Source organism: Prinia subflava, chromosome 2, assembly GCF_021018805.1.
Source record: "Prinia subflava isolate CZ2003 ecotype Zambia chromosome 2, Cam_Psub_1.2, whole genome shotgun sequence".
NCBI lineage: Eukaryota > Metazoa > Chordata > Aves > Passeriformes > Cisticolidae > Prinia > Prinia subflava.
In genome coordinates, this window is record NC_086248.1 from 94970537 (window position 1) to 95042625 (window position 72089).

General features: G+C 39.1%; 1 protein-coding gene across 1 annotated transcript; it reads left to right on the forward strand.

Annotated features, from left to right (window-relative positions):
- Positions 1-6994: 6994 nt before the first annotated feature.
- On the forward strand, positions 6995-34451 carry LYPLAL1 (lysophospholipase like 1). Its single transcript, XM_063391062.1, has 5 exons — positions 6995-7926; positions 12113-12212; positions 23072-23241; positions 33491-33606; positions 34193-34451. The coding sequence occupies exons 1-5, from the start codon at positions 7518-7520 to the stop codon at positions 34430-34432; spliced, it is 1035 nt and encodes a 344-aa protein (XP_063247132.1). The 5' UTR covers positions 6995-7517; the 3' UTR covers positions 34433-34451.
- Positions 34452-72089: the final 37638 nt, after the last annotated feature.

Below are 72089 nucleotides of genomic sequence, written 5' to 3' on the forward strand. Positions count from 1 at the left end.
TGTCCATATACTGCATGCCTATGTCTCTTTGCAATTGTTTCTGAAAACATTGATAATGTTACGCAAACATAACCTACAATATTTCCCATTGTCTGAAAATCTAATTATATAATTTTCTACATAATTCGCTCTGTGTTAATTGACTCAGAACAGAGTTATCAGAGGTGGCAGATTTGGCAGATTTCGCAGATTTCACGTGTGAGAATTCATTCAGATGCGTAATGGAAAATCTGCCCTACAGCTAGGCGTGCTTAGAGTAGATCCAACACCCCGTGGATAACCTTTCTACAGTGACCTGTTCATATTTTTCATAGTCCAATTCCATAGTTCCTCTGCTGCAGGAAACAAAACAAATCCTTGTTATTGCTAGCTTGATGGTGCTGATTTGAAAAATGTAGGTACATTTCAGATACGACAGAACTGGCTCTTAACTATTTCGTGGCCACTCAGCCACCACAATCCAACCAAGAGTGTTTACAGATCCAAACTGGGATCCAATTAAATTTCTGAGTGACATAATTTTCAGTGGCCTGCTAATAATTCTATGCCCATGACACGGAATCCAACAATACAAAACAAAAGCAAAAATTTAGGATGTGCCTAATCTCACCCAAGATGTCCAGATTTCAGGCAGATATAGGTGAGTTCATGGCCGTAGACAAAACCAGGACTCTTTACAGACCACAGAAAAAAGTAACAGCCTCTACTGACTACAGAAAAGGGACAATGTTACAGACTCAGAATAAGATACAAGGGTTCTTGAAGTCCAACTAAACAAAACAGTAAGGACCAGCCACAGATTTTACCCTCAGCACACAGAAAAAATTGTACACACAGAACTTGTTAACAGAGGTTACAGAAACTACTCTTTTGGGATATTTAATTTTATAAAATTAAATAAAATATTTTAACAATGTATATATCATAGTCATTCTGCACCCTGCTTTTATATTCAAGCATAAAATCATCTGTAGGAAAATGATATTGATGCATAGTGCATGTCCTTATGCCACCTCTGGTCTATGACACAAAAGACTTACCAGAGTGTTTTATTCTGAGGCACCTTAAAAACCTGGGGTACAATATTGCACTTTTCATCCTACCTTAGTATTATATACGTATTTGTGTATAAACAAGCTGCACACTGTTTCAGAAGAACTTGGTGCAGTGACACAAAAGTAATTTAAAACAGAGCACATTCAATTTAAAGAAATGGGGCTTCCATTAATGCATTGTCTGAAAGTGGAACTGTATCTTTAGTGCACCCTCTGATTTCCAGTCTTCCAAAGGTGTTGGTGGTTGAGCTTGTCAAATAGTCACAACACTGTACTGGAAATGTGAACAAAATATCAATTCTCCAAAATGAAATGCTAAAAATCTAGGCCAAGGTAAATCTGTCACAGTTATCCCTCTATAAGTTTCACCCCAGGGTGTGGTGCTGCACAGCTGAGGAGCTGAGCTAATAAGTGTTGAAAAAAAGGAAAACACTGCTTTATGGCATCATGTAAATTGGCACACAAAATTGCTTGCACCTACGCCCCAATCTTTACAAATAACAGCCAAAATGTAGAAGCCATACAAAGTCCCACTGGTATGAAAGCAGGAAGAAAGAAACAAACAGTTCTGTCAGGGAACTCTGTATTACATGTTTCCAGTGCTCATATTAATTTCTACATTTCACCTGCTCAGGCTCAGAAAAGGTAAATTAACCAAAACCAGTGTGAACACAATTACATTTTACTTGCATAATAAAAAAGTACCTTCTGCCATTTCCATGTTTCAGTGGCATCTCAAGAATATGAGTCCAAAAGACTTTTTTGTTGCGTTCAACTTACCTTTGGATCAACCAGAGAGTTACTCCAGACTGACAGTAATGTAACCAAAACCAGATTTCAACATTAAGAAAGCAAATACAGATTTTGTTGTGACTGTATTAAGTCTTGCCAATATATTTATATGAGCAAAGCTCTCTTTCAGACTTCCAATTTATACTGGCAAAAGCACTCCTCATTGGCACAAGACGCTTCAGTTGGATAGACTGCATTTCTGTGGAGAAAACGAGAGAGCTTTCTAGCATAGCTGTTATTTGAGAGTGTGGCATGTTCAATATGCTTGATTCACATACATAGGAAAGTAGAATGGGGCAGAAGCGCTCTGGGCATATTCATTTACAAACTCCAGTGCAGAAACCCCACTAGAATATTCCTATTAATTGTAAGAATTATATTTTGAAAGTCAGAGCTTAAAAAATTGAATCAAAATTTAAAGAGTTTTAAAACAGCAGTTCTTGGGTGTATTTTCATGCATGTCTGGATTTTAAGGTTCATGTTTTCACAGCTTCTTTCTCCATTTGTAGTGCCTATGTCCTTTTTAAGGCAACCATAACCTGAGATTTGTCTTCAGTAACACATATGCAAGAACACTGGTCCTCGAGAGAAATACCAAAACACAACAAAATTATGAGGTGTAACCAAATTGCCACATAAACAGATTAAACTGAAGGATCTTTCATTCCCCATGGAGCCAAAGCCTTCCCACGCTCAAGTGAGTTCACTACCAAGGAGGAGAGTGTTTGAAATAGTCTGATACATAAAGCAGCTCTGCTAGCAACTTCCAAACCCACATAAAACCAGTCACACCAACATACTAAATAAAAGGCAGACACCTCTAGTCCACATATTGATAGAAAGTAGCTTCACTATTTGCAGAGAACACTGTTAATACAATTTTGGTAATGTCCATGAAATTCTGGGGGAGGTCTGGTCAAGGAACATCCCACCAGACTCCAGGGCTCTCAGTTAAACAAGATGGGCCAAGGGCCTGGAAGGTGCCTGCAGATGCAGCAGCTGAATGGACATCCAAATTACTCAGAAATAGCAAACCTGCTGCAAAGAACAAGCAGAAGAAACACACAGGCACCATGAACATAGCCAAGCCTGGTTTGTCTTGGCAGCTTGTTGGCTAAGTGCAGGCCCAGATTCCTGAAGAAGGGAACTGCCTCCTGTTGTCCCTGGGACAGAGCGCTTGTTTGTTTTTAAACAAATTGGATAGCCTGCAGTAAATATCTGGCTCCTGCTAGCAAAATTATCTCACAAGACCCTAAATACTGATTTTCTCTTGGGCCAAGAAGAACGTGATTTGTATATTTATTACTTGTTTACCTTGTTCTGGTAACTAGAAACACTGGGTCAAGATCCCATGTTGCCAGACAGTATTCATACTTGCTTTTCTCTTGTGGACTGATATCCCTTGCCCAGCTCCACACTAAATCCTACCTATGATGCACAATATTATTGATGTAGCCCAGCCAGGGGTCCTTTTTGTTTTTTTCTACTAAGGAACAGGAGAATGCAGCCCCAAAACATACTTCTGACTGGACAGAAAACAGCTTTTCAAAATCTACATATTTTGAAAGTTGATCATTTGCTAAAGACTCAATGGTTCAACTAAAAAGTATGAATGGAAATACATTTTTGGTTTAGCTTGGTTTGAGTATGACTAGTTTTGCATGATAAATGGACCATTAGGTTGTGTGCCTGAATAGTAATTTCTGTGGCACTTCCTACCTCTACTGTGGCAGATGTGCAAAGAGCTTTTGACAAGAACTTTACAGAATAAACTATGCCAATATGTATACTAAAATCAAAAACATAAAGATATAAATTCTATGTCAAAGCACTGCCACTGAGTTCCACTACGTGAAACCACCTGCAAATTAGAGGACAGTTTCTTGCTTTTATCAGACCACAACAACTGGCATGAAGGTCTAAAAAAAAGGGGACAGCCCCTTAAGCCCCAGAAGAAGGTCGGAGAGGGAAGAAATGTACAAAAGAGTCAAATTCAGCATTTAATTTTAATGCTCAATAATGAAGAAAACAAATATAGGATAACTTCACTCAGTTATGCCATCTCCTGATATGGTGATGATGATAATGCCACACTACTGAGAAAGAAATAAAGGGGGGAATCTGAAAAGTTTCAAACACCTGATATTTTTATTTCCACACTAAAATCCCCGCTTCTGTCAAAATCACCTAGATATATAATAATTACATAGTAATATAATCATAAGTATAATAATACAATCAAATGGAAATCAGATATAATCAAAAGTGAAGCATCTGTGGGTTAACTCATCTACTTAAAAAAACCCAACAGTAACTGTAAAATACCTGAAAACCATTTTTCAATATCAAGTGCAGGAGCCTTAGCTCTGCATATACAGCTGTAGCCGTGTTTCTGGATGTTATATATGTACACATGCTGAACATAAAAATTACTCTGCAACATACTGCTTTCAGCTAAAGTCAATTCTAAAGTGCAAAGCCATTTTAAATGAGAAAAAGTATTAAAATGGTTTCAAGTAAATTAAAGTCTTCTGTTTATTTGTGAGCAGAGTCAGTGTAAGAGAACAGACCCAAATCAGTGAGCAGCTAGAGCAAAGGCCTGTACTAAGGAACAAAACAAATCTCACAATTAACATTTACTTTCTCTGGAACACTTAAATATGCCCACATATTTACATTTCTATTAAGACCAGAAAAAATAAAAAGAGAAGCAATTGCAACAGAATATGTTTTTAAGGGTGTGGGATCACATTTTATTAACGCTGTGAAATGTAATTAATTCCTTTTGGAGATGTTACATGTCAGCATTGAAAGACTTGTAAAACTCCATAAGCATTAGAACTTAAGCATATGTTAGTTTAACAAAATTTGAAACGTATTTCCATATTGCCTATAATCTTCTACAGTTATTAACATACTATTAATCCATTCAGGAGAGTCCTTTCAGTTAGCAAGGCTAGGTCTTAGGAGCCATGATTTCTATGGGCTGCATCTCTCTGCTTCATTGGCTTTACAGCTTTGGAACAGGAAAAGTTATAACCCCTTTCTAGTTCTTACTCCAGGCAGGCTTCCTGCTTCCCCTCCCTTAGGGAGAAGGCAAAATGGGGGGGGGGCAATTAAAAATTTTAATTAAATTTCATAAAGCATTAAATGTCATTTAACATCTTCAATATTCTATATAATTAATACACTTCAAATGTAACTCAAACCCCACATTTTCCTTGGGTGTAAATAACAAGTTATTACAGTATATTTGTTGTCATTCAAATTGACACACATTGCTTTTCCAATTATGTTTGTTCAGGGTTCCTACTATCTCATATGTTTCTATATAGCTGTTTTGTCCTTTTTTAAAAAATATTACTCTTTCCCCTGAAGCCAGCCCTGTAGTCCCCTCTATTCAGGGAAAGATAAAGTTAGCTTTTCCCTTGTTTTCTGACAGAAAAAAAAAAAACAACAAAAGGATGAATCTTATGCCTGGACTGTTTCTCTTAAAAAAAAACCCCCAAAACCCTAGCAAAAAAAACCAGCACACAAAATCCTCCAAACCTTGAGTACTATTTTTGCATGGTGTGATATTTTATTCTTTGTTTTGTTCCTGGCATCAAGGTTTATTTATTGGCACAAAGAAGTCTTGTAACTCAGAGGCAGGGAATGACAATTTATAAGCTTTAAAAAAACTTGATCATGGTCTGTTGCCATAACTGTGCAGAATAGTGTGTCCAAAGCCACACATCACGGATGTACATTTGTTTAGTAACTCTTCACACATAATTACCCTCAAAAAATGGCATTGCTCATGAAAGATGGTAAGACAAATTAAAATATTGCAAATAAGCATAATTACATGAGTGACTCTGTCCTATAATAATACCAACTAATTTTTCCTTCTAAGCTAATACAATAAATGAGCCTTAATGATTCAAATACCACAACTGTTTTTGTGTACTGGAAGTCAAAGGAAAAGATAGGTGTGGCTTAGCTACTAAACACCATCAATACTGACTTGTTCATTTTGGCACATTGCTCAGATTTGATATTCTTCAACTGGACAACTGACACTACAGAAAATTTTAGATATACCTTTCATCCCTTCCCACCATGCAATTTATTAATTTCCCCAACTATCAGATTTTTTTCCCTTCTCTTTATTTCTTGGCCTCACTTGCAGAATGCTTTCAAGATATACTAAAAATACAGCTGCATACATTCTAGAGGAGCAAAATAACATGCTGTTCGTTAGTCGACATTTAACCAGCGCCCTAAGATTTCATGGCCTAAATAAACAGGAATAGAGTAGTCAGGACAGTAATTTGAACAGAAATACAAGCACAGCATGCTCCTCATACTACACACACACTGACGTTTCATCTACTTAACCCACGGGCCATTCTGAAGGTAATAACATGCTACCTCAAGAGGCTAGGGTTTCATTACATTTTTAAGAACTAGCAGGTGCGCCGCTGTGGCTTGCCAGAGCGCTTTGTGATGAACTGCAAGAGTAATCCGTGCGCTCGCTGCTCTCCCGGGCCGCGCTGCACCTGGCCGGGGAAATGGCAGCAGCGCGGTTCATGGCCGGCCATGCTCGCCCCGCTGCCGCACACCTCACAGCGCTGAAGCAGGTGGCTAATCCGCACAGCACCGGCGGAAAAAGGAAAATAAAGTTGTGACCTTGAACGTGTATAGGTTACCTAAAAGTGCAAAAGTCAGCTCCTACTCCTTACACCCCTATGGCAATTCAGCAGAGACTAGCAAGCATGTTAGGACAGCTTTGCTTAGACATGGATTAAGGTCATGGACAGGCTCCCAGGTGTCTGCGGCACCTCTGTCCCGGTGCTCCTCGCAGGTCCCTCACTCTCGGGAGCGCCTCGAAGGAGCCCCCAGTGCCATTGCCTCCCTCGGCTCCCCTGCAGCCAGGCCTTGCTCTGAAGGGCTGCTCCTGCTGATCTGCAGCCCGGCACCTCCCCGCACACGTGTGTCAGTGTTATAAATGCCAATACGATATTCCAATTAAAATAATAATTTGGTTTATTAATAACAGATCAAATCACGGAATTTCGATAACCCACCAACAGCGGAGAAACTTGACAGAGTTTTCCCAGGAAATGCCAAGGGTGAACCGTGAGATACAGGGTCTGGCAGCCTGCTATCTCCCCCAAGGGTTCACAAATTTGCCCAGTTCAGGGCTTGGTTTTTATACACTTTATTCTCCCCCTGGCAATATTTCCCCGTATTTCCCATTGTTTCCCGACCAGCTATACAAATTCGGGAGTTTCCCCAGTCCAGCAGAAAAGAGTTCTTTTCTTAGTTCAAATGTTAATGTCCAATTTCTATAGGTCCTTATAGTTGATGAATGATCGAGATATCGATGATGTGGCTTGATGGTCTGTGAAGGTGGCACCCGAGGTGTGAGTTGCTGGTGCCAGCTTATCTGACAGGTCCCCTCCTGGTACTTGAGAAAGCTGCGGGCTTTCCCAGAAAAATCTTTTTGTTCTTTTCTGAATGGAGGCGCTGGCTGTCTCAGGGCGGTCAGTTTCACCATCTGCTGCAAAATCTCTTAAAACATAAACTTTTACCTGATATAACTTTATACAGTTTTATAATTTTCCAATTTACCATAATAACATGAATTAATCATTTCACGTTTATAACAGTCAGGAAAACCCACAAATGCCAGAGGTTCATGTCCAGAACGGAGACAGAGGAGTCCTGCACTTTACTCGAATAAAGGGACAGAGTCCACTGGGGCCCACGCCCGCGGGGTTTTCCACGTGTGACACCAAAGGGCCGGACGGGTCCCTGTCACAAGGCACTTCTAAACACGGCCTCAACCAAATCAGTGCTGCCTGTGAACGAGCTTTGCTAACCCAGCGCAGCGTCTACAGCGAGGTGCCAGGAGAGCCGCGGGAGCCCAGCAGAGGCGCGGGGCGGAGACAGGGCGGCTGCGGGCCGGAACCGGCAGGGCCGGCCCGGAGGAGGCGGGGAGCGCTGGGCATGGCGGCGCCCGCAGCGCTGCAGCGGAGCGTGGTGTCCCCCGCGGGCCGGCACACCGCCTCCCTCATCTTCCTGCACGGCTCAGGTGCCTGCTTTCCCCCGCTTCTCTCCCCGCTGCCGTGCGGACGGGGCGCTCCGGGGAGCGGGTGCAGCGGGCAGGGTCGGTGCTGCGGGAGGGGGCGGCGGGGCGGGCTGGGCGCGGCGGCCGCCGGCGCTGGGGAAGGGCTTTGGGGTGACCCTGAGCCCGTCCCTGCGGCTCGGCCCTCCTCGGGCCGGAAAGGGGAGGCGGGGGCGGCACAGCCTCCGCGGGTGCCCGGAGAGGCTCCCACAGGGACAGCGCCGGCTCACACCGGGCCGGCTTCCTTGAGAACACGCGCGATCCAGGGAATGACAGAACGTGCACGCTCAGTGGGAAGGGGCGCGTCAGGATCATCACAGGCCAGCTCCTGACCCCGCACAGGACACCCCGAGAGTCACACCGTGTGCCTGACAGCAGTGTCCAAAGGCTGCTTGGACTCTGTCCGGCTGCCCTGCTGCTGTGACCACTTCCCTGGGGAGCCTGTTCCAGTGGCCAGCCTCCCTCTGGGTGAAAAGCCTTTTCCTGATACCCGACCCTACACTTCACACCGTTTCCTCGAGTGCTCTTACTCCCCAAATTGCCTCTCTCAGAGGGATTGCCCCATTCAGAGGGTGACTCACAGTTAAAGTGGTTCTTGCTGTTTTGGAATCGGCATGAGAGTCCTGTTGGCACCCTTTAAAAGGCAGTGTTCATTCACGACTTGTGATTGTTCAGAAGGGCCCTGTCCGTGTCCAGGCTGGCTCCATTGCCCCCGTCTGCAGAGGGGAGTTACCTGCATCTGTGACTGGAGGGGAGCGTGTGTTTTGGTGGGTTTAATTCCTTAAAAGGTGTTTCTAATGAGCTAAATAACAACAACAAGGTCCACGTGACATTAAAAAAGAAAAGAAAACCCAGTAATCTTAGGTCTGTACTAGATCAAGGCCTTGAGAATCAATACTACTGAGCTGCCCATGTGCATATGGCAACATTTTCAACACTTTCCCTTTCCTTTGCTTACTTTTGCTTTTAGCTGGTGCTTCTCTTTAGTTTAACAAAGATATTAATAATGTCCCCTTAATAAATGAGTTTCATTTTAATAATCTAGTTTGATTTTGCTTTTTAAAAACTCTGTGAGTAAAAGAATGAAAGTGAAAGAGTTTATGTGTTCAGCTCTTTTGTTAATGCTAATGCTTTAATGCTTGAGGAAATAGTTTTCTCTAATGTTGGAGGAGTAAGGGAAGATTATGGTTAGAGGTTGATTCCACATGTGGTTAAAGTACTCTACAATTTTTCTTTTTTTTTTTTTTTTTTTTTTAATATGATTTTGTTCATAATGTTTGTAATGGGGTGGTTTTATTTGGTTTCTAGCAGTTCCACAGAAGAGAATCTAAACCAGAAGTCACCTGCTGTTGCTGTGGGCTGGCCTGTAAACCTGAGTTGTAAACCTTTGTACAGCACTTGTGATGGGAAGTGGCAGTCAAATGGCATGAATCCATTTTGTTCATAATGCTTAATGTAGACAAACAGTAATAAGTGCAGAATATAAATGCAAAATGGTATAGAAAAATATTAGAACTGGGACTGTACATCACATTTAGGTGGAAGTTCCATTTGGTAGCTTGGCAGGGAAGGCAAATGGACTTAGCAAGTATGTAATAGCTTTTTAGGCTGAGGATTACAACTTAGCATGTTGTAACAAGCACAGAATCATAGGCTGGAAAAGACCTTTTAGAACATCGAGTCCAACCATTTACCAAACACTGCCAAGTCCACCACTAAACCGTGTCCTTAAGTGCCACATCTACACATCTTTTAAATACCTCCAGGGATGGTGACTCAGTGACTTTCCTGGGCAGCCTGTTCCAGTGCTTGAAAGCCCTTTTGGTGAATCAATTTTTCCTAATGTTCAGTCTGCATGTTACATGTTTAAATTTAACTGCACAGAAAGAAAACTTGGAAATGCAAATTGTATTTGAAAGGAAAGTCATATTTTACTTGAGGAGGGAGAAGATGATATAGCTACCATCAGTCTTTTTCAGTTTGTAAACTGACTCAAAGCAGAATCACCCATCACTTGCTTCTTTTTGTAGTGTTCAGCACATATAATGCTAAAATTTCAGAAGACCCTGAAAGACAAGCATTTCAGGAGGTTGGTTGGCTTTTGTTCGATGTCACAAGTCTCCTTTCCTCCCTCTCCTCCCTCCAGGTTCTGTTCCTAGCAAATCAAAATACATTATCCGAGCATACAAGTGCTCACGTTTGAGTGGCATTTGGATCATGACAGTTCTTGACTCACAGAAGGTCATAGTTAAATTTTCTCTTACTGGGTTTTCTGTGACCTTTTCATGGACAAATTGTCTTCAATAACAGTAAATGTTCCTGCAGATCTTTGAGAAGTTTAAGAGGTGGGAATAAATAATAGAATAATGATTTATCCTACATCATTAAGGACTTTGTAAAGACCTAAGTCCCAATTCTGTAATCGTTCAGATAGTTGGTTTACTTAACTAAGGGTTCCTTCTGTGCAAGTATTTGCAAGGCCTAGACCTTGGCTTTCTAACTGAAAAAACGCAGTGTATAGGAAAACAAAAGTTAGTTGGAGCCTCCCTAAGATACATTGTTTATAAGTGAGGTGACAACAGCCTTGAGGAAACCCTTGCATGTTAAAGAATGTCTGTGAAGAATCAGGGATGTGTTTGGACTTCAGACCACAGTACTTGCATAAGCAATGTGCTTGTGGGGGTGTGTTCTGAAGCATCCAGTCAAGGAGGTAACTTTGGTTTTACTGTTTAACTTAGCAGAGGGTAAGATTTGTATCAGTTTTGCAACACTGTTTTCTATTTGTCAAGTGAGTGTTTAGCTCGGAGAACAGTTAGTTCTAGTCTTGCTGATTGTGTTTACCAGGAAATAAATTGCTGGGTTTGAATCCTTCTTGCCTTCTGTTTTAATTTTGAAGATACATTAATTATGTTTGTAAATAGAACCACTGAATTTTTTTGAGTGCTTAAGAGCAGATTTTCTCCATTGGGGAATTACAATAATTTTGACAATGAATTGACATATTCATGTGGCATTGTTCAGGTGAGCCCATGTAGTGTGCCAGTAAACCTGGCTGAGGACAGTGGTATTTTTTTCTTTTGGTTTGACCATTTTTTTAAAAAGAATAGGGTGAGTTCTGAAGTCAAACCAAACAACTTTAGCTGAAGTAATAGAGAATATAATCAATTTGAGTTGATAATATATGGGAACTTCAAGCAAGAAGTCCTGTGGCATGAGTGGCAGTAGTGAAATTCCAGTTTGCTGAGCCTCCGTTCAATTTTTTAGGTTGAACATCCTTCCTACTGTAAACTATATTTCTTGATGGACCAGTTTCCTTAGGCTTGAAGTACTGTGTTACACTGAGGACTTGTGTGTGCCTGCTCTTCACAGGGGTGGCAGTGAAGTTATGGCTGCAGATACCATTGGTGCAAAGACAAGCTGGAGACACTGCCTGGTGTATATATGTATATTTGTTTAAAAGGAGCAGATATTATCTACAGGATTCATCCTGTTCATAGCACTTCAGTCTGCAGGGGTTTTGGCCAAAGGCTGTGTGTGTAGGACTAGGAAAAAAAACAGATTGGGAGTGGATCTCAACTAGTTTTCAAACAGAGCTATGTGGTTAAGGTTTCTTTAAGAGTCTGCTAGATATTTTAACTGAACCTATCTCTTTACAAATTGTCTTTTTCCCTTAAAGCCTATGTGCAATGTTAGCATCATTAAATGTGAAGATCTTTTTTACTGGGTTCTGAAGTGGGTTAACATAAAATTCTCTAGTAAAAGTAATTAACTTTTCTAAGGGGAGCAACAGTTATTTTACCTCACTTTTTAAGATTTTCATCAAAATTTTTGTTTATCACTTAAGAGCAAATATGGTAAACTGCAAGTAAGAGATAAGGCCGTGTGTCTGCTTGGGAGATTCTTAAGTCATTGGATGTAGTAAAGTATTGATTAAATTTATGTTGTGGGATCTCTTAAGTAGTCTTTTTCTAGGAAGTTTTGAGTCCATTGGAAAGGTGACTGAAATTGTTCTAGAAAGTTCTTTTTTAGCATTTTAGTGTATTAACTTCATAATTTGAAATTAAGTCAATCTGAAGTATATTTGACATTGTATAATTTTCTTGCTAAATGCTGAATGCACAGAATGATTCTTGTATTCTTCTCTGTGATACAGGTGATACTGGCCAAGGAGCAAGAGCATGGATAAAACAAATTTTGAATCAAGACATGGCATTCCAACATATAAAAGTAATTTACCCAACAGCTCCTGCCAGGTACCATTTAATATATTGTAACTGTAGGGTCAAGTTCCTGTGTTCCAGTGCTATAAAATACAGTTCTGGATATTGGTACAGATTGTCTTAGCAATTCTTTCTTCTTTCTCAAGTATATGCTTTTTGACAAAACTGAAGCTCAAGCATGTGTTTTGTCCAGACACTGTGATTTTAAGTGGTTAAGACTCTAAATGGTTCCCAGAAGTCACAGCCTCTAGTTGAAATTTGGGTATTGTCCTCATAGTAGCTTTCCATTTCCTTCATATAAATAAAAGGTGATCCTGCAATGTGTGTTGTAGTGGCATTAGAGAGTCACAATCCAGATCACAATCATACCCATAGTAACTCCCATATATTAACTATTAAAATATTGTGTTGTGTTTAATGCCAGGTTTCAGTACTAAATGGTGATCAGTTTTCTTGGCAAGTAGGATATCAAAGATCCTCAGCTCCTGGAGAGAGGACTGGGAATTCAAAAATGCACATTACTTCTTGTTTGAATCCTGGCCCAACTATTTCAAAGAGAATTGAGTTCAACGTTTGCTGTAAGCTCAAGTCTTGCTATTAAATGACACTGTGTGTTCGGTGGTAGATGGAAGTACAGATAATGTTTTTTTTCTGTAGGAATTTGAAATTTTATGCAGTCAAACCTAGAGGCTAAAAGTTGGACAGCTACCCCCATGCTTTTTTAATATTTTTAATATTATCCAAAGATAATATTAAATATGGAATATATAATTAATTACATCTATTATGTATGTAACATATATTAAATATACAATACTGAATTTCAGAGGTATTTAATTTTTTCTTAATACATTTTTTAAGGTGTCTGTGGCCTTAAGTTAGGAAAATGTTTCATTGAAAGGTAGTGAGGTTGAGTTTCCTTCTGAATTGGTGCGTAAGTGCGGACGAATGCTGAACGGAAAAGGAAATTGTGACACAGACTTTTGAGGTACAGAGGTTTCAAAGTCAGAAAAAAGATTCTTGGACGGTATAAACAAGTATAGTAGCAGATTTTTTCTGGCACTCACTAGTACATGAAAAAAAAATCCTTTTCCTTGACCATGTCTTTCTTATGGTCTGCTTAGGCAGGAAAAAGCAACTGAGAGATTGCAGTGTGAATGTACTCACTGTGTTACAGAAAAATCAAGCCCGTGAGTGGAAGCCTTTGAAGCAGTGTGTTCTGGGTTAGCAGGGAGTGAATCCCATTTTCTGTAAATAATGTGCTTGTTGCTTCACTGATGACAGGCTAAAGTGATGCTAAAGGTATCAGCAGCACATCACACATGCTGAGGGGCTCCACTGCTTCCCTACCAGCACAGCAGATGCTGGGGAAATGCAGGAGGAGTTGCTCCCCTGGGAAATGATTTTTCTCCCTACGTTATGTGCAGCCAGAGCACCTTGGACCACAGCTGCTGGGCCAGTGCTTCCCTTTTCCATCCCACTGCATTTCTGAGGTCCAGTCCTTTTCTTATTTGTTCTGGTTTCTTTGGGTAACTACAGATGTAAACAGTGTATGAATGATTAAGCAGCAAGATCTCCTGACTCGATTGAAGGAATTTGTTTTTATCTTACGACTTCAAATTTCAGTACTTTGGTAGACAGATGGGAAGATACTGTTGTTATTAAAATACATGAATAAACAGTTTATTTCACTCGCTTTTTTTTCTATTTTAAGTTGAGGTTACTCTTGTTCTTTTCAAGAGCAGGTAGAGTCATGCATGAGCTGATTCAGAAGTGGCTTTTAGCAAAACAGAAAAGTTGTATATGCAAAGAATATAAAATGCCCACATTGTTTATCTTCAACTGGCAAAGCACTCTTGTGTAGAGCCCTCTGTTGCTGATAAACAGCCCTAGCTGACACAGTAAAATAAAACAGATGCTCCTAAGCACTGTTTGCCTCTGTTTGCAGCAATGCTGAAGTTTGTGATGATACATGTCAGTGGTTGAAACCAAAACAACAAAGCATTTACAGACCTATTTCATATTGTTTTGGTATTCAAGAACAAACCACACCATGCCTTTTTGGAATGGTTTTGTAACAGTTGCCTTCCTCTCTCTCACAGAAAATAAAAGCAAGGCCTAGAACTTCCAAACTTGAACGCCAGACACTAAAGTAATTAAACTTGAATATACATGTTGACTTTATGTATGTGTATATTTATATGCATATATGTTTTGATAAGAGTTCAAAAAGTTTCTGGCAGCAGGGGAGGAATTCAGCATCCTTGTTAATGACACCTATAGCTGAGTGGTTATGGGCTTACAGATCTGCTGAGAAGATTCTGAAACCAGCTTCTTTGCTCATGTAGAGGCTGAGGAATGTGCTGGCTGAAAGTCAGGCTGCTGAGAGAGAGCCTCTGTGGGTCTCTAACCTGCCACTGCACTGTCGGTGCAAATCTTGCCTGCAGGTTCTTGGGCTGATGATGAAATCAAAGAAAAGCTTGAAGCTTGGCAACACCCTCCTAGGATTGGCTAATGTGCTCTTCTGGCAAAATACTGTCAATATGGATGTACTTCATACTCTGAGCTCCTGTCTTTTCCAGGATAATTGCACATGCACATTGAATATTCTTTGTCAAAGTAGTTATGCCAGTAAAAGCAGGTTTGTTGATATAACTGCAAAGCTGGGGACTTTGGCAGGATAAACTGCAGGTCAGGAATACCTCCTCACATTTTTGATGGAAATTATTCTACTGATAGATCCATCAATATGGTCTTATACATCCTTCACATCTGTTCAACAGAGTTTTGAAAAGCAGTGGAATTCACATTTTTCAACACAACATTGATTTTTTTTTTGTTTGGTTTTTTTTGTGAAGGATGAATTTGGGTTATACTTATGTTTTGTTTAGATTTTATCCCAGGTGCTGAAACGTGCATATTTTTAATTTGTACAACGTCAGAGGTTCAGACATATTTTGATTCAAGGGTCAAGATATTTGAAAATTATTTTGGAAAACTAGTCCAGCACATAATCAGGAAGAATTCTGAAATATGTTCTTTGGCTTCACTAGCATTGATTTCGGCAAACACTAGAGAAGATGATGGGTAAAAGCAATGGAATGTTACTGAACTACATTTTATGAAACTGTACTCTATAGGCCTCTGTAAAAAGTTGCACTTCTTTTTTTAAAAAAGGTTTACTTTTCTTTAATAATATTTGTGATATTCAGGGTTTGTACAGAGAGCAATCACCTGATGCCCCCTCAATAGTCAGTTTGCAGCATTTTGTCTCTCTTATCCCCCATCACATTGGAAAGAGCAGTGAGTCTCATATTTGGTTGTTTCCTGAGCAAAAATAGCAGAATGTGGATAGTGAAATTGACAGTTAAAAAAAGAAAAACTTGCAAAATTACTAAGTAAACTGCATATGGTAAAAAGCATGCTTAGACAAAAATGGAAAAAATATATGGATTCAAAGGCTTAATGTGATGTAGTGAAAGTGCTGACACCTGAATTTGGAATATGTTTGGAAATTATTAGTTACTAGTACATTTACCTAGGGTATGCAAATTCTGCTTTACAAATTAAAAGTTTTACACATTGCTTAGAGGTTTAGGGTTTTTTTTCTGAAATATAGTCTACTAGTATACTTAAAATGAGTAAAGAACTTGTTTTGACTGTATCTAGCCTTCTGTCAAGATTGGTGCTTCTGCACATAGATTAAACTTGTTAAACACAACAGAACTCTATTTTCACTCCATTCCATTGTGATGCTAATATATATCTTTAAAAAAAAAACAAGCTCATATTGGAGCCCTAGTAGCTGATGCAATCCCTAAAGCCACGTCTACACTCATAGTTTTAAGGGAAAGGGTTTCCTTTTTGCCTTTTTATTTGGGTCAAGATGCCTACAACTTTAAATAGTGTTTCAGCTGCTACAACTGTGACTTAAACATTAGGTTTCTATTGAGTTTCTAAATCAGAACTGAATACCACCCAATTTAAACTTTTTTTTTTTTTTAATAGAAAGTGATAGTTTAAATTGGCATTGCAGGAGCTAACGTGGTAAATTTAAAACCATTTAGGCTCTGCTTGTTTTAATACATATACCTTGCCTTCTATAATTCCCTGAAAAAATCTAGGCCAAAGATTCTTTGTGTTGTCTTACATTCCATTCTGACAGTCCTTCTCTTTTGCTAGTCAGAAAATCAGCTTTAAATACTACTTTGGCTATTTTATGGATCGTTTTGACATTCACTCAACAAACCTTTCTGTGGGATGTATGTGTCTGTGCAGAACTTGTTGTCTGGGGTGGGAGGCTGCAATTTATTCTAATTTCCATTATCTTTATGTGGCTGGTAAGGACTAAAAGGCCCACTACTCCATCTTTTCACCTAAATTCTCATCTTTGCTCAGCTCATGGGTGGAAATGAGCTTCATCTCACCATAGTCCCCATCTGGCTCTCTCACAAAACCACCAGACAGTTTGGCACCACTCGGCTCCACTGGCAGCCTCTGCCTGTGAGAGGCCTTGGATTGGAAAAGCAGCAGGGATACTGCAGCTCGGACTCGAGATGGATTGGAGGGGAACATGCACAGTGCCTATCATACTGTTTTTGGCTCAAGCAAATGTTATTAATCCTTGACTTTTGTAAGCCCTAACCTCATTCATAAATTTAACACAAAGGAGTCTTTTTTAAAGGTGGGAGCTTGAGGGAGAAATGGGAAATGTTTGGGTTAGTATCATGGGGGGTTCTTTCATCTCCTTTAAGTAGAAATTCAACGTGTTCTGCATAATAATGCTTGAAGTATGCTTGGATAAACTTTGTATTTTCCTTTTATTTCTGCTCTGGAATTAGGTGAGAAAAACTGTTTATGTCTAATGCTTACATCAGATGCTAAATGGCACGTGAGATGCACTAAACACTTGGCAGAGATAACTGTAGTCATGCTTGGGGGAAACAAATTAGAAGACTATGGAAATAATTTTGGATTTCCAGTCACTTTTACTACATTGTGGTCTTAGGGATCCTTTTGTTTTTCTTCTCTCAACCCTTTTCCAGTACAGAAGAATTGGTGACAGTGGTTTTTATGTCACTCTTCCAGCAAGCACTTGTGGATTTCTAAGTTATGTGCCATTCTGTGCTCTTGCTTTACAGTCTTTTCAAGGGCTTCTGTGCTTAACTAGTGTCATTCATCCATCCTCAGTGTTGTTTGCCACCAGCTTGTGAAAGATGCCACTTTGAATCCCAGAGTGCCTTTCAGACCCCATAATAGAGAACTGATGCAGGCTGGACCCTGTTTTGCCTCTTTCCACTTTCTTTCAGTAAATTTTTAAGGCAGCCACTATGGGTTGCTGAGGAACTGGAAATGTGTATTAAAAGTCTTTTATGGTCTTTTCAACCATAAAATTATTGCTGTTCTCTGATTAGTACCAATCCCCAGAATTTACACCACCCTCTGCAATAAAAATCCCCCAAACAACAAAACCAACCCAGCAAACCAATGGAAACAAAGAAACAGAAACAAACTCAATTTCTCCCACTGAGTTTTATGCCAGAATCAATTGCAGCTCCCTTTATCTTGAATGAATAAGATTTGTCTCAAGTAACAAAAGCTGTCAGCATAGTATTTCTTCAGGTAACTGTTCTGTACCAGTTCAGTCAGCTCTCATTTCAGACAATGTACATCCAGAACAACTCTATCAAAAGCATTTGCATGTGGTTGAGTGAACAGGCACAGCCTTTTCTGGAGAACAGCCAAAACTGGTCCAAAATTGGGCCTCATGACTCTTGCCTTCCTTTTGGTAATTTTTTTTAAGTATAGTTCTAAATTAAAGCTGCTTGAATTTTGGACACTTTATATGCTCTTTAACCACACCACAAAGCTTCATTGTTAAGATATGTTGACCTTCAGTTTTAACACAAGATGTACCTTGGACTAGAGTTTCTGATTTATACTTGTTATTTGACTAGCTGGAGTCTCTGCTTTCCTCCCCATTTCTTTTAAAATTTGCTTTCTGCTTCAAGCAGTGGGAATTAAAATGCATATTTTGGACCTAAATTTTCTATTGAAGTGTAGTACTGAAATTCAGGAGTGACATTGTGCTATGAGAAAATTTGGGATTAGGGAGTAATTTGCTTTCATCAAAAAACCTGCCATCAGCTTTAAAAGAGTCAAGACTTGCTTCTAAACCACTCAATATTTTGGATTGGAATGGATTTTTCAAGGTCATGTAGTTTAACCCCTCCAACAATGAGCAGAGGCATCTTCAACAAGATCATGTTGCTTGGAATCCTACCCAGCCTGTCCTTGAATGTTTCCAGGGGTGGGGCATCTACCACCTCTGTGCAATATGTGTTGCTATTTCAGCACCCTTATTGTAAAAACCAGTCTTCCTTATGTCTTGTCTAAATCCAACCACTTTAAATTGAAAATCATTCCTCTTGTCTTGTTGCAACAGGTCCCACTAAAAATTGTGTTCCCATCTTTCTTATAGGCCCTTTTAAGTACTGGAAGGCTTCAATAAGGTCTCCCTGGAGCCTCATCTCCTCCAGGCTGAATAAACCCAACTCTCTCAGCCTTTTTTTTGTGGGGAGAGGTGAACTGATCATTTTTGTGGCCCTCCTCTGGATCTGCTCCAACAGGTCCATGTCTTTCCTGTTCTGAGGATTCCAGGACTGGATGTAATTCTCCAGCTAGAGTCTCACCAGAGCAATATGAAACTACTGTGGTAGTGTGCCCTGTAGATTTTTTCAGAGCCGTGCACAGTCTTCTGAAAGACAACATTGCAATTTGAGAGGCCCTACCTCCTAACTTAGAGGTGGTGAGATTGGGGAGCAAGAAAATCCCAGTATTTCAGTAATTTTGTGTCTTTCTTTGTCTTTATTTCAATCTTAAAGCCCAGCCTCACTGTAAGTTTCCAGTTCTGTCTGACATTTTGGGAAGTTCTGTCTGGAAGCCTGGAAGCCAGCACCAGTGCTCTGGGTTTATGTGTCTGCTGATGCAGGGTGATCACAGTGCTGAGCGTGAAAGCAGTGATACAATTGTGCATCAGGAGAAAGAGCTGGGGGAAGAACATTTGCCATTTATCAATGTGCTGTCTTCTACTCTTACTTAAAGCAGCTTGAACTGCTGGCTTGTCTTCTAACTAAAAATGTTGGATGGGGACAGTGATTTATTGGATAATGAACAAAACCACCTGTCGTTTTATGTGAATCACTATGCTAATGGCATCATTTTGGAGATGGAATTTGCCGTGGTTTGAGATCTGAATTTGAACCTTGTGTAGCATCATTGGGTTGCTCTCCACTTCTGTTAAGATAATTTCAGACGAGCTGGCACAATTCTAAACATGAGTAAGAAGGTCTAGAAGATAGTCATGCTTCAGAAAGGTGGAAATAGATGGTGTTGCTGCTACCTGCTTTCATCATGTTTTCTTCATTACTACAGAGCTCAGATTAGCAGAAGTTAATCTATCTTGAGTTTGTCAAATCTCTAATATTTATTGCTTTGAAACTTTGTAGTGAAATCAACAGTGAAAATTACTTCTGAGATGGAAAGGATGATAAGTACTTACCAGGATATTACAGGATATATTTTCCTTTTAAGACATTGAAGTATTGTGTAGGATCTTTTTGAGACTGCACCCTCATGCAAGAGGTGTATTGGTCTACAACAACACTCTTATAAATAGGAGCTATAAAGTAATCAGAAAACATGATTTAAAGTGATTTGGGGATGTTGGGAAGCATTTTAATCTTCCTAATGCCTGTAGTTTCTTAAATAATGTTTGATATTAGCCATGTTTCCTTTGCTGTCCATTCTCCTAACTTTTAAATGTTAAGAGAGAAATTTGTACAAATTGAACTTTCTTTCAGCTGTCTCTTGAAAATGGATACAAGTTTGGAATCTGGATCTAGCCAGAGAGAGGATTCTTGATTCTTGTTTTCTTTTATGGATTTGAATCTTTTATGTGCTCCAGAACAAGCAAAACATACTCACGCGCATCCCTTAAAACCAAAGAAAAAATGCCCACCCAACTTGGGAGACTCGATATTTTCATTCTCACTTTCAACAGCACACAGTATTAGAGACACAGAACTGTATTTCTAGTATCATTTTTAAAAGAGAATAAAAAAAGTGAAGCACAGATCGACTAATGGTATGAATTTAATTAAAATTAAAAAAGAAAAGAAAAAATCCAAACTCAAAGCGATTATCTGGTCTAACACTGTCCCTAACTGACCATGTTGATCTTATTGGATGGAGTTTCCACTCCACTCTGTATTTTCTTTTGCTTTTGCAGATTTCAATCCAGCTTCTCATGTCACTGTAACACAGGGATTTTTTTTTGTGGTTTAATTGTATGAAAGAATTTGGTGCTGTATTCTTGGAGCTGTACAGATGGTTCCATGCCAAACATATTTGTTTACCGTGGTAATGTCTGAGTTGTAGTGTGCCAGCTAATAAAGGGATTATTTAAGGAAAAAGGTGAATGACTAAAACAGATGTGCCAGTTGGGTGAACCATTAAAAGAATCTTACTTCTCAGCTTTATGTAAAGGTTATTTTTAATGCATTTCTGAGAAATCAAGAGTGCTTGCAGGGATGTTTTTGAGGCAGCTGAAAACCACGTTTCTGTTTTCTTGGGGGTCTTTCCTTGGGCTTTAAAGGCATTGATCTTTCATCTGTTTTACTAAGAATTTGCAAAGACAGCAGGTAGAAGTCCTGAGTTTCAACATCTGATCAAGTATTATAATCTCATGATGAATTTTGACCTGTTTTAAATGTCATGATTTATCATTTATTTATGGGGAAACGTTTTAATATTTATGGAATGTAAATGACTGTAATGCAGTATATGTATGTATCTTTATTCCATATAAATCCTAGAGGTCAACCCACTGTAATAACAAATCCAGGTCAACCTGCTGTAGTAATGCTAAAACCTTTCACATCTTTTCTTACACAAATATTAGGTACTCTGACTTTACTAGAAAGTGAAGCACTCTGGCTGCTAATCATTTTAACCAAGATTGATGTAAAAGTGTTTGAGAGAAGCTAAAATCATGGATTAAACGCTGTTTGCCCAGATATTTAGTCTGTTGTACATCACATTGTCCAAGTGACTTCCAGAAACTCTATTGATTCTGCTCTTCATAGATTTGACTGGAATGTCTCCTCTTAGAAACTGACTTTTTTGAATTACATATTAGATATTTGATTAGGTGTTGATCAGTTCACTTGGGAAGAATCCTGGAGACAGAATTCTAAAGAGAAGACAATAAAAAAAGGAAAAGCTTTTTATACTATTTTTTAAACATAGCTTTATGTTGCTTGGTATACAAGATATTTCCACTGAATTTCCTTTAATTTTGGAGTTAACTTTTTAATAGGCAAGTAAGGACTACCTTGAAAACTAATAGCTCAATTTTTAAAATTCTGGTGTTTAATTATATGGTTTGTTTTGAATTTAGGAAATGAGAGGTTACTTAAGGCACTTGACCACATATTGTATGGCACTTTCAATAATGGTACATTTTAGGTACCCTGAAGCTCTGCTGGAAAAGATGAACCTGTAGTGTTTCTGTTTGTACCTATCTGTTGCTGTTTGTTGCCTCTTTCAGTATATTTTTTTTACCAACTGTTAAGTCATGGACTTTTTTTTTTGTGTTCATGACAACAGGCAGAAGAAAACCTGTGTTCTCTCATTTTTGCTTTTATGATCGAATAGTGCAAATAGTATTATCTTGAACATTCATCCTAGTGGCAGTACTGGTTTAGAAATAGCTGTTTACATATGTGAAGCCTCTCTGGTGTTAATAAAGGCAGAATTTGTTTCTTCATTAAGAAAGACTGAATTAGTGGCTTTCTCATTTTAGGTTAGTTGTGGTTTTGTTTAATCCTAGTATTGAAAAAATTCCAGAGACATCACAGAAGTCAATTTTAGCACTTTCAGTGTTCCCATCCAGAAATGTATCAAAAGCTGTCTGTTCTGTGGACGATGATTGTAATCTGATCTAAGCTTAAGTAAAAATGAAGAATTTGCCCTGGTTGAACATAGCAAATAAGGATTTCAAGGGGCTTTGTTTTAGATGATCGATCTCATAGCAGTATGTCTTGTAATATATTGTAGAGCCATTGCAAGGCAATTAGATCACCTTTCTTGGGATTTCAGGGCTCTATTAATCATCTATTTAAAACCAAAGAAAAGGCTTCTTTGAATTGCAGTTTTCTTGATTATCTAAGGTTTGGGCAGCCTGTTGAACCACTTAAAATAACATTCCAACAACACAGTATTATGGTGGGAGGTATCATATCTCTTGTCTGTGCCCCAGTCCAGTAAGCACATGGCATTTCTTTCTGTTATGTTTATGAGATACCTGCCCCATTAAGATGAGGATGGCTGTATTTATTTGACAAAAAGAAAAACTAGCAAGTTTTTTTTTTTGATATCTAGAGGTTCATAGTACCCATCCCCTGTCAGTTTTGTCAAGAAGTAGGTAATTGAATTCTACGGAGTTAGCTCCTGCAAAGCTGTCTTTTTTAGAAGTTGCTTCAGCATGTCATATTCCAGCACGGATTTCAACCCTAACTTTGTTTAGGATTAAGAACCTCTTGACAGGCTTAGGATTTAAAATGTTTAGCTGACCTAACCAACCTTAACATTGAACTGGCTGAAGATTACATTTTACATAACTTCCAAATGTTGGCTTCATTCTTAAAGGACCATGACTTCAATGCAAGGAAATGCAATGTGACTGGATGTAAATGGAGTTATACCTCAAAGAGATTTATTCTCTCCTATGCTGGAAATATGCTGATTTTTTTTTAATTTATTATATATGCTTAAGGCTTTTGATCCTGTCCTTGGTTAATCATTTGTTTTCTTTCTTTCCACCACTCCAGGCCATATACACCTATGAAGGGAGCCTTTTCCAATGTGTGGTTTGACAGGTATAAGATCTGTAATGACTGTCCTGAGCACATTGAAAGCATTGATTCTATGTGCCGGGGCCTTACAGACCTGATCAATGATGAGGTGAAGAACGGCATTGCCAAGAACAGGATACTCATAGGTAAGACATTTATTTATAATGTGTTTGTCCTAATGGTTTTTTAATAGTTAAGAGATCGTTTTCTTTGAATTTACTCTATCCTTAAGGCTCATGAGCATGGCTTGAAACTGCTGAACAGCCTTTTCAGTAGCCAGTCCTCAGCAATATTGAATCCTTATTTAAACCCATATCAGGTGAGGAATGTGGCTAAATGTAAGCAGTATCCTCAAAATGCAAAACTGCTTTTATTGTCCATAGTAATTTGTAATCATTACTTAAAATGCAGTGGGGAGTGATTTCTTTGAGAAGTACATAGTTTTACTATTTCCCTTAAGCCCTTTTCAAGGATGAAAAAGTACACTTTCCAAAAATGACGTGCATTTTGGAGAATGGAGATGTAGCATATAAATAATCCTGAACTTTTCCTTAGTGCTCTAATCATTCTGGGTTAAATTAATTCATGCAGGAAAAATGTGCATGTCACGTAGCACTAAAGGTTAACACTTGATAACAAATGAAGTATTAGCTGTAATAGTTCATATATGTCTATCTTTATTTCTCGTTCCACAAATTTCCAGTAACTTTCACAGTACTTTAGTGAAATAGGTGGTAGGATATTGAGGCACAGGAGTTGAGGGTGATGAAATAGCCTATGGCAGAGACGGAATGAGAATTCACAAGTCCTTGGCTCCCTGTCCCATCTCTAGAACACAAACTATTTCCTTGGCTCCCTGTCCCATCTCTAGAACACAAACTATTTCAGGCTGGGAAAAAACTCTTAAAGTGGGATCTTATAAATTTATGTCCAACTGAGTCATGCTATCAAAATCTTGCATGGTGGAGCCACTACCATTCAGCCTGGTGTGTTTTCCTGGTCCAGCCCCATGTTGCTCTATGAAGGCCTGTACTTGCTTTCTCTCTCTGGCTCGTTGCCCTGGCTGCAGAGTGCATTGTTTTGGATGGCTGTCAACAGAGTCCCTTTGATCTGTCTTTCCTGTGTTGTTATACCTGCTGGCTTGGAAGCAGCTGGAGAAGTGCAGGTGCTTTGCTGTTGAGCATGCTGGGAGATGCTCTGTGTACAGATCCAGTGTGCTACTAGGCTGTTTTCCTTTCCTCTCTAGCCTTCAAAATTAGAAATAGCCAGACTGAGAAGTATGAAGGTTGTTTTCCAGAGTAAGGAAGTTGGCATGCACTGACTGTTTCATCTTGTAGATTCTTTGGAAGTCCCCGTCTCTGTGTGTTTGCATTCCTCACATATAAATCAGAAATAACTGTACTTGTTTTGTCACTCTTGAGAGCTCTGTTTCCCCACCTGACAGAGACTACAAGCATCCTCGTGATTCAGTCCAATATTTATGCAAGAAGCAAAATAAGGCAGCCCTGAGTTACTTCGTCCAAAGTACAGAAGGGGGCTCATGCAGATGCCTAAGAAACTTGGTAGTGGAAAATTGCATCACTTGCGGCCATGCAAGATTAGGTGTTCTTCCACAATAACTTTGTGCCTTTTCTGCACTGTTTTTGATGATTAACCAGTGTGTGGTGCAGTGAAGAATGAAGCTTAGAGATCCTCTAAGGTCTCTATGCATAAAGGTGACATTAATCGTCTTAGATAGAACTTTGTGCAGATAATTGCCCATCTTCTGGCATTCCTTCTTGCAGGAAGTTAGGACTCTTGTAAAGGCACTCCACAGATTGATAGCATTCAGCCTGGAGAACGGAAGGCTCTGGGGAGATCTTGCAGAGCCTTCCAATACCTAAAGGGGCCCAAAAGAAAACTGGGAAGGAACAAGGCCATGTAATGATAGGAAAAGGTGGAATGGCTTTAGAATGAAAGAGTGTAGGTTTAGATTAGATATTAGAAAGAAATTTGTCACTTTGAGGGTGGTGACACACTGGAACGGATTGTCCAGAGAAGTTGAGGATGTCCATCCCTGGAAGTGTTCAAGGCCAGGTTGGATGGGGCCCTGAGGAACCTGGTCTAGTGAAAGGACTGCCTGTCCTTAGCAGGTGGTTAGAACCAAATCTTTAGAGTTTCTTCCAACCCAAACATTTTGTGATTTTTTGATTAAACAAAAATATGAGGCCAAGTCCGTATGTCTGCACCAAACTGTAATGTCCACTCAAAAAGGAGAAATGTGTGGCCTGAAATTTTTCTGAGTTTTGGAGACTGGTGTACAGGAGACAATGGAAGGTTTGGTTACTTGCTTAGAATGTCAGATCACTTAGTTCTGTCAGATCATTTTAGATTTCTCTTTGAAAATATCAGGAATATCCATCTGGTACAAGAAGATGAGGCCTCAGATAACAGATGGTGTACAGACAGTGGGTTTGTCACTGCTGGTACCATGGAGTTGGAGGAGGCAGCCTTTGTGAGGTAGAGGGAAAAACAAGACATTTATAGCAGGGGAAACCAGGGTGAAATTTTGCTGTGAATTCATGGTGCGTTCAGTGCTGTTGCATCATGTTGGAGATCCATAATAGGAGTACTGGCACATATCTTATGGAAAACAGAGACAAAACAGTTGAGAAAAGCAACTGGAGAAATGGGAGTCTGTGAAGAACAGTGGGGGCCTCTTTGGGGAGGGGCACAGAAACCAGAGAGCAGAGCAGTCGTATGAAGGTACTTAGAGGGAATTAAGTGCTCCTTAAAGGGTTAAGGAGAATTGGTTTGAGTGACCATTTCATAGTATGTGGGAGTTTTAATGACTAGAAAGAAAACAAAATGACTACGAGGACCGTAACAAGATTGAAGGTTATGGTTTTATATGGAATAGAGGACTAGAAATTACAGGCTGAGGGTGAATGTCAGATATTGTTGGATGAGGGCAAGTGAGGTGTTAGGCAAGCAGGAAGGTGGGCAGCTGCTGACAGCTCAGAGGTGTGGGATAAGAAGGCAAGATCTGAGGGAGCACCGTGCAAAGGTGAGCAGAGAAAGGGAGCAGCAGTGGGCTCTCAAACATGGAAAATGAGAAGCCAAACACCTGGTATTCTCGGGGATGATTCCCCTTCTTGAGCCATTCAGACTTTCCACAAGGCTCAGGATAGTGGGAGAGTAAGAGTATTTTCTCTGAAAGAAATTATAGCCTGCATTGTTTGCTGTAATAGCTCTGAAATCCGTAGGTGGCTGCTTGTAGAGCAGAACTCTAAAGCTGAGGATGGAGTCCAGATTGTACAGTGCCACTCCTCTCTTCTTTATCAAGAAAAATGCTGGTGCAGCCTTGCTTTTAACAGCTGCTCTATGAATCTACTTCTAAAAAACTAAATTACTTAATTTACTGGATATAAAGGAAGTATTATTTTAAAACATCCGTATTAATTTTGTGACGTGGCTCATCTACCCATTCCTATCTCGTAATAGTTTCATGAGTTGCTTTCCTTTTAACACAAGTCTTTTGAAGCAAGTAGACTTCTGATTAAGCTTTATTTCCCCTGACCTTGCAGGAGGAAGGAAGGGAGACTAACACCAATATATAATTACTCAAAAAAATAATTATATCATCCCCAGTATTTGATAATAGTATTTAGTTTTTAGCCAGACATTCTTGTTGAGTTACTCTTACTGGTCTTCCTGGCTAAAGCACTCCTTGCAAATAGTCCTGTAAGTAGGTTTGTATTGACTTTGGAAATAAAAGAGTGTTATAAATTTAGTCAAATTTTTACACTTGGAGCTTTGATAATACCCGTTCTCTAAAAACAGGATGTATTTCTTCTTTATAAATGCCTCCATTCATTGCTAAATTGGCCAAACAAGCCACAGTTTAAAATGTGGGATGATAATTTCTTTTCTACCTAAAGCTAAGATGGCTTTCCAGGTGGCAGGTGGTTTTGTTTTTCGTTTTCATGTATTGATTGTTCTGTTGTTTTGGTTTTTTTAACTGCTTCCATAGTAATAGTGCAATGTAAAATAAGTCCACTTCAGTGAAAACTGTTAAAGATTTCAACGATCTTATTCAAGAATATGTTAGAAGCTCTTGAAAGAAATGGCCCTCTCATTTTTTGAGCATTTTGATAGGTCCCACTGTAGTCAACTACACTTTGGTGAAAGGCAGTCTTTTTGTTCTTTTTTTGTTCTTAATTTAGCACTGCTTTCCTGCTTTCACAGGTCACTTTTTGTGTAGTGCAGAAGTGCTGATCCAAGCGCATTGGTCTCTGCCACCTGTAGTCACTCGTGTAAGCAGCCAGTGAAAATAAACTTTCCCTAACAGTCCTGCAGATTTGACTAAATGCCAAAAAACACATGCATGATTCCTGACCCCTTGTGCTGTAACAATAACACGACACACACAACCACTTTTTTGTTTATTACTAGACTTCTTACATAGCTACTGAACCACGGTGGAACTAACATGAAAGCTCTGTGCTTCTTGTAAATATTAGCATTTCCTTCTCTCTCAGGGTGTGTGAGAATGGAGGGGGTGGAGAAATACCTTGGCTTTGACACCCCAGAGAGTGGATCCTATAAATATGTGAAGATAAAAACTTCCATCAATAAATCGTTAAAGTGTTGAGCAAACTATTTCACCCACAATCTTGGTATTTTATGTTTTTGGCTTCTAAGCCTTTTGCTGTCACTAATCCTATCTTGTATCTTCTGTCTTTATTAGGAAGACATTGTCTTCCATTCTGAGGTACTTACTGCCTTGTTCTTACAGAGTAATTTCGTGGATTTATTTTGCTGTTTGTCTCTGCAATTCAAATGAGATTTCTCTTTTCTCCCATTACGTGGCTTTGTGGTTTATCTAAATTGTGCCTGAGATGCTGGGCTCAGAGCAGTACAGTTAGTCCACCTGGCCCATAATACCTGCGACATTTTATTAATTTTCAGTGCATCAGTGTAAATTTGCTTTGCATTTGTACTTCTCAATAAATGTTCGCTCCTCTTGTTTTTGGGGTTTTTTTTGTATCTCAACTGACCATGTTTCTCTTTTGGATCTCTGGTACTCCAGCTCACACATCAGGAAGTAAAAAGAGACATTAACAAATGAATCTTTCTGTTTCCTTCATAAGTCTTTCAGTAGGAGGTACAATGCTAATTTTTACCAAGGGTAGTCCACTACTTGTACTTGTTTCCTAGCATTTGATGGTGTCAACATTAATGTATCTAAAGACTCTGAAGGGTGACACATTCTCAGTATGGCGAATGACAGGCTTAGCAAATGATAGTGAAGATCAGGAATAAATAAGGATCACAGCAGTAAACTCAAAAATAATTCAATCATGATATTGTCATCACATATAAGATAATGACTTTGGTAAGAAAATAATTAAGAAGTGAATCAAGTTCTGATCTTTTCAGCCTTACTAGGAACTGTTGAAAACATGTCCTTACTCATCTTTAGTAAGTACCTGAATTCAGTGTAAAATTAAATGGATGGATGGGCTTTTAGAATGCTTGGTAGTTGTGCAGACATGCCACTTGATACAATTAACCTGTCCTTTCTTCACAGTTGTGCCAACAGAATCATAGAAGAGCAAGACTTCACAACATTTGCTATTCTGTTGTCATGTGCCAGTGCAGGCTCAGCTCTACTTAGGCAAATCCTTACCATTACTTTTCTGACTTCTAAAAGATCTTTGCTAACAGAAGGGTCACAGCTCTGCAGAACAGCAAGCTGTTTGTGTGCTTCACTGCTCTTTGCTTTAGAGAGCTATTTTCCACTTTCCTTTCTGTGATTCAGTTTGGAGTCACAAATACTGTGAACATAAAGGATAGGTTGTTCTCTTCCTTGTTCCCATGTTGTGCAGTTATGCCGACTGTAAAATGACAGGTAAGTGTTGCAGCAGGGCAGTGCTGTCATCCTCTCAAGAAACAACCAAGCAAACACACTGGGTAAATGAAGCAAGGCATAGATTGGCAGAGTAACATCCTAATAAAAACTGAGTCGAGACTTTTCAAGGATTTTATTTTCCTTACAGTGCTAAAAATTACGACTCCTTAGGTACAGATGTTGGGTTCCCCTCTATTACCCGTAACAGTTGAAAATAAAAGTATAACTGGGCCTGGTTTTACTGTGAGTTGATACGTTAGAAACAATTGCACACTTGTTTTTACAAGAAAGTGGTAAAATTCATACCACTTAAATATGCATTTCAAAATGTGTTTTGACTGGTGAGAAAGTTGGGGAGCAAATTGATTCATGTTCCTAACAAGAGCAAGTGGCTGAGCCACTCAAAAGAAGTTGCCTTTGTTCTTGTAAAGACTCTCAAGTCTGTTGCTCTTGTAAAGACTAAGTAACAAACAGAATAACAAGACTATCAAAGGTGGAAACCCTTCATTGCAGTTCTACTGGTATGCAAGGTTTTTGTTTGATAAGTTTCATGAAGAGATTAAAAGGAGAAAAATCACTGCTGTGAGGAAATTCACTTGAGACCAAGTACATGTTTGAGCACTTACACAGGAGCAGTGTTCAGGGAGTTCTGTGGAGAAGGGAATTTGCTGTTGCTGTACAAATGCACTGGCATTTGTACTCTTTGCTGATATTCATTTGTGAACACTGTTAAATGTATATAATACTTCCATTCATTGATGAAAATGGAAGGTCAAAACAGAAAGTCAGCTTCTTTGCAGATGATGTATGGAACAAGGCTGTGCTGTTAGCGTTAATAGAAGGTAAATCACAAAGTCCCTGGGGAGAGGGGAAAGTAAACTGGAATGTAGCTTTAGGGAGAAATTCCTGATAACAAACTGATTAAAGCAACTCTAAGTTGAAATACTTAAAAAGGAGAAATTGAGAATGAAAAATGCTGTGAGAATGGAATGGAAAGGAGGAAAGAGTGTAATACAATACAATGTATTGTAATAATAACAGAACAGGCCAAGACAATTTCTAACTGTGCTGGTGTAGCCTTCTACAACAGAAGAGTGTTTGTCTTGTGCTGTGCTGGCACAGGCACTCTGTGCTGAGGATTCATTTCTTGCCACTTGGTTACCAAAGCTGACAAATGTGAAAATAAAAAGGAAAGGTGAAGAACTACTACTACAGAGAAACTAGTGAAGAAATACTGCTTAAAACAATCACCCCAAACTACACCCATACACCCAAGTCCAAATTCTAGTCTCATCAAAGTCTGCAGTTTAGCTTCTCCTGTTCCTTTTTTACTTCAAAATTTGTGCACTAGGTATGATTCATAACTATTTTTTTTTCCCATGGCTGTGATTTCTACTGTGGCAAGCAGCTTTAAGCACATGTTAAAGTTTTACTAAAAAGAGTGAAAAAGTGGTGTTTGTTGCTTCCTAGTTCAGTAATCACTATAACAAATGGACTAAGGCTTTTTACAGTTAGATCTGTATGATTCAGGATGCGCTTGGCAATGTCAAACCTGTGTGTGCTAGGGAGCTGGTTTTTCTGTAAAGAAGATTGAACACATAAAAGATTTTGGGAATTCAGGAATAGCTCACTGCAGCCACTAAAGTGATGCATGGGGGAGAAGGCAATTTTTAGCACTCTCTTATGTATACAGGACAGAAGATACAAAATAAACCTTTGTGCTGGATTGTAAAGTTAGTCTTTTCTGAAATGCAAACACAGACATTGTTAGACAAAGTACAAAGAAACAAATAAAGCTGAAGTTTGACAGTAGATAAATACTTGTTTTTCTGAGCCCCATATAATGTTCATCATGGACCAGATAATCATTTCAGACAAATACAAGTGGGAAGCAAGTTAATACTAATCAAGATCTTTGCAAAAGTGAGCTGGAGTTTTGTTTAAAAGGCTCTTAAAGCCATTTACAGTCTCTGAAAGCAATGTTTTATCAATGAAAAATGGCAACTGTGGTGAGGGTTTCTGTTTTATTCAAGCAGGAATAAATTCCATATGACAAATTCAGTTTCTGTTCACATTGTGTTACATCATCCTGTGCCTGAGATTACCTGAATTTAGTTACAGATTATATTCCAGAAAAGAATGTTTTAGTTTTAGTGAAGTATTGCATGAGAGTTTCCTTCTCATTCAAATTCTTTAATTTGGAAGTGCAATGACTGTGTGATTTCAGCAGATCTTTCTCAGCTATCAAGGTGAGTCACAAGCACCTTTTTTCTTCTTATTGCAGAGGGGTGTTACCTAAAAATCAGCACTACACTGAAGCAGATTTAAGGTCATAAATGCATCCTTGAGTGAACTTTCTCTGCAACTGGAAGTGTTTTACATAATTGAGTCATTTGTCTGTACTCCCCTATTAGTCTACACATAAACCTCCTTTATGAGTCAGGGAAGTTAACACAAAGAGTTCGGTGCTTTCCTGAACTGGCATCCTGAGCATTGTCGAGCTAACCCTGTTTAACGGTTGGGAAGCATTAATCACAGTTCTCATTAAAATAAGTATGAGGGGAAAACTGGAAGTGAACGTACTTTTAAATTTAAAACCTACTGGCAAACTCTGAACTTCTGTGCACAGACTTTGTGTGTCTTGGAATTAGGTTGTTCTCAAGTAGAGAAGTAGATTGGTGAGGACCTTGCAATGTTCTGCCCATCTAAGGATAAAAGAAATGTTGCTGTGTCATATTGATTTTGTCTTACACTCCTGACACGATCTGTTTAGCAATGCTGTACAGTTTATGTATTCTTCATGCTGAGATCATCTGTGTACATGTACTTTTGTGTTTTGTTTACGCTGTCATTTCATATATATGTTTTGTGTGATATCTGTATCTGCCTCTTATTTTTCCTTTATCAAAATTTTGAATACTTGTAGAATTTCTTGACTGAGAATGTCTTTTATGTGTTATGTCAAACATACACTTATACTGAAGTGGTTCTTGTAATTTAAAAAATAATCTGCATCTATAAATGCTTATTCAAGTTGTTATTTTTGAAGCATTTACCATATGGCATTTACTCAGAGGTGGTTGTGATATCAGGTGATAAAATTCAGGTATACCCATGCAAATCAAGTTCAAAGAGCCAGTCCTTTGTATTGCATTTTCTTGTAGTAGTATGAGCCACATAAAAGAAGCATTACCTAATATTCTTCTAAACAGAAGGTGACTGCATTGTCAAAGACTGCTGGTGAGTAATTGCAGACAGTGTGCCAGATTGTGACTAACTGGGTACAAAATTTTAAGATTAAATCATTTACAAACTAGTAATGACTTTTCAATGCAGCTTTTCTTCCTGTAATCTGAAATACTTAAAATGGACTTCATTGTATGTGTTGACAAAGCATTGTCTCTATTTATTTGTAAGCAAATGCAAAATGGTCTCTTAGAGTACAAGCGCTTCTTTTGGAGTTTGACAACATTCTTCAGAATGATCAAAAGGAAATGCAATAAGTGATTTCAGATTGTGCATGAGAAAATAAAGGAAACTTCACTCTAGTCATTATCTGGATACAGTCAATATAATGGCCTGTGTACTGTGTCCATGTGAAGTAATGTGGTAGTCTGGATTTCTTTCTTAATGAATAAGCATTTGTCATATAAAAATCATCCCTGAGGAATTATCTTCAGTAAGGAATTAGTGTGGTTGAAGAGACATATGGATCACAAAGGCCATTCATTAGAGATCCTGTTAGAACTCGGGGAGTACATTGCGTTTGTTCCCTATTTGTTATATATCCCAAAGTATAACAAAAATATCCTCAGTGCTAGTTTAATGGGAATGCTCACTGATGATATACAATAGAGATCTTTCTTGTGTGAATGCTGCTAGCCTAGGGGAGAAATAGCTTGAATACAAAAAGCAGTAAGAATTACCTGTTCACAGAGTTTTACTTCGTACATGTTAGAGAATGTATGGCCACAGTATTCAGCTACCTGGTTGGGACCATACACAAATGGCTTCTGAAGCAATAGCATTTTGGCTGTTCTTTTTTTATCCCCCTCAGTCTTCAGCACTGCTTTAGCTACCCAGTGTCTTAATTTCATCATGCTTTGATTTAAACCTCAAGCTATGCCACTTAAGGTTCAGGTTGGACGTCAGAAGGAATTCCTTCACAGGAAGGTTGTTAAACATTGGAATGGGCTGGCCAGGGAGGTGCTGGAGTCACTGTCCCTGGAGGTGTTCGAGAAATGACTGCATGTAGAACTTGGTGCAATGGTCTACTTGACAAGGTGGTGTTGGGTCATAGGTTGGGCTTGATGATCTTAGAGGTCTTTTCCAACCGAAGTGATTCTGTGGTCCTAAAAATCATTGTAACCTTTGTGATACTCAAAATGGGTTTTTTGTTGTATTATGTATAAAAGAAACAAGTCTGAAGATCATAAATTGTACATTGGTTTACAAAGACTTATGGAAAAAATCCAATCTCTGTTTCTTTTGTTGCATCCTAGGAGGCTTTTCAATGGGAGGTGGAATGGCAATGCATTTGGCATATAGGTTTCATCAGGATCTGGCAGGAGTCTTTGCCTTGTCTAGTTTTCTCAATAAAGACTCTGCTGTTTACCAGGTGAGTGTGTAGTAGATATTATAGAAAACTTGCTTAGCTGCATGGAAAACATGGTGATTCAAACTGAGTATACATGTTTATACATCTGAGGAAATTGATTCACATTAAAATTATGCCATTTGTGGGAAAAAGAGTATTAGCAAAGTGAGGTTCAAAGCTGTCTTTAAATAATGCTTTATTGTGCTTTCTTGCACAGACAGTACGGTGTTAAAGTGTAGAAGGAAATTAACAAATTAAATGTTTTTGTAGTTGTCCTTAATTGTTAAAGAGTCTGTGTAAGCATAACTATTCTTTGAAAATGTGTGATGCATTATAATACTCCTGAGCTCCATTTGCTGTCATGAATTTTTTCTGTTTATTTGGATAGGGGTATAGACCTTAAAGTAACCCTATCATTTGTCAAGAGTTATTGTGTTGTAATTCGAAGGGCATTTTTTTCCAGTATTTCCCTGTTTACTTCCATAGAGATAGTATGACATGACCCCCAAAATGTAGATCAGTAAGTGCAATAAGTTGTCACCATGTAATTGTAAATATTCTTTTAAAATTTTGGCACTATATCTGACAATGTCTTCTTTCCATCTAGGCTTTGAAAAGAAATGAAAGTGCTCTTCCAGAATTGTTTCAGTGCCATGGAACTTCTGATGAACTTGTTCTCTACTCATGGGGTGAAGAGACCAACAAGATGTTAAAGTCTCTGGGAGTATCAGCATCACTTCATACTTTTCCAAACCTCAATCATGAGCTCAGCAGAACTGAAATAGAAAAATTAAAATCCTGGATTGTAAAGAAATTGCCTGTTGAAGCACCAAAGGCAAATGAATAAACAAAGATCCAGCCTCATACTTTCTGATTTTTCATGCTTTTAAAATCAAATGTGGCATACATATGGGTGTCCCATATCCCTTATATAAGCACAGCTTAAGACAGACACTTTTTTATTACATGAGGTTCACCTAAGTGGTGAACAAATGGTGCTGACCACTAAACCTCACTTTATTATAGGGGGGTTTTTTTCTGTTTTCTTGTCCAGTTTTTAAGCATACATCAGTCTACAAAAAATAATGACTGATAGTATTAAAACCATTTCAAAATAATCAAAGCAATATTCAGGAAACATTGCTGTGAATCTCCCAGAAAATTGAAAATTTACTTCTTCTTTTTTTTTTTTTTTTTTTTTGGTTTTGGTTTTTTGGGGTTTTTTTGGGGTTTTTTTGGGGTTTTTTTGGGGTTTTTTTGGGGTTTTTTGTTTGGTTGGTTGGTTTTGGTTTTTTTGGGGGGGGTTTTGTTTTGTTTTGGTTTGGTTTTGGGTTTTTTTGTTGGTTGGTTGGTTGGTTTTGTTTGTTTGTTTGTTTGGGGGGGGTTATTTTTGTTTTTTGAGTGTGTGATGTTGTGCAGGGACGTGCTCTAAGACGGAAAAAAAATACAGTTCCATGGTTGTTTCTAATGGCATTGCAGCAACAAAAAGACCAATTATTAAAATAATGCAGTTTTACTTGTAGAAATGGATGCATCTGTTCAAGTTAGTTTAGTGAGAGGAGCTGTATTGATTTCAGTTGGATTCTCAGGATGTGGGAACAAACTTGCCTCAAAGCCGAGCTGTATGTCACCTGAAAAAAATCAGGTTTGTATTATATTTTAAAAAGTCCTACGTAGCTGTGTATAGCTATACCACAGGTCCTTGTTGTTGCCCGTTCCCATTGTTTTGTTACTCGGAGATCTAGGTTTGTGCGAGTGTCTTGAGCTCTCTGTGGTTTGCAGTGTAGATTTAAAAAAAAAAAGAAGTACCATCGTGATTGCTAAGATCTATCCTGTTTTTGAAGAAATCATTCTTTGGGCCCTGTTCCTGTAGAAACTTATTTTTGCCAAGAGTTTTCTTTTGGCCTGCAAGACCACATTTTAAATTAAAAGATGAGGATACTTGACTCCTCTGTGAATATTTAAAAGTTGTAAATAATGATTGTGATATAAAGAAAACTTGTATCCCTTTATTTTAATGGTGGATGATTCATCTCTCTGTCAGTTTGATAAATTAACTCAGAGTATAAATATCTATTTTATGTAATTGTAATGCCTTTTTTATTTCTCCCCCCTCTGCCTCATTTTCTACTCCCCAATTTCAGTAATTTTTTTAGCATGACAAGCTATTCAGCCTTTTGCCAAAGCCAATAGATCCAAGTCTCTTGCTTAATCCTCTCCTTTTCCCGTTTTTGAGGAGGGGATCTGGGATACTGTTGTTTGCTCTGTCACAGCAGATTGCTGCCAGTACTATGACTCCAGAAATATCAGCCAGCTCCCAGGGACCAAGTTTTATTCAAATCCTCATGCCCCAAGACCTCAGCCAGCTTTTACCTATCTTGAAGAGTAAGCAAGGGGAAAAAAATGTCACTGTTCAAGTACAAGGCATGTAATTGGCAGTAGCAAGTAACAACTTCCTGCTGCTAAAAATATTTTGCTGTATTTCATTTTCCTAGCATTAGCAAGTCAGCAGTCTGTCCTGAAAAACAGCATTTTAAATGGCACATGAAAACTCAGCTATTTGAAGCAGTGAGTGAACGGCAGATTTTCCTGGTGCCCTAGGCTTCCTAATTACTGCAAATTAAATTGAAACAGGTGTGTTCAGAGGCAGCTGAGCTAACATTGCCTTGGCCCAGCTTTAATTGCAGTCCTTGACAAGTGAAGGAGCAGTGTTTTAGGGATAATGCATCACTTTTGCCCCATTTTCTCTTCTTCCTGAGCTCCTATCAGCAGCCTCTTTGAACCACTAATGTAAGGTGGCAATTCGTTTCGGTGACAAGTGCATGCACATGAGAAAGTGGCAGGTTTCTGGCAAGGTAGCTTTTTAACAGGGTCAGAGAAGAGCATAAAACAGTTGAAGGAGTACCATGGAGGGAATTGGAAATATTGCCAAGCGAAATCCAGCTCTTTTGATTGTTTTTGAAATGCTAATAATTATTAATTATTATTATTATTAATAATAATTAATAATAAAGTGGATACAGAGTTTGGTTTAGTTCCCTTGATATAGGTTGTGAAGCACTTGCAAATGTCATGACATCCTTAGAAAGCAGTAAGTCCCCAGTTTGCATCTATTTTCTTCCATCTTCTTGGCTTGTGAGTGAAATGCCAGCTAATCAGGAGATGCATTGTGACATGAGACTGGAAGTCCATTAGGTGTATGTTGTAACGGAGTCCCAGATCTCAGAGGTTTTGAGGTTCCTTTTGGGATATTGGAGAACTCAGTAGTTTTCCTTCTGTCTGCAGGGAGGACAATGGGACTCGCCTTCCCTTTAGCTGAGGATGGTGTGGCTCTGTGTCCCAGATGGTGCCAAGCTCATACCAGACAAACAGATTGAAGTTTAGCCCAGAAAAATTTGGGTTGCTGGTTGGTATTGAGAAGCAGCCAGAGGCAATATTAGTCCTTGAAGACAGTGGGCGTGCTGTTAGATATCTAGACAAATGAAAACCTTAATAGTTAAAATTAGCCCAGCTGCTTGACAGCATGCTTCAGAAGTAATTCAAACAGTTTTTTGACTGACTGAACTCTTTTTTTTTAACCTGGCCCTTTTTTACTACACTTCAAACAAATTAATTTTTAATTTGATACTGGAAATAGGGTAAGGGTTTATTTGCGAAAAGGGCAGCTCTGCAATGCTTACGGCACGGCAGCTCCAGGACCTGCCTGTTGATTTCTGGGTGGAGTTTAGCGTGCTTCTTAGAGTCTTTAAGAATCAAAAATACTTCCCTTTTGACTAAATGGTTGCCTGTTGTTGGGACAGACTTCCTGTACCAGGTGCCAGGGCATACAGAGCCCTGAATGGGTATCTCACCAGCTGAATTTAGATTCAGATGAAAAGAATGATGAGGAGCGCAACGTTTCTGGTTCATCCCTAATGTTTTACTCCTGATCATACAAAAATGTTAAAGTGAAAAATGCCCTTCCCTTGTAGGAGGAATCAACTTGAGGTGCTTTTCTTTTTTTTTTCCTTTTTTTTTCTTTTGTGCAAGAGCTGTTTCTGTCCTGCTTAAAGATACAGTCTTTTTGAACAGCATTTTGAGGAAGAGATTGCAAAATTTAAGTGCCAAGCCTGGATCTCTCCTGCTCCAGAAGAGGCAGGAGCAATTAGTTGGCAATGCTGGTTTATGTTCTTACTGTAACTCTTTTGTGGTACTTTTTTCTTTCCTTTCAAAGTTAGATAAGAGTTTGGCTCTAAAGTACAAACTTTTAATACCATTTAAAAATGTAACTGGAATAACTGAGTAAGTCCATTCAGATTGATATTATTTTCTTGGAGCTTGGTACTGTTTTGGTGAAATACACAATTCACTAGGCAAAAGAAAACTCGTTTTATAAAATCTTTAACTCTTGGGCTCAGTTACTGTGTTCTGTAGGGCTTCAGAAACAAAGCACTTGTGTTTGGACCTTTTATTCTTTCTACTTTTATGACACTACACATTTGTATTTCAGATGTTTGAAATTTGTGAGTAGATCATTGCTGTGAATGTGGGTGCCTTCTCAGTAATTCATGTGTTTGTGCAGATATATAAAGCCAGAGAACAAATATGAATAAGGCAGAAATTGGTGGAATAATGTGGGAAGCCAGAAGTCATTAGTAACATAATTTTGACATTAAAGCAAGATATTCTCTACTTAAATTAATCTCTTCTCATGTTAGGTCTTTCATTGCTTTTTTAGTAAATCATCTTTAAAGCCATTTAACAAGTCTCTACAGATGAAGTGAGCCAAGTGGGTGAAAGTAACTTGTATTTATAAAGATGAGATCCAGATGGCAGAACACAGAAATGGAAACCTAATGGACAATGTTAGAACAAAATTTGTTAAGACATAGATGGAGGAAAGTGGATATGAGTTTACTTTGCAGTTGACACATGTTCTAGAACAGCTGTGAAGATTGTTTGGGAGATCATAGAAGTGAAACCTGTTCCCTAAGTTTTCCAGCTTGACTCAACCTTCATTTGAGATGCAGCTGGTTGAGGGTGCTCTAGAGAAAGAAAATAACAATTACCAATTGAGTTTCCTACTTCTGTTTCTTTTCCAAATCGTCTTCCACTGTGTGAACCTGATATCACTACTCAGAAGAGAAACTAGCAGTTCTATTTTCAATATCCCATCTGTTCAAATGTTTCTCTGCACACTCCACTGGGACTTAGCTCCCAGCTGTGCCTTAGGTGAGTTCTGTGTTTACTGAACAGTTAGATTTAAAAAATCATAATTTAGAGGAGCCAGTGGTGTGATTCCAGCAAGGCCTCTTATTCCCTATGGCACAGCGTTGAGCCTGAGAACCGTAGCAAACCTGCTGTCATCAAGATAAGTTTTGTGAGCTTGAAGGACAGTAATTCCACTCTTCTGTTAAGCATGTGAGGGCTGTAGGCACTGCTTTGGTGATGAGGCACCTAAAATCTTCTGTGGGTTCAGTGCATGTGTAGGATCCTTTAAAAATGCAAGGAAAGGTTGGTATCTCCTTATTAATGCTTAAAAACAGTTTTGTAGTGAGTGTTAAACATTACTCTTGAACCATTAATTGCTAATGACAAGGAATTTGTCACTTGTCATGATTCCAGAGAATAAAGCAAATGAGGCTTTGTGACCTGTAACACACAGTGGAGATTGTCAAAATAGACCAGAAAGTGTGCTTAGAAGTTTTCCACCGTTTCATAGGGCCTGTACTTTATGGTTGGTGGATATTTTACCCTGGCTTCTTAAAAGTAGTTACTGTTTTAAATTAAATGCATCATGAAGCAGTAACAATCTAATAGTCTGCAGCTCCTAATAAAAGCGTAGAAGAATGAATTGCTTGCTTGTGCTCTCTTGGTTGGTTGAAGGTGTTTGTCACCACAAATAATGTACAGTGATAGACATCAAGTATGTCAGATCATAGTTTGACTCAAGGAACCCATCAAGGTATTATGTCATGTATACAGTAGAAAATTCATAAAAATATGACTTCTGCTGCTTCTTTACCTTTAAAATATACAGAAATTGTTCACACTGCGAGGGTTACCTGCTTTCATAGTTGATCTTAATAGAAAAAAATGCTTTCTGGGGCACATTTCATCCAAATACTGATATTCAAGCATGTGAACAACCTCTGTTGCCTTAGAGCCTGTGGTTCTCACTAATGGATCCATGTAGAGAGCCTGGGTTCAAAGATGAAGTTTGTTTTGTTTGAGTTAGGAGGGTCTGGGGTGAAGTTCTTAATGTAGCCAAGGTTTTGTGAGGGGAAGCCAAAAAAATCATGAATCTTAGTCACACTAGTATGCCAAAATTGCAAAGGCAGTGATTTAATGCTTCCAGAGTATAAGAATAGTTGAGTGCTCAACCATGCTCCCCTCCCATAGCTTCCATTGCTGATCTTTAGTCCCCATAGGGTATGTTTATATATCAGAAGAGAGTCTCTCTTTTGTGTTTGCCTTTTTATGAAATGGAAGTTGGAATAATCTGCAGGTTAATGTGATGCATGATTTAGGCAACAAACTTCGTCTACATTTAAAACAGAGCTTCTATTAATTATCTTTGCACTGCAGAAATAGTAATGGTTGACTGATGACCTTCTGGGCAAGAGCTATGGCGTTTTCATCAATAGGATTTTTCCAAATACATGATCATTTAAATCAGGTTTACCCATTTTGACTTAAGCCTCAGGCCTGCTAGTTTTCAGAGGAATTAATGTTTCTCAGTGTTTCCACCAAACAGGTTACTGTCTAAATTGCTAAATAAATGCTCAATGAGGAACGTGGGGTTCAGAAATGGAATTAAACCTTTCTTTGGTTTGCAACAGAATATTTTTCAGTTAGGACTTACAGGTGCCTGTCTGACTGCCCTCTTTCCTTCCCCACTGGTTTGGGAAAGGGGAGGAAGCTTGTTTAGAAGTATGTTCCCTCTCCTTTCAGGCAGTGAGCCTGTGGAGAAACATTTCATTTCATAACACGTCACATCAGATTTACACTCGGAACCTTACAGATTTTTGTACTATGGCCACCTCCAGCATGTACAGAGGTGGTGTGGAGTGCCACGTGCTAATTTAACATAATTTCCTGAGAAATAAACTGGGTGGCAAATGAAGGATAGTGCTGCCAGTATTTATAATAATATATTGATATGGGTTTTTTGGAAACAATGTAGCCCCTTCTTTTTGTATTTATAATTTAGCATGAATCATAACCAGAAGTCAGAACTGTGCTGGTGAAAATAATGGATATTAATATTAGAAGTGCCAGGGCAGATTTTGTATATCGAAAGCTGACAAAAAAGACAATTTGCAGAGGTTTCAGTAAGTGCATCATTAAATCATCCTTGGCTTCTTCTCAGTTGTTTTTTTAAATGAAGCTTCTCTAAGCAAAAATATAAACATGTGAAGCACTGAAGGTGACTTTCTTGGAAGAATTGGATTTTTTCCTCACTAAGGAAATACATTTTTTCTGAAGATGTCCAATTGATTAATGGCAAACTGCATGGAATTGCTGAGTGAAATCCTCAAGATGTTTCAGTGTTTTTATAGCACAACTTGGTTGTCAATGTTTTTGTGTATATGAAAATATTTGGCAGCTTTGTTGACCAGATAGGCAATGGTATGTGAATTTCACTTTTTTTTTTAAAAGCCCTTGGTTTCATATCTGCAATTTGGGGTTTAACATTCAGTTGAAACAGTGATTAAGTGATTGCCTTCATAATTTCTGTAATGTCATGAGAAGGGAGAGCCTTGTGTCATGCTTCACTCCACCAGCTCTGAATGTTTTGCTTTCCTGAAGTCATTTTTTGACCCAGCAAGCTGTCAAGCATGGAATTGCCTGTAGCCTTGCTGGCCTCAGCAGCTCTCCCCATCGCCCATGAAGGGACTTAGAGCAGCTTTCCTGGTGATAAAACCAAGTTCCATCCTCATAGTGGAACCCCCTTACTATGTCTGGCATGAGCAGCACTGAGAAACATACATATTGTATAAATTCCCTTCTTGAAGTACTACCAGTACTTTGGTTAAGCCACTGTAAAACTACTGGTATGCATTTGTTCATAGTTTGGAAAATACTGTTTTCATTACAGTAAACCAATATAAACATCAGCAATATTGCTATCAAACAAATTAGTTCTCATATGAAATGTATGGTAAGTAAATTTGTTGTGTAGCTGAATACAGTGTTATTTAATGGAACTTGGTTTGGTGCCAAGCAAACATATGGATCTTTAAATGCATTCCCCTTGGGGCTATGTTGAAATCATCCACCAATAACATGGGCCGAATTCCCTTCCAGATTTGCAGGCTGGCTGCCCTTATTGTATGAGGTTTGAAATGCAACTAGTGGTGCAACAATTTCTGTTTTGTTAGTTTTGGGGTGTTTTTTTAAATTTGCTTCACTAAAGTCTTTCTTCTCTCACTCTCCCTGCCCCCCAACAACCTTCCTTTCACCCTGGAAAAGAGTTTTATTTTATCTTCAAAAGGTTCTTCGTTCCTTTAGGGATTCTTGTTTTCATTTCTCTTCTAGTTCTTTCCTTTTACAAGGGAAAATTGATATAAGGGGAGGTAAATGGATGACAGGGTAATACAGGTAAATATTTTGTCATTGCCTCTTTACAATATTAAAATTATAACTTTTTGGAAAAATATATTTTTTTAGAGAATACTGCCTTTTTTTTAGTTGTGATAGTCTGCATTCTTTAACAGGAAGCTGTATTGACAAAGCTACTTCAACCATCATATTTTTAACCACAGGACTTTAATGGGCTGCCACAACAGGTTACATTACACTTGCAGCAGAAGCAACAGCATAGATCCTCATCTATGATCTGGCTATTGTGAGTACTTTGCTTGCTGGATGTAGTAGTATTTGAAATCAGTGTCATTCCCTTCTTATAGTGAAACTCATGTGTCAAAGCTTAATACAGTGTTCCTCCATAGCAGTCACTATTGAAGTAGGTTTTAAAAATTACTCAGTTTCCTCAAGTCATTCAAATTTAATGCACTGCAGTTTCTTTAAAACTTTCCCTTTGTACCTAATCAAATGCTGAAGTGGTGCTAAAAAAGGATGGGCTTCATTTTACTTTGTCGAATTCCCTCCAGTGCTGCAACCACAAGCGAGCGTGTTATAACCATTTACTTGTACATCTTCATGTGCTGATGTCTCTTGCAGGCAAAATTGTGTTTTGGCTTACTGAGACAACTAAATGGCACAAAATGTGTTCCTAGATTTGTGCCCAACATAATCTCCAGAGCTTCGAACACATTTACTTTCTGGCTGGCTGGCCAGACCTGGTAAGGTTACCTGATGGTGGCACACAGAACTTTCAGGTATTCAAAACCAGCTTAACATCCAGCTCCAGGCACTGGATGGAGACCACCTTGGAGGCACTTGGTTTTAGGAGAGCAGCAGGAAAATAAAATGTTCTTTCAGTAAATAATTAGGAGGACTGTTAATGCCATACCGAGTAGAGCAGAGTTGTCTGTGCCAGTTCCTTCTGTAAATTGGTGGAGCTCATTAAGGAGCGGTTGAACTGTGCCAAAATACATCAGACAACGTCCTTACATGAGTGGAGTTACAGGGGGCTTGACCCCATGTCACCTGAGGATCTGCTTCTCCTGGATACCACAGATGATGTCAAAAAGTTCAGTAGTATGCTTTTTAGTATTATTTTCTTAGAAGCCTCAAAAAAATGTAGGTGAAGTGGTGGCATAATGCCAACAGCTGGAGAGGGGGCACTTGTGTTCAAATTCATATAGCCATTACTGGCAAGCTGAAAGATGTTCTTACTCCCTCAAAAACAGATTTAGGGGCTAATTATAGACCCACTGATGTAATGAGAACATTCTGACCCACCATTATAGTCCTAATCATAGTTGTATGTCCAGTAAATTAGAATGTCTGTTTTTCTTGCTTTCTGCGTACAAATTCCATTTCATAATAACGTTTTGTATTATTTCAGGGAAGTTGCAGGACTCTGAAGGTGATTAAAGTTACTCAGACATCAACAGCATGACTTGTAGCCCACCCAAAGGCTGCTTATAATAGTATTGCTTCATTTTGTTACTTCTCTTGGAAATTCCTTAGCTGAAGGTGAGATGTGGTATAGGGAACCTCAAGTGTTGGACTGAAAAATTAGAGCTTTCTGCAGCTACTACAGCCTGCTGTCTATTTTGTTAAAATCTTGGTGGGAGGGGGATAATGAGGAGAGGAGGCAGCCTGGGGGCAGTGTGTGTGAAGCGTGGAGCAGTGTCTGTACTGCAGCGCTGTGCTCTGTGGGGCACTGTCCAGAGCAGGACACACAGCAGAGGAGTCTGTGCAGCTCTGTGACTTCACTGTGTAAATCCAAGCTCAGTCATCACGTGTTTGATGGCACATGGACTTCGTGCACTGCGTTTACCTGGTAAGTGCACCAAGTCTGGCACCTTAACTTGAACCTGTGTTTCTGCAAGAGAACTCAGCTGGTGTCTGATTTCAGTTGCCTGAAGTGTTTCAAGTCAAGCCCAAACTTTCAGTGCAGTCTGTACTGTCAAAGATGACTTGAACTGAACTATTCATCTCCTTACCTGAGGTTCCCTTGGTCTTATCTGGGAAGAGTTATTTAGTCCCTTCCCAAATTGTTTGCAGCTTGGAGCCCAGCTCTCTCCATGGCTGCTTTGTGTGAGCAGTGTTTTAAACTCAGAGTAGAACTGAGAGTGGAGGGGCAGGAGCCAAATGTTCAAGAAGTTTCTTCTGCCTGCAGGGGCATGATTGGCACATGGATGGCACAGGGTATCACATGTGGGGTCAACATCAGACTAAGGTGAGCCTGTCAACATGCTTTCAGGTTGGGTGGCTGCAGGTAGGTTGTCATCTTGCCCATTCACTCAGAGATAAGCTGGGCTTTCTTTGCCCAGCCCAGAGGCAAAGAAAAAACCTCTAGGTCTTGAGTGTGTTTGGATCTGGTATTGCAATCTGAGACCTGAGGTGCACTGAGAGATGAGCTGTCACAGCAATTTGTGTGGATGCGAAACAGGATCCCAGAGGATTTAACCTTCTTGGAAGACAAATGACATGTACTACTGATTGATTTTGCTTTGTGGGTTGGTTTGGGGTTGGGTTTTTTTTCTCGTTTTTTCTTTTTTTTCTTTATTTTTTAATAGGATCAAAAGCAATGAATAATGTGGGGAGTCAGAATAGTGTTTGAAGTTGGCAGCCAGTACTTGGGAATCTGATATCAGGGATACCAGGCATGATGCAGTCCAATGAGACATGCTCGGAGGGGGTGAGGAGGACAGCAGAGATGGTGAATAACCTTCAGAGGAAAGACTCTGGTGGACATGAACACATTTCAGAGAAGATATAAAACTTAAGGGGCAAGAGGGGCAGTAGGAAATGTCAGAAGCTTTTGAAAAGGCCAGAAGTTTATGGTCTGTTCCCCAGCTACCACTTGGAGATAAGCTTCTCTTTGGGAAAGAATCAGAAATATTTAAAATTTATGTGATCTGCATTAAATAAAGTGCCTTGTCAGCTGATCTCTCAGCCAAATTTTAAACATGATCAGAAGATTTTCTAAGCCTTGTAATCTTTTCAATTATAAATAAATGTTCTTATACTGTACTAAAATTACCATAAACTCCCAGCCTTTGAGATAACCCACCAGATAAAGGACAAGAAGCCAGCAAATATTTATTGCAAATTAATTCAGAAGAAAATTTTAATTCTTTCCCAAAAGACTGAAAAGATTGATTCTTGAATTCAGTTCAAACTGGTGTGGATAATTGCTGCTTTGGATATGTAGGGTATAACTCTTTGGGTAAAGGTTGGAAGATTGCTGGTTAAGACACTTGAAAGTATGTTAGTTTAGCAAAGTTAAACAAAAGACACTCTGGGAAAAGAAAAAAAAAAAAAAAAAGAAACTGCTCAGTCTAGTTGCTCTGTCCCAAATAAAATGTGCTAATAAACCAACTGCAAACCAACTGCATAATGGACTAAATGCAGAGCTAAAAACTTGTGTTGTTCTATTGCAAATGTCATGATTTTGTGGTATATTTCAAAAAGCTGTAGTTCATTTAAAGTCATGACTGTGAGATTTTTGACTTGTTGGTATTTCAAGTTTTTATTCTGAATTGCATGAAAATTGAAAATATGCACTAAAAACTCTAGAAATCCAAAGCAAAGGGAAAAAACCCACAAATTATCTTTAGTTAAAAAAAGATAATTTGGGGATTTTTTAAGCTGATCATAAAACCTCAGGGTATATATCTGAGTGCTGTATGTGAGTAACCTGCGTTTGAGTGCTACATTTCACCACCAACTTCAAAGTGATTATCCAGCCTCAAGAGGAATATTTGCTAAGTAATATGACCAGGTCAGTGTGAGAGTGATTCCACTGCATGACTTCACAGCCATGTGAATTTACTGACACGAAACTTAAAACTTCATTCTTGCCAATAAACCTTTCTTTTTCTACGCTTTTTGAAGTGAACCTGGAAAGCATCTGACCACCACTCTCCTTACAATTTTCTTCTTTTTTTCATATTAGGGAAATGGTTGTCATTTATTCCTTAATATTCGGTTCCTAGATGAAATCTAAGTTCTTCAGCTTTGCCTTATGTCATGTTTTGTGGGTCTATATAATTTCTATTGCTCAATGTTGAACTTGGTTAGAGTCCTCTTGATGAGTTCTTGCAATAGCAATGTTGCCCAGAATAACTACTGCCCACCTCTTAGGAATGTTGTTCACATTTTTAATGCAAAGCAAAAAGGGCTTTTCCCTCTTGCAGGATAATGATAGTGAATTGTATGTGGTTTGTCATATGGTGTAACTCCAAATCCTCAAAGATCATCTATAGATTTTGACAGTACAAAAAGTTAAAAAAAAAAAAAAAACCTTTTAAAATCAGTTGACTTAAAAATAACTAAATGCAACTTAACTCTCTGCTTAAAAAAAAAAAGGGGCAGTGAGGGGGCAGGGAGAAGAATTATTTTTTTGGGTGGGGAGCTTTTATTTCTAGCTTCATACCAAAGCAAATTTTTATGGCTGAGTTATAAACCCCTGAAAATTGCAGTTCATAATGGAAACATTGGCAGACTCTGAACGGCGCTGCTGTAAAGTAGTATGAAGCTTTAAGTTTTTCCACTTTTAGACCTGGAATAAAACTAAATTACAACAGTTTCCATACAGGCATTTGATTTTCCCCCCAGTAATTTCTGCTGGATCTGTCCAGTGTTTCCTGACTTCCTATGTTGCCATTGGACTTTTTCCTATTGACGCTGCAATTGGTTTCATTCAATCGGTAGATTTACCAATGGGGATGCTCACACAGAGTGTTGTTTTCTGGGGCAGAGGGTGTTGGGGAATGTAATGCTGGCTTGAGGAAAGTTACACTGAAGATTTATGGAAGAAATTTACAGCAAATGGGGTTGGAATGAGTGTTACGGGACTCACAAAACGTGGGGAGTGATAAGGGTCCTTACAATATTGTTCTGCAGAAAAGAAACCTTCTTTCAGACTCCATCCAAAGCCATTGACCAAGTGGATGAAAAAGCGCTTCAAGACGGGAATATCAGGATTGTTTTTCTTTCCCAAGGCAGGAGAAGCAGAGCTGCGATGTGATTTTTCATAACATAGCAATATGCTAGAGTATTCCAACAGGAGCAATTTTATCTGAAAGTGGATATGAAAGCAAAAGGCAGAGTGGAAGTCAGCAAGTGGACAGGGCTTTTTTCTGGAATTATTCCTGGAGTCATTTCTCATACTGGCGCAGGCTGCAGGAAGCTGAAGATCAACATGTGGGTTATTTATAGTCATTTGCAAATGATCTGTTTAGCTACTTCAGTCCTTAGGGCAAGACTGGCAAGGCCACTTTTTTGGCCCCATGATGTTCCTGTTACAAATTATGGAGTGAGGGCATGAGCAAATAACGTAGTCTCGCTTTTCTGGCTTGGGTCTCTCCTTGAAGATGAAATGTTTTGTTTATTATTATTGCTTTTACTGCATCCCAATGGATTTGTGGTGCTTTCTGGCATGAACAACTCAGGGACATGATATATTCCTAGCTGGTTTGTATTTAGCTATTTTATATGGGCCATTTTGCCTTCAGCCCTATAACAACTCCCCAGGCTGTCGGGGCACTTGGGACTTCTGGAGTTCTCCTTGGGCAGCAGATAAACTTCCTTGGACTGTAATGGAAATGATTTTAAATCAGGATACAAGAGACAGGGGACCTGAAAATTATCCTTAAGTTCATAAAGACCCTTTTGAAGGGATCCAGATCAGGAGATAAACACTCCTTTCCAGATGTGGCTGAAAGCTGTACCTACCTTTTGCCAGAAGTTGCAATACCTGTAGGTCTTTACTGGATGGAAGTGTATGAGAGGTCCATAATGTGCTACACGAAAAGTTCTTTAGCCTTCATTGAGGAGCTGAGCTATTCCAGCTGACTGTGTAGGAGAATTCCAGTAGCTGCATCTGAAAAACTGTGTCATGTTGGGACCCCAGTAAGGAAAGTGATGAACTGGAGCAAGTCCGGAGGAGAGCTGTTACAGTGGTTAGAAGGCTAGAGCATGAGAGGCTCTAGGAATTCCTGATGGAACAGAGTTTGCTTAGTTATAGGTGGTTGAGGGGATCCAGTTGCCATCTTCCATTATCTAAGGGAGATCTTGGAGATTTTTTCAGGCTCTCTGAAAGACAGCATAGCAGACAGACAAGAGGCAATGATCACGATTTTTAACAAAGGAAATTGTGTTTGGATGCAAGGAATGTATGCTTCATCATGAGACTGGTGAAGAACCATGAAAAATCAATCCCTCCTTGGGGGTTTTCAAACCTCAACCAGACCAGACCCCACTTTGAAGCAGGTCTTGCTCTGAGGAAGTTGGAACAGGTGACCGCCTTAAGTCCTTTCCAACCTATATTTTTTATACGAATCTGACTTCATTTTACCAAAGGTAGCATCAATATGGAAGAAAAAAGGGTAGCAGGACTGAGGATTTGAGAAACAGGCATGTATGTATATGACCAAACGAGTAAAACAGGTTTTCAGCTATTTACTTTTAGTGGTTTCGTTTTCCTTTGGAAAATAAAACTAGGAATAGCCTGAAATTGAGAAATACAGTTAAATCAGATGAGCTTAATATTTTTAGCTCCTGTTTTCAGAAATAAACCATTATTTTGGAAGACTATATTTCTATTGCAAAGCAGAGAATGATTGTAAAGTTTCTTAATATGCAGAGAAAAGTACAAAGGCTACACTTGAAGCTTTTGTGTAAATGTGTGTGTATTAAATATATATATACTGATGTATTCATTTTCAGTCAATGTACATAATTTTGCATTTTAAAAGTTGTGAGCCTGGAGATGTCAAATAGGATGTTTTGAAAAATAGGACTCTCAAAAGACTATGCAGCATTATGGAAAGCTAAGGTGGTTTACACTTAATAGTAACTTTTTTGTTTGCTTCAGCTGAAGGACAGTTGTGGAGGGCAAGAAAAGTGGAGGACTGGGTTTTTGCTAATACCTCCCCACTACAGCAATCAGCCTTGTCACTTTGAAATAATTTTACTCTAAAACTTGCCAAAGAGATCACCGGAGCTATAAAACAGTCAGACTTGACCAGATGAATAACAACCAGGGACACAGTAACAGTGGCTCCATGGTGCTCATGATGGAGCCTATCTTGTACAGGAAGCCAGGAAACATATTTGGGAGCAGAAACCAGGTCGTCTCTGGGCTGCTCTAACTCACTTTCCTCTGACCTGCTCTGTGTATTTGTTGTTAATACAAGAACCAAAATCAACCGAAAGCAGATAACCTTGTGTTGTAGGATCCTGATTGTTTTTAAACACTGATAAGGGCACTTTGTAAGATCAGCTTTTGATTTGTAGCTGTTTACATTTGGAAGAGACTGAGAGATGCTAATGTCCCTTCTGGCGTTTGTAGCTATTTTGTTTTCTGAAGATTTGTGGGTTTTGCATGGCATAAGATCAAGCAATAAGAGAGCTGTGACAGGCAGGATTGCTCTTGAGGTACAGAATGAGCCTTTAGGCTCCAAGCAAGCTGCTTACTTTGCAAGTCAGTGTCTGCTCTCTCCAGTGACTCCTTTTGCATAAAGGGTCAGCACTTTAGATGGAAGATTCTGTGAAAAAATGCACAGCAGGGTGGCATCTGTGAGTGGATGAAAGAAGACTCTGAGCTGGGATTTCTGTTCTGCTCAGGTAAGGCTTCTTCCTGCATCATAGATGTCCTCACAAGACAAGCAGACATAGTCTCTGTTACTGAGCCAAAAGGAGCAGATAAATCTGACAAATTTTGTTCTTCTGCTGTTTTTCTCTTCTTGGTTTATGAAAGGTCACAGTGTGAACCACTTCAATGCCTTCCACTGTTTTCTTTTACATTTTACAGTACTTGCATGATCTCAGTGAGGGAGCACATTTATTGTGCATGCCATTCAGTTTAGATTCAACTGCAGCACATGATTACAGGGACTTAGAGGAAAAAAACTGGAAAATAAGTCCCTGATGTAAAACTGGTAACTCAGCCAAAACAGTAGTGCCAGTTATTTCAGTGCCTCATATAGTGATTTACGAATTCACTGCAAACACATTTAATGATTTATTGGGACAACTGTGCATATTAACCAGCCCTGTCAAAACCTTGGATGCAAACTTCTTTTGATGATAATTTTTCCTTTTAATATTTTACAGAGAGGCATTAGAAGGTGACAGTAGTGAAAGCTTATGTTTGCATCATACTTTTCAGTGCCACCCATGAGTTTATCCCTTCAGTCTCCACTGTATTATTTTATTTGGGAAAATATATGCAATGTCTCATACAAGAATGAATACCTACAGGACTGATCTGAACCCTATAAATATTTAGTAGGCTGATTCATAACCCATTTTTTTCACACACACGTACTGCACATGCATGCACCTACTGCCTGCGTGGCTCTTTGAGGCTGCTGAAGACCGTGAGAAGCAGTTTGTAGCTGGCATCACTGATGGTCTTTCACCTTTGCCTACTCGTTCCTAACTTGCACAGATTAAATCCATAGGATTTACAGGACAGGCCATGGCTGAATGGAGGAGGATGGAGGGTTGTAAGTAAGGAAAAAGAAATTTTTAGGAAATGTCTGTTAACCTCTTCACTTCATGGCAGCTCACACACAGGTAGGTTTATTTTATTTCAGGCAGGCATTTGCTTAGCCCTATAGTAGTTTCTATCACAAGCCTCTTGTCCAAAAAAAAAGTACTTTCAAATAGTGCTTGCCTTGATGGTAAATTCAAACTGTGTATGAGGCACCAAATACCTTTCCACAGGAGAACATTACAGGTGTTGTCTTCCTACTAAACACACAAAAAGGAATGACTAAATGTCACTTGCAGAAAGTTTTAGCGGTAAATGGAATTAAAGCCCCAGGTTATGTATTTATGTTCAGTTTAGAGCCTGAGAGAGCCAATAGGTCAGATTCTTTTTGATCCAATAAAGTCCCATCCCATGACCTTATCTATGTGCTGGCAAGGTGAAGCAGAACGAAATGCCAGCACAAAGCAGACAGTGAGAGCTAAGGGCTATAGGAGGGAGCTGGAAGTAAAGACTTGTTTTTCACACAGACTGCAAAAGCTTGGTCTCTTTTCTCCCTCTTAGCTGGTTATCTGCAAATAAGCCAGATATCATTATAAATATTTTAGGAGATATTCTCATTTTTTTGTAAATATTAAGTGTGGTTTGGTTGGTAACAACTCTAGAAAAGTTCCTTTTATTCTCACTACTGCATGTGTCTAGGGCTCAAGTATGTCAGTCAATTGCATATCTATTTTTAAAAGCCATATTTTTAATAGCTTACATACAGAGTCTCCAATGCACATTTATGTGCTACAATGAGGTCATTTTTCTGGATAATTGGGAAAGTCAAGTAATTGCTAGCAAAAGTAAACATTTCTTTTAACGTCCATGAAGCAAGTCTTAGAGCTGTTAGATACCTACACTTTTGAAATTAAACAGTGCTTTGCATCAATGTGAAATCCATCTTGAGCTATGCTATGATGTCATCTGGCAATACCAGGGCACGTGTAGGCCACTTCAATACCCTTCATTCATAGTGGGGATCCTCATTGTGATTTCATTTTGCCTTAGACAGTGAAAGGTGATTTATAAAAGGTGGTATTCATATGATCTGCGTGTATTTGTAGCATGCCTGTTGTCAGCCTAAGACACCAGTGCAACAGGCCGGCAGAGTTTTCTCTCTATTTTTTATTGTCTTTATGCTCTCCAAAGCATGACCTCGTGGCTTTAAAGTAATTTATCTGGTGGCAGCAAGATACTTTGGAACAATCCCCTTTGTTGCATTTATTCCAGACCAAACAGAACAAACTTGGTCTGTGTCTAGGCTCCCTTATTTTATGTGATTTGGGATCATCATTTCCCATTTCAGCTCTGGTGGCCATTGCAGCTTCCCTGCTGATACACCCAGTGTAGTCTGGGACCCTTTAGTACCTTCTTCCATAGAACTTCCCATAAATTTCTCTTAGTTCATCAGTCTTGGGATAGGATGTAACTATAAGTGCAAGATTTGTCCTTCCATGTCAGAAATGTTAATTCTGGGATTACTGCTTCTAATGTAGCATGACAATCTCAGTCACTTCCCTGCTTCCACCTACCCTCTGCAGTTTTTGCTACCTTATGTCATCCACTAAACTCTTTGACTCAAGCTCCACCAGCCAAGACTTGTCTTTTTGTTATCTCTCAGTCTGGTGACCCCAGCTCTGACTGGGATGTCATTTAATTATTTTAGCTGTGGTTATTCCCAGTCAGTATGGTATGTATTCCAGTCAGTGAGAAAATAATGAATTTAGGTAGCATACAGCCAAATGCCATTGTGATGAGGGAAGAACAAGGTTTATGATCTAAAGGAGCAGATTTTGCTGCAATGAAGATGGGTGCACTTCATAGGAGAAAGGGAAATAATTTGGTTGTATAGGCTGAGATGTTGCATACAGTGGAGCCCTCAGTCACAGCACAAAGGCTGAGAACAAATGAAAATGGGAGGCCTTGGCAGATTGGAAAAATAAGAAATAAAGATGACTTACTGCAAAGGCCAGTGAAGAAGAACCATGGCAGCTGAGCTTGAGTAGTCATTCCTGACAACAGGGAGCAAAAAGCAAGAGAAGAAATCACAAAACAAGTTCTGGAAGTGGATCCTCAGCAGTAGGTACTGATAAACTCTGCCCTCTGATGCATGCTTAGATACCCTGAAATGCTTCAGGAGATGCTTACATGTCCATTTGCTCTTTAATCTCTTTGACTAGTTCTGAGTACTTCTTAGGTTGATATTCAGTAGATTTTACTTATCTTGGATGTGATAGACAGTGCTGATTCGTTTGCTTGATGCAGCTTCAATTACTTTCAATTACTTTCTCCTAAGAAAGAAAATTCTGGGAACTTCACAGAATTTCAGCCTCTATGGACCTCTCTACTGGCAACAGAAATCAGTCACTTCATTTCATCTTTCTGAAATATCAGAAATACCTTCTCCAAGCTAAATAATCTTGTGTTGCCCTGGGAACCAGTTGATTGCAAACTTTGCTTTCCGACTCCTTGAAATGTTATATCTTTAAAATCTGCATGTTTCCTCAAAATTATTAATTAGATTTGCCACTGTACCTTACCATACTTCTGTAACTACTTGGTATGAGGTAAAAAACCATTCTAGTACATTGCTTCGTCAAGTTTTTGAACCAGACTTACACACAAGTGGTGCAAGTTAAGGATAAGTTGAGCAAAAAAAATTTCAAAGAATTAGAAAACATCACAATAAACATGTTACCTTTTTTTTTTGAAAGTTGTAGAAAAGCTGGGGTTATAAATTCCTCAGTTTTCCCTATTATCTCCCTTTCTACCATGTAGTGCATCTAATCTGCACTGAATATTTTGTGCGTTCTCTCTAGCTGCACATTTGCTCTGCGGCTGGAATCCCACTTTTTTAATTGCTTTGGGCCAGCACGAAGCAATCGCTTGTTCTCCTTGTCATTGGTCTTACAAATATAAACCAAAGTCATGGTTTATATGCAAAGAAAGAAATCAGAATGAAATCTAATTAATTGCAGTATCCATGTTACCAAAGAGATCTACAGAGGTGAAATCTTTTACCAGCAGTAAGCACTAGTGGGGCAACCCTAAGACTTGGGTGTTTTCTTTCGTCTCTGCAAGTGCTCATGGCCAGGTTGGATGTGGTTTTAGGTAATAACCTGGTCTAGTGGAAGGCAGTCCCTGCCCATGGCAAGAGGGTAGAAAACAGATGACATTTAAGGACTCTTCAAAATCAAACCATTCCATAATTCATTTCTTGACCAAAACTGTTTTTGATCTGTTGATTACAGTCAAACAGTATTTTAAAACAAAAACACACTCATCCACTTATAAAAACCCTTTGAAACATTAAGGTCCGTGGAATAGGATCTTTTTTGGTTTGGTTAAAGTAGTCACACTCCCTTCTATCATTAAGCTCTGGTGCAACACAAACTTTTAAAAGAAGGCATTGGCAACCACAGCAGCATCACCATAGACTCTGTAATGGTGATGGTCCTCAGACTGAGTTTGCATCTCATTGTTTCCCCTCATTCCAGGAATGATCATGACCTGTGTTTTAAAAACAGTGAGAGAAGACTTAACTTTAATTTATCATGTGTCCTTTTACCTCATTTCCTCAAGAGACAAGCTCAGACATGAGCTTAGCCATGTTTGATTTTGACTTTCATTTCTCTTCCATTTTTAATCTGTGATAGCCTGCTTTGTGTTACAGTGTGTGATTGATAGCCTGTGCTTTGTGTTTTCCTTGAGGACCACAAAGGAATATTTAGCAGGTATTTCAACACCTTGATTGAAGATGTGAAATTTTGAAACTTATGAAAAGTTTTCTGTGTTGAAATGCCTCTCTCCAGGAAAATTATGGAGATATAAACAGAGTAGAAGTCCATGGCTCCTAGTTTGTTGCAGTAAATTAGGAAAGAGGGCAACAAAGGGCAAGTTGTTTTAAAAAGAAATAAAAATTACAGATTATCAAGCAATATAATTCTGTCTATTTTTAAGCCTCATCTGAGATGGAGATGAATAAAGATGAAGATAAATTCAGATGATTTAAACCTTTTTTACATAGTCATAACTGCAACTACAAGACTTACCAGTGACTATTTTCTATTTCTACATGTGTAAAATTGTGTTCATTTTCCATTTGTTCCTTGACACCTAATCAAACCTGACATATACTGACAAAGCAGTTTTCATAAAACCTTGTTCATGAACATCAGAGAGCCAAATAGAAAACTTAGGCAGGTTTTTGGGGGGTTATTTTTTATTTAATACCTTTCTTGAATTTTTTAATGATTTCTTGGAATATATTTGCCTTTTAACTCAATTTTGTCCTTAAGTTCACCTGCTGACCTAAGAGGAGAGCTGACGCAGAATGGATTTTTGACTATTGCTGTGGAATTACTTTCAGATGAATCCCTGAACTCATTCCAAACAATGCTGCTGTTGCAGCATTGCAGAATCAGGAAGCAAAACTTTCCTGCTAACTCCTGGCCCCCTAGCTAAATGACAGGCAAAACTGAAAAAAGGCATTAAATTGCCTATAATGGGAGTAGCTATTCAGTTAAATACAGGTCTGGTTAGGACTATGTCCCTTTCAGCCTATACAAATTATTTTCAAAAAAGTAGGGATTCACAATTCTAAAATTCCCTAGAGTGTAAGGAGCTGGTTGATATTGATATCCCTGTTGATAAACTTTTCTGGGAAGCCTTATTTGCTTCACAGGATTTTAAAAATAGAAGGAGCACCACCACCATGAAGGTTTCTGGTGAGTTGACATCAATATTGCACTGCAGAGCTCTGGTAATCTGCGCTCTGGAAAGATTAACTAAATTACAGCATCCATGTTCTGGGAGGGGAGGGTAAACCCTGGCTTATCCAGCACAGAAAAATGAGAATGATGACGGATCTGTGGGAGCCAGTCATGGGGATTAAGGAGAAAGGAAAGAATTACTTAGAGGATATTCTTGGGCGGTGAACAAATGAGCTTGAACAATTCATGAATAAACAAGGCTTTCGGAAGAAGCTTAAGTACAGGGACTGGAACAGTCTTTGGTCAGGAGAAAGGGGTGAAACACTGACCTACTTTCAGTGGGAACAAGGTTTGTTACGAGAGGAGCCCGTATAATGTAGTTATTGAGAGGCCCAAGAGCCCAGGAGGTCCTTCCCAAGTCCATGGTCTGTATTACAGAGAGCAGAATAACAACAGCAGTGTCATAACAGGTGATGCCTAGTCCATCCTTCAATGTTCTCATTGCTTTTCATATGTATTCTTATTCTTTGATTAAACAAAAAAATTAAATTAACAAAATCACTGCACTTCAAATATTTTGCAGTCAAAACTTTTGAATAAGGATACAATGAATAAAAGTATTTGTTGAAAGAAGGAAGAAAAAAGACAGGAGAGCTGTCTTTCTTTTCCCTTAAGTTTTTCTGCTCTTTGTGCATATTTGTTAACGTGCCAAGAGCCTGTGTTATTGGCCAAGTGCTCTCAATTTTTAGTAAGGTGGAATTAAAAAAAAAAAAAAAAGGCAAAGGCAGAATGTGAAATGAAAGCTTTCTACACTGTGATTACTAAAATTGTATACACATTGTGAATGAGGGTTGTTTTCCTCTAGCAGTGCAGATGTGTCCTGTCTAATGATCCTAATCCACTTTCTCATTGGATAAATAGCAGGATCACCAACCCAGTTATCTGCAAAATGCTAATTTGCACCCTTCAGAGCAGTATTAGCTGAAACCAAGTGTGATTTGGGCATGGGCAAGGATTAATTGGCACAGAGTTTTGTAGCAGCAAGGTCATTCAGGGGAGATCAGAAATACAGTAGATTAGCATCCCCATTATGTGCCTGCCCCCTCCCTGAGAAAACCTCTGGTCAGGGCAATAAAGCAGCTTCAGTCCCATGGCTGTTCTGCTGAGGGCTGTGTCAGGGCACATATATCAGCTTTCCAAAGCAGCAACAACACATTAGCTCATTAGTAGCTTCACACAAAACAGATCTGCAGTCCCTTGTGAATGGGACATAGCTGCCTTTGTGCAGGAGGGATTTTGACAAAGTACTACAAAGTGTTGCTTAAGCTCCAAGGAGGAGTGAGGCAATGACAAAGAAGAGACAATAAAACATGCCATAGATCCAGTTAGATTATTACCATAAAGCTTTTTCCCTGATTAAATCTTTCTAAAACATCCATAATGTCTCAAGACAGGCACCCGTGTGTCTAATTCAGTGATTTGAAGTAAAAAATTTGAAAATGCCACATCTCACTTCTCTGATCCCCTTAGGTCCTAGAGGCTGAAATCAAGTAATATTTCTGTGAGGCTGAGGTTTTAAGTGTCATTGTCGTTTCTTCATAAAAACAGACTTTTTACCCAGTCAATATAAAATAAATCTGAAAATCTTTTTAGCCCCAAATTTCACCCTACTGTTCACAGAAGCTAGGAAATTTTGGTGGAGGAAGAGAACAGGATATTTTGCATCTTACAAAATATTTTGAGGTATTTTATATGGAGAGCCAGTTGATCCAGATTTTATGGATTAAATTTTATGTTTAATCACTAATAGAGATGGAGATAGTGTGATTCTGATGAAACTTTCTTTCGGAGAAATTATCCTATATGGCTTGACACTTTTGAAAAACCTGCTCAAACATGTCTGCATCCTTACAAAAGCACCTAAAAACCACTGAGATTTAATTCTAATATGTTCTTCTAATGTGCTCAAAATCTAGTTCCTATATATTTCCATGAAAATTTAGCATTGATTTTCTGTAGGATCAGAAAATTGCCACCTTCCACAGAGAGCACGTTTTGTTCCAAAGAGAGTATATTTGTTGCAAGCATGTATTTAATGCCACAAATAAATGTTGGAGCTGTTACAAAGTCTGATAAAAAAAGGAAAGCAACATCACTTTCACAAAAATCTGACAGCCTTGGCTGGAGCTTAATTCTAAAATGCTCTTGGTAAAAGAAAAATCCATTTAGGTGATGCAGATTGTAAAACACCCACCTCATGGGGTACTCTCAAGAACTCTCAAAAGATAAAGCCTGAAACTGTTCTGGTAATGCAGAGCTATGAACTCTCTTACAATGGAAAAAGTTTTAAAAATTGTTTTTAATTTTCTTTGGTTTGTTCTGTCTTCTCTGCAGCACCTTTTAAAGATAGAGAGTGAAAGGAATAGTTTACTGTGAACAGGTATAATATTGAAAAATGTTGGATTAATGAAAAACAAATACTGCATTCTTCCTACAGAAACTGCAATTTCATGATCTTTCTGAAGGCATTACAGAAATACAGAGTGATATTTGAAGTTATTCAGCCCCAAGCTAATGTGAATGGATTCCTAGCCTCATGGGACTGGTTTAAACATTAGAATTTATTGTAAAGGCTCTGAACCTAATATTTTATTTATTTATTGCGTGCCATGGGGTATTTTGAAAGTAAGTGGTTAGTGCAATGGAAAACAACGTGAAATGACCACAGCCAGTCATCCAAACCCCAGAAGCTTTGCCCACTGCCTTCTGTCCCTGTTGCCAGTTTCTGTGAGCATGAATGTCCCACTTTAGTCATTTCCTGAGCGTTTGTCTAGTCTGCAGGGCAAGCTGAGTGTCTCGGCTTAGCCACTCATTGCAGACCTTTCCATTTATTTCAAGATGATACCTGAACTGTTTTTAATAAGACTTTCTCAGTTTAAACTCTTCATAGTGTCCTTGATTGTCAGAGGGGTCTATACATAACACTTCAATGCAAATCATGAAGTACTAATGACAAAACATGATTAACACCTTCTAACTCACATGTGGTAGCTTTCATCTGACCTTTGCTCGAAATTCATTTTTTATGCCATCATTAATCTGCTGAGTTTCAAAACATTCACATGAGGTAGATGATAATAATTTGCAGACAAGGGAAATATGATACAGATGCATCTCCTCCTGGGAAATACCAGTAACTCAGCTACCAGTGCTGCTATTATCAAGGGAGGTTTTACAAAATTTCCTGAGAGAATAAAAATACTGAGGACTTGACTGTGAGTCACAGGAGGAATCAAGTTTTTAAACCAGGAGCTTTATTACAGCCCTGTGTACTAACCTTAGGCAGAGCTACCACCATAATTTGATTGCTCAAATCAAATTATGATTCTTTTCCAAAAAAAAAAAAATCATATGGATTATTTTTAAGTGCTGCAGTAATCATTTTACTTCTTCTTTCATAGAAATGTTTAAAAAGTACACAATCACTTCTTATCTGAAGCAAGAATTCATTCAAGAAACCATGTTTACTATTCATTTTTTTCCTTTTCTTTTGTAACCCAGATATTGACCTTCCCATGGCACAATAGCTAAGCTGAAGCTTTGAAATACAGAGTTACAGTGAGCTGGGCAATATAACAAACTCCTTGGTTCTGCTGTTTTGGTTTGGATTATATTTTTTGCTTTTAACAGCACATTACAAATTCTGTCTTTTGGAAAATAACTGTTGAAATTCAGATACATTTTTACATTTATATAAAAAATATATTTATTTCATTAAAATATGGTAGATCTCAAAACTAGTGATGAGTAATTCTCAGAGAGGTTTTTAAATATATGAATGTACAAGATTTTTTAATCTTAAAAGTATTCTCATTTTTAATCTCTTACCCCTATTCTGAAGTAGTCACTATATCTTTCATCCCTTTAAAACTCCTTTTAAGTTGGGTGCCCTTAAGTAAGGAATGGGTTTCTTAAGACTATATATATAATTGAGCTTAAAAGAGACTATATATACTATAGAGACTATACTATACTACTAAAGAGACTGTATTTTTTTTTGTAGTTTTCCTTGCCTAAAATACCTTTAAATTAATTGTAAATGATGTAATGGCATCTTTGGTCCTGAACCTAGACAGAAACAAATGGTGGAAATTACTTGAGGTTGCAGAAATTGTTAAAACGGGATCTGATCTGCCTGCCCTTATGTATCACCAGTATTCAGAATGGAACTGGAACATAATCATCACCTTATTATCATTGTCATGCCATAATTTCCTAGAGGTGTCTCAGGTGTTTTTACAGAAGTTTTTGCCAGTTGATTCAGAGTGATGTTGGACAGTATGAGACAATGTACCTATGACTCTTTATTAAGATGTAATTACAAAGGAAAAGCCTGATTCATCTTCTGGTGCAGACAGGAGCAGTTCAGGAACAGGCAGAAATGAGGACTAAAAATAACTGACTGGTGAGAACTTACAAAGGACAGAAAAAAAACCCCAAAACTGAACTGCAGTGACTTCTCTTCATCCTACCTGCCCTCTTTCAAAAAAATCTTAATGTAAGAGAAAAAAGTCCTCTCTTCCTCTCCCATTCCCCATCAAGAAAATCTTACCACTTTCAGGAAAGTACAAATTAATCCCTAAAAGCTCCTGCCTGAGTGCAGAAGTTGGAATATGTGCTGGGAGCTGTAATTTGTTCATCAGAGTCCAGTTCCCTTCCATAAATCAGGATCTGCAACTGGATTATATCACCCATAAAGTCATCTGCCAGAAGTTCCAGGGTGAACATCTCTCCCCCCATCCTGATTGGTGACCTTGCCGAGAGAACTCTGGTAGTAATCAAACACAGAACCTAGGTTGTTCAGCTGGCTGTCCAGCTTTCTGCTGAAAGGCAGGTACAAATGTCAAAGCTGGACACTCTGGAGAGTCGGAGGCCAGCACAAGAAGACAGAGGTAAAAGTTCACAGTATTTTCACAGTAGTCAGGGAAGAGAATGAAGAAAGAAAGATTTAGAAAGCAAAAAAAAAAAAAAATCCCACATGCTGTCTTCTCTGAAAACAGAGAAACACACTTAAAATGGATGTTTGAATGTTCACCATGATGTTGTCTGTACTGCCTGTTAGACTTACCGAGCTTCTTAAATTCTCTATAGGATCATCCAAAGCGTGTGGCATTAACAATGTTTCAAACATGTCCTAAAGCTGCATTTTTATTTGCCTGTCTGAGAAGCTGCTTTGCCTCTGCCTGCTCCCACTGGGGTGCAGACCAGACCTGCACAGCAGCATGAGAAATGAGAGCTTGGGCTGAAGCCCAGGTCTCAGGCCCACAGCCCCAGGATCTACAAAGAACCTACAAAGATCATTGGTCATGGCTGGCCTCTTCATTTAACCCCATATAGCAGCAACTGGTACAAAACCCAGCCAACTATCCTATACTGGGAAATGCAAAGTGTGTCTCCTCAGTCCTGCCATGACAGGTTTTTGCTCCTGTGATCAGAATGATTCAAAGAGGTCTGATTGCAGTCTAAAGTGAGCCATTTAAAAAGTAGCTAATCATGACTGACAGTAAGGTGCAGAACCTTGGTAACAAAGGAAGCCCTGAAGAATAAAAAGTCAAGGACAAGCTGGCAAGTCATCCAGGAAAGAGCAGACTGCCGTGACACCAGTGACACATGTCCCCTTCCATCAGTGACTGCAAAGACAAGCCGTTCTCCTCCCAGCAGTTCAGTGTGTCTCTGCCAGGGGAGTCCCAAGCCAGGAAAGCCATCCTCTGCAGGAAGAGGGTCTGTCTGGTCTCAGCAGGTTCCCTGTAATCTCTCCGAGGTGATTACTCTGTCTGAACTCTAATATGGAGGGGCAAGTAAACAATTCTTAATTTCTCTTCCTAAACAATTTTTCACAGAATGGGTCAGGTTGGAAGGGACCACAGTGGGTCACAGGTCCAACCTCCCTGCTCAAGCAGAGTCATCCCAGAGCTCATTGCACAGGATTTTGTCCAGAAATTTCCAGACTATCTCCAGTGAAGCCTTCCCTATTAAATTTAATGCTTGTGCATTTATGATTTGCTTCTTCTTCATAGCTGTATTATTTTGTTAAAATAATCTTCATCATGGCAATTATTCTTATAAAGAGAATAGGAAGTTATTGTTACAAAGTCCTAGATAGTGATGGGAGGTGTAGTTAGAGAAGTGGGAATGAAGAAACCACTATGTGAGAAAGTATTTATTTTTTAAAGATAGTTATGGCTTTTTGATTTGATTAGCAGGAGTTAAATAACCTGTTTATTTGACAGCATATTTTAAAAGACCTTTGAGAGCAGATCACTGAATGAGTTGGATGGAGGCCACTTCTTTTCTCTGTTGTGGATGGATAGATGGGAAGCATTTAAGACAAGTTTCCTGTGCCTCCATTCAGGAGGGAAGAAGGAGGTCCCCAGTGGACCCAGCTTTCAACCCCATAAGCATTCCTTTGCCTAAGAAGGACAAAGCTGAGCATGAGTCAGGAGGGTAATTTGATATTAAGGTCCCTGAAACAAATGTACGAACAACTTTTCTTATTCATTGACCTATTCTTTTTCCATTGTTTCCAATTCATCTTTTTTTTTTTTTTTTTTACTTTATTAAATGTAGGTGATATTGAAACAAAAAGCAGTTTTGCTTATAAAATAATAAAGTATTTGTATTCAAAGAATGCAGGAAAGAAATACTTTAACTTCAGAAAAAAATCAGCAAAACCAATTTCATAAAGCCGAGAAAAATTAGTGGAACACCATCATATTGAACTTCTGCTTTTTTTTTCTGAAAGGAGCTCTGCCATAATTTGGCATCCAACGCTAAAGAAAAATTAAAGACTGCCTATTTCCCAACAGCAGCAAAGTGCCCTAATTTTTAAACACCTAAAAATACAAGTAAGAAACCTTTCACTCAGTTAATTGTGTGTTGATTCCTTCCCAATCCTCTGTCCCTTCAGAGAAAGGTACACAACTCGACCACAATCACTCTGTGCTCATTGAGAGGTGAATCCTGGTTCCTGCCTAACCTCACTTAGCAAGGACGGATTTGCTTGGTCACTGCTGATGAGTCTATCCATTTTCTGTATTTGAGTCCTCCTCTGGGAATATCTGACCTCATTTTACTGTTTATTCTCCTTCTTTACAAACCAAACACCTCATTATTTCAGTGCAGGTTTCTCCTGCTGCTTCCTGCTGCAGATAGTTGTCAACTATCAGCTTTAAAATCAGAGGCAACCCATATCCTACCAGTCACTGACCTGGAATTCCAAAAGGCACATATCCCTTTGAATGAAAGCCAGGTCACTGGAAAACTGCCTGCTTTTTTCACATCTGGGATTTCCTTTGCCACAGAAATCCCTCAGTCTGGTAAGGAGTCTATCCAGGAAGTCCTTCCATGGTACTGCACAGCCTGGTGCTCCTCACACGTGTGGCCTCCACAAGCAGGTGCCTGTTCTTGCTCTATCTAGGGCAACCAATTGGGAATTTTCATTAACCGGTTCTATGCTGCCTACCTGGGGCTCTATTTTATTTAATACAGCTTATTTGATATTTCATTTATTGGGAAAGGATTCCGGGTGTGTACAAATGAGTCTACACAGTTATCTGCTAGCCACTAGCTGCTGCTAAACTCTAGGTTAGAAGAAATTAAGCTGTCTGGCACGCACTGAGGTTTATCTCATTCACTATGCCATGGTCTTTCTTTGCATTGTTCTTAAGTGGTTTTGTGTTCATCCCCCTGCTCCCCACTCCTCCAAGTAGCTGCAACTGTGAGCCTGTGAGGGACCTGTTTACACACTTCCTTTAAATGCTCCTCTTCGAAGTGTATCACACAGTCTGTGCATTGTGGCAGTGTTCTTTGGAAATGCACACTAATGACCTGAGAAACCAAAACAACCCTCCAAACAGTCGAGGAGAATTCACAGGAATTCTTTCATGCAAAGCTGGGCACCCTAAAAGAAAAATGCTTTCGAGTTCAAACCATTGTTTATTTTGGAGCATGTTTCTCTCTCTGCTTTCAATGGTGACCTAGGAATGAGCTCACCATTGGAAGCAAATCTGTCTTCTGTTTCCACTCCTAAAGGATTACCTACTCTCTGAAGCTCATGGGGTTATTGATGGCCTTACACCAAAATTATGATTTGGAATTCCATGGAAAAAATAAATACACACACGCACATGTGTGTGACACTGACAGATTTAAAGGAAAAAAATCTTGTTGAAATATTGCAATAAAAAGATTAAATTTGTAATAAATAGATGGCTTCCTATATTCACAAATATTCTGCTTTGAGATTGAACAGGAAAATATCTGATCTAGCATGACTGTGCAGGAGAGCAGCAAAACCCTGTTGTTTTGTAATGTGCATATGAGCTGTGTAGCACTTGGCAGCATCTCAGACTAAAATCCAGCTAACAAACAGCCTCGTGCTGCCTTTGTGTGGGGTTGTTTGAAATGCTTTTCTGCAAGCAGATCCTGTGAGCTGGTGCTGCTGTCAGCTGTTCAGTGCTTCAGCTACAAGGCTGCTGACAAACCAAGCACAAGCTGCCCTGCCCGCCACTCTGAGCTGCCCTGCAGGAGAGAATGAACAGGAAATGCCAGAACGCCCTGATGCCACTTCTGATGACAGTTTGGGACTCTGAAGGCAGCAGTGTCTGCCAGCAGGGCCAGCATGTGGAAAAGGCACCTGTGAAGGCACAGGACAGACACCTGAGGTGTCATTGTCAAAGGCGCTCTCATTTTGATTTCATCCCAGCTCCTGGTCTTCTGACCTTGAGTGTGCACATTCCTTTGAGTCTCGTTCACACACAGGGTCAGACAGGTCCAGGATCTGCTCTCCAAATGCATGAGGAGTTTTGCCATTCCAGCCTCTGCCCAGTGCCAGTGGTGTAGGGAGGAGTTCAAGAGCTGGTGAGTGACAACTGTCCCACCAGCATGCAAAGCTGGAATCTTTTTTTAAGTTAAAACCAGATGGTTTTACTTTTCCTCTAGCAGCAGTGAACCTATTAAACTGAGTGTTGCCAGAAAGGCAGATACAGTAGTGACAGACATGGCACCACAAGTAGGAAAAAAAGGAAAATAGGCTCTAGCATCTCTATTTGGTGAGGTGTCTTAGAATCTGCTTTGAAGTCACTTGTTCTGAAATTCCTGGGGAATTACCTGACAGCTGATTTCTTAAGCTTGCTTTGGTGTCTCCTCATACATACCTCTCCTTCTCCCTTTCCTGCCCTTTTGTCTGTCCTTCACACATTTCAGAGGGAAGGATTATTAAAAAGCCACTCTAAACCCCAAATCTACAGATGCAGGAGAGACATCTCTTAAGTCATTCTTTCTCTTTTTTCACCGATGTATTCTCTCAAGAGTGATAATCATCTTTTTTGAAATGCAGGTCTAAGACGGAAGGAATTTTTATCTGGAAGAGTAATATAAATTAGCTTTGACTGCCAGTTTCCACTGATTATTACTTTCCAGGCGGAATTCCTACAAATTCTTGAGGCATGACCTCTGATGAAAAAATAAACCCCTTTAAAACTTGTTTGAGAAATTCCAGATAACTTTCACAAGAGATTTAATTTTAGAGCATTAACACAGTCTTGGTTGGAAAGATAAAACTACAATGCAGTTATTTGGTAGGAGTCATTACTGAACAGTGAAGTCATTTGAGCTTATTTTACTGTGCTTATCTTTTTGTTCTCTTTTTTCCCCTCTCAAACTAATTTTATTATGCATTACTCAGTGCACTCTGGATTCACCCTCATAAAAGGATAAAGTATCTCAGCAGATATCCAGGCTTAGGCAGTCAGTTTGAGAGTAAACTCACAAGCCTTAGTTATCTACACCAAAGAGCCAGTACACAGGGCATCGTCTACATATTGTCAGTTAGTGTTCATTAGCTTGTAAATCTTGGGTTTGTGAGGCTTAAGCAAAGGTAAAAGCTGCCACAGATAGAAAAGAGCTGTTTCAAATACCACTGCCAAGCACTTACTAATGGCAAAAGCATCTTTGAATCAGATTTTACCTCTCCTAAGCAAATAAATTAAAGAAAATTTGCACTGTCTAATAGAGAAAGCCACTCTCCTGCACCTCTATTTGATCTACAGGTACAGGGAAAGGTGAAAAACAGCTGTTAGAAGATATTGTCTTATGCTGCAATCATTTTCACACCCATTTTTGTAGTTTTAGGGCTAGGGCTGCTAGTTCTTTATTTGCAAAGTGTGCACACACTGCAGCGAGGTGCCCTGACTTTTGAGACTAGATGACCTTTAAGGTCCCTTCCAGTCCAAACCATTCTGTGACTCTGGAGTCAAGCACACTTCTGCTCAAAGAGCTATGCCAGTGCCAGTGTGGCCCTGCAAAAGCACCTGCACTGTACAGAGCAGTCCCCTCTAACTCGAAGGGAGCCTTGGGTGCTGGAGCTGTGACTCTGCCCAGCCAAGAGTCCCCAGCCACAGCAGCACACCTGCCCCAGGGCTAAGAGAGACAACTGAGGTACTCTGAAGGCTACAGGAGACAAACAGGTTGGGGATTTGAGGGAAATTATTTCTCTGTCCTCACCTGCAACTTCAACCCTGCCAACTGCATTGCAGCTGGCTGAGAAGCAGAACAGAACAGAGGGATCAGGCACTGCTTTCCACTCACCCTGAGCAGGAATGAGCAGCTACCTCCAATCCCAGGGACAAGTCCTGCTGTGCACTCACCTGCACCTGAAGCAATGCTTTAGTTTTGGGGGTTTTTTTCTACTCAGCTTGTGTCTGCTAGAGTGCTTCTCTTCCCGCACTGGCACTGACAGCAGGTGCTGTGCTGAGATCCCCCTGGCTGCCTGCACACAGCGCCTGCCCAGTGCCAGGGTGCTGCTCTGGCACTGGCTGAGGAGAGGGAGCTTCATAGGGCAGGAGAAGCTTCTTTCTTGTGTGAGGACCAACTTACAGTAAAGCCTAACCTTCCCTTCCTGACAGCTGCTTACAACACTCTACTTCAGAAATTCACTGCCCTGCATGAAAGGAGCATGATCACTTTTTGGCTAGGAAAATTAAAAGCTTTTCGGGCAACTTGTTTCCATTTGGAAAAACTCCCTATTCTCCTTCAGTAACATCAAATTTAGTCCTCCTTCATCTCCTCTCTTTTGTTGTTTTCCAGTCCCTTCTTTTCCATTAGCTCACATTGCGCATCTCACTGACAAAAGAGAAGAGAAGAGCAGAGCAGGGCAGGAAGGCAGCCCAGAATATAACAGCCAAAAAATCCTTTCTCTATTTTTGTTCAAATTTTTTTAGTCATCAGTCTTACAGCTTTACTTCTCTGCTTCTGTCTGTGCCAGGCAAGAAGCATTTTGCATCTTGATCTTCTCCTCTTGTTGGTGCTTTCCTGTCATCAAGTGTTGCATTATTTCTTTCTGAAATCCCATCCATATAAAGCTCCTTTCTTCTTTTCAGCACATCCCCAGCAGAAAGAATTCAGATAGCTGAACTGGTAGCAAGGTGATTCTGGCTGAACAAGAAGGAAGTAGATTTACACTCAGTGATTACATGGACCAGTATTTGCATCCAGCAATATCCTGACATGCACAAAGGAGGGTGTCAGGTGGTTATATCCATACTCATTCTTCCCCTTCAGGGAGGGCCCAGCTGCCGTAGCCAAATTAGCTGTTTTCTCCACAATTTAGCTTTATGGCCCAGCTTATTTACCATGTATAGAGTGCAAGTGCATGATTGATAGTGCTGCTAAACAGGACTCATGCATCTGCCTGAAATAAATGCACTTAAAGAGCATAAATTTTATGGAGGGAAAGCCAAAACTTTCTCAGCTTCTTCATGAGTATCTTCATATAGCACCCACAGGAATAGGTCCATACCTTGCTTGACCAAATTCATTAACCAGAGCTGGACTAGAGCTCACTCCTCTGAGAAATGGAGGCTTTTGTTTTTAATAAAACATGTGGGCCAAATTAGTATGTAAATAAATGAATGACTTTCAAGAATCACAGATAACACTTGCTGAGCAATGGGTCAGGCCAGATTTAATCTAAAAATCTTTCTGCTGCGTGTAAATGGTTATGTCATAGCATTTGTCTTTAATTATTAAACTGTTTCCAAAGGCTTGACTCATGACATGTTCCTCGGTTAACCACAAAAACTTGTACTACAAGATTTGCCATATAGATCCCTTTTTTTTTCCTACAGCATTGTTAAGCCCTGGCTCCTGAAAAAGGAATGTAACAATCTCCCAGAGATAGACACTTGATCTTTACAGTAGTGGGAGCTCTTTTTTTAATATGAATTTTCCATATAAAGGAAACAAGGCACTTTTGACTCATAAGGAATACTGCAACATCTTTAATATTGACAGGAAAAAAAACCCACAGAAGTGAAAGCATTTAAAATACAACTATTTCTATATCTGTGTATAAATCTAAATAGAACGGGTCACTTTTATAAACCTATGTACGATGACTTCTGTAACAAATTGTACCATTTTCTATATGCCATGATGACCAACCCTTGGCAACAGCAGATATTTTGAGAAAGGATGTCTCTCCTTGTTCCTAGTTGTGTAAAATTTCTTGGTATCCATGAGCTGTTTCCTATGTATGACCTAAGGATGAGGTCATGAGAATGAAGTGTACCAGCTATTCTGTGAATTAAAAGACTAATCTGGGATTCTAAAGAGTGTTTAATAAGGGAAGAAAAGTATAACTTTGTTGTTGTTATAATGAAAGTGTGGATCTGATCACCCAGATCTATGAAGGACATTTTAAGACTGAGCTGGTGGCTTTGTATTCCCCAGAGACAATCAGAGTAGAAAGGTGTGAGCAGAACAAGCTTACATAGTTAAAATGCAAATTCAAAATAAGTTTTACCTTCTTCTGTGTAAGAAGTCTAAAATAGGGGAAAAGTGTGTACCAAGTATTACAAGCTGATGTTATTTAGAGCAGAGGAGAAATGGGCTTCTTCCACCTTACAAATAGAAATGTAGCAGTTTGGAACCTGTTAGGAAAAGCACAATCTGCCACTACATCTATATAGGGCTACAAGCTGCCACCCAGGGAACTGTTTAACACCTGCACATTTTATATTTTGGAAAAGCTGCTGGTAGAAGTCTACCACCTGCTCAACACCCTCAAGAACATCTCCATCTCTTCAGTTCCTTTGACTACTGGCCTTGCCCTGCTCCCTCATGGGCAGGAATTCCCACACAGCACACAGAGCCCATGGCAAGCAGCTCTCTTGACAGAGCACACAAGAGGAAACTTGCACTGAAATTCTTCAGTTCAAATCATTGAGCAGAAACATTGAGAGAAATAAAGGTTGAACTGACACCAAAACAAGTGACACCTTGTAGGTCGAGGGCGGTGATTTTCCCACTCTGCTCTGCACTGCTGCAGCCTCACCTTGAATATTGTGTGCAGTTTTGGGCACTACTGGGTAAGAAAGATATTAAACCATTAGAAAGCATCCAAAGATAATTCTGTTCACTTATTAATTTTCCTGTTTCCAGAGCATCTTGGGCTTCTTTCGATTTGCCCTGCTTCCAGGGGACAATTCACCATCTATAGCTGCTAGACCTTTCTGTGTGATATTCTTACCTGGCCAGGAATTTCTGATTTTCCTTCTTTAAATTGCCTAGCCCACCTCTTCTACTCCCAGCAGTCATACCTATCTGTAGCTCTCTCCCCAGTGTATCAGGGAATTCCCTTCTGCTTGCAGGCTTATGGTGTCTCTCTAATGTGAGTGTCTGTACCACTTACCAAAGTTCTGCATTTTCAGATGTTGCTTTTGTTTGTTTTTCTTGTATTCTCATGATCCCATCACCTTCTCATACATTTTGCATTTTCAACTGTTATTGAATGAGAGTGGATTTGTTTGCCAGCAATGGTAGCTCACATTCTGCTTGAATTTCTCTTATGTGTCCTCTTTTCAGGCAGCTTGTAATGATCCTAAAATGTAAATGGGGAGTTTGGCTTTTGAAAGATGAAAACACAGCCTTTTGATATTGTACCTCCTCTGGTAAATTATGGTTTGTGTAGAATATAAGGTAGTAATATACTTTTAATGTTAGGGTCCTTGAGATGAGGCTCAAACATGAGTTGTAAGGTATTGGGACCAGACTTTAAATTTTTGTGAAATGTCTGCAGATCATTCTAAGGATACAGGCTTACAAACAAAGCCCTACAGCAGCAGGGGATTCACATCATGCTGTCATGACTCCCTGTCCCCTCACTGCCTTCCCACCTGGCAGAACCTGGCCAGGGAAGCACTGCCCTCTTTGAAAGTATGTGTTTGTAGTTGGATTTTTAAAGATGAAGGAAATTTACTTTTAGGAGCATGTCTTATACTGTGAGAACTTTTTTTGCCTTCCTAGAAGCTCAAAATGCTCACACTCTCCAGGCAGAAAACGGTTCCCTCTTGAAGGTTAAAGTTTTCCCTCAGAGCATTCTCTAACTTCAGTTGCAATGTCTTGCTTTGCAACTGCATGTTTTCATTATCTCTTTAACAAAAGCAAAGCAGAATAATTAATAGCTTATATAGAAGGGGAGATTACCTGATTTGTTTGTTGGTCTGTTTAAAATTGTTATTGAAGTATATGAACGATCTTTCCCTACTTTGAACAGACTGAATAACAGAAAGGAAAGTCCTGTGAGGAGAGTTTAAATATTTCACTCATTTGAATGCTCTCTAAAATTTGTATCTCATCAACTGTTTTAGTGAAAGTGCTAAGCACTCAACTTCATTTTTTAATATTTCCTGGAGTCTTGCACCAATGTAACCTACAGAGGAAGGATGACACTTCACAAACAATATTTGTTTGTCACCAAAAAAGCAGTTTCTAACTCTGGGCAGTGATGCAACTAAGTTATGCAATAATAGGAAAGAGATGCTGTCTGCACTGAAGATATCTCTTCAGAGAAGGAGGATTCCTTGGGCTGCCCTTCTCTAGCAGCAGAATGCTGCTGTACTTCAGAATTTGGGGAGCAGGTTATAAGAAAGGTTTGGCTGGTATCAGATCTTGTCTTGGTTTTAAAGAAATGCTTTGACTAAATTGTGCTTCCTTCTTCTTCATTCACTGTCAGGTGGTTGCAGAGGAGAAGGGGAACTTTTTGACCCTAATCTGAGATATATATTAAATACATGTAGGTTGCTGAGCATCTACTGTAACTTGTGGACTGATTTTTTTATCCATTGTGTATGTGAGCTGAACAAACCTGGCTTGGGTTCAAGTGAAATTTGGCATGGGTCAGTGGCCTACTGTCCTCTAGGATTTTCACAAGAATGTGATTCCACATTTTATGTGGCTATGTACTGGTGAATGGAATGTTTAAATAAATAACAAATTGAGTCACTTAGCCCTGAATCAACAAATGCAGTGTCCCAAAAGGGATTCCCCACAATTTATAGCCATATCTTGCTGAACATTCATACTCAACTGATTTAAAGATGTTCAAAGTTGAAGAGTGGTAAGATGGCAGGAAAAGTCTTCTCCCAGCAAATTCATAGAGCAGCACATGTCACTCCCACTGGCTGAAACCTTTAGAGGAGCTTTAACCCAGGGCAGCTCCATGTGGACAGGGAAGCATATATGTGGTTGTAACAAGAACCTGAACTTGTGGCTGCAGTTTTCAGAAATTCCCTTGCCTCTCTCTTACATTTTTTTAGTAAGAATATGCACTTTAAGTTAAAAAAAAAAAAAAATCTAAACAAAACAAAAACAAATCAACAAGAAAAAGCCCCCCAAACTTATCCTCTATGTAGCACATTGATTTGTTAGTAATGGATCAGATTTTTTTAAAAAAGTGCTACAAAACATTTGGTTTGTTTAAAAAATAGCAGAAACAAACAATTGGGTGGTGGAGCCCAGAAAGTTTAGGAGATAGGCACGTATCACAATTCTACTACAAAGTAACAATTTACAATATTGCTCAGTCTTTGTTCTTCATATCATAGCTGATCAATTTGTACATCTTGGACAAGGATTCACAGGTTTCTTCATCTGCCTATCTACTATTTAAACTAAAGAACAAGCTTTTTCTGCCTGAGGTATATGAACCTTATCCCACTGGACTTTGGAAAGGTCATCTGCTTTTCTCTGAGTCTTAAAAATAAAAGTCTAAAAGGTACTTTCCTTTCTGTGATTTAAGTTCACGAGCATTTATCATCATGTCAAGTCAGTTTGTCTTTGAGAAGAAGTGTTCCAGAAAAAAACAAGGATGACTTATGGAATAGGACACAATGAACTTCTCCTGCTGCCAGAGTTAGCCACAAGGCAATTCAAATGCCATCCCCTCCGTGGTGACTCTGCCCAGCTGTCAGTCAGTAAGTGGATATAATTGGAACCCACCAGAAAAATACATTTTCTGGAAAAACTGAGAGTGTTTATAGGAACAAATAAATTCAAATATTCAAATTTGGTGGGCTGGAGCTACAACTCTCCAGTTTCTATCCTTAGTTTGAGCCTCAGGTTACATTTAACACTGTCACTCCTAATGAAAAAACAAAATGGAAACAGGATGTTGAGTGCTGATCTCTCTCATGAAAACTGCAAATTTACATTGCAAAGCAAATATTTCTACAGATTTGAAACAAAAGTTGGTTAAAACTTCCACTGATGTAACCTAGATGGATCTTTTAAAGTGGCAGCAGCTGCATTTTGGCTGGAAGGGCAATTGAAAGGCTTTGGCCTACAATATT

Coding starts and splice junctions, on each gene's coding strand:
- LYPLAL1 (XM_063391062.1), top strand. CDS start 7,518: ATGCCAGAGGTTCATGTCCAGAACGGAGACAGAGGAGTCCTGCACTTT. Junction 23,242..33,490: donor CAAGAACAGGATACTCATAG/GTAAGACATTTA, acceptor GTTGCATCCTAG/GAGGCTTTTCAATGGGAGGT. Junction 33,607..34,192: donor AAGACTCTGCTGTTTACCAG/GTGAGTGTGTAG, acceptor CTTTCCATCTAG/GCTTTGAAAAGAAATGAAAG.